The sequence below is a fragment of the Salvelinus sp. IW2-2015 genome, unplaced genomic scaffold, assembly GCF_002910315.2.
Source record: "Salvelinus sp. IW2-2015 unplaced genomic scaffold, ASM291031v2 Un_scaffold2350, whole genome shotgun sequence".
Classification (NCBI taxonomy): domain Eukaryota; kingdom Metazoa; phylum Chordata; class Actinopteri; order Salmoniformes; family Salmonidae; genus Salvelinus; species Salvelinus sp. IW2-2015.
This window is the reverse complement of record NW_019943675.1, coordinates 1-51636: the sequence shown is the minus strand read 5'-3', so window position 1 is coordinate 51636 and position 51636 is coordinate 1. Positions and strand designations below refer to the sequence as shown.

Here is a 51636-nt window from a genome sequence, read left to right as displayed (position 1 = left end):
CCTCATGTCTCAAGGATCTGTACACAATTCCTGGAAGCTGAAAATGTCCCAGTTCTTCCATAGCCTGCATACTCACCAGACATGTCACCCATTGAGAATGTTTGGGATGCTCTGCATCCATGTGTACGACAGCATGTTCCAGTTCCCGCCAATATTCAGAAACTTCACACAGCCATTGAAGAGGAGTGGGACATCATTCCACAGGCCACAATCAACAGCCTGATAAACTCTATGCGAAGGAGACGTGTCGCTGTATGAGGCAAATGTTGCTGACACCAGATACTGACTGGTTTTCTGATCCACGCCACTACTTTTTCTTTTAACTTCATCTGTGACCAACAGATGCATATCTGTATTCCCAGTCATGTGAAATCCATAGATTAGGGCCTAATGAATTTATTTCAGTTAAGTGATTTCCTTATATGAACTATAACTGTAAAATCTTTGATTTGTTGCATTTTGCTTTGATATTTTTGTTCAGTATATGTTTTGATTTCTAAGACATTCTAAGGTTTGTATCATTCACAACTGAAGTTGCCCAAAAACTCTAAATCTAGCGTATAGAACCCATTTCAAATTATCACTTTTACGCTCAACATAGCCACTTCATATGCGCACTCTCTCCGGAATGGGAAAATATTATTTATATTTTACTATTTTAGTTCAATTTTATTCTTCTTACTATAAAATCATATAATATAAAATAATGGCACAGGACTTAAAGTCATATCTTTTTGCTAAATGAACTAGTTACAGCCTAAGGCATGGAGCATAGCCAGATAACATACAGTAGGCCAATTCATATTCTGTTCTTCTGAAATACATTTTCTTCATATCAGAATGTTTCTTTAGACCTAAAATACATCATGGATTTATTGTGATGGTGTATATTTGATTGATTGATTAGACTTTTTATAATGTAGATGTTCCAAAGGCTGTGTGGAGTCCTGACGATGCTAAACATGTTTATGCTAATTAATGGTTAACTACTGTGAGACCGGCAGCCTTTTGCATGACAATAACTGTCTGACAAAATGTCATGACCGCCACAGCCCTAGTCATATCCTCTGGTGTATGGCTCAAATGGCAGCAGACCTGCCAACAAAGCAAAGCTTGCTGAAATCTGTAAAGCCACAGAGAGATCCGGTACTGGACAGCATATTCTTTTGACCTTATTAGTTAACCACAAGGTTCTCCAAAAAAGATTTGCAAAGCTTGCTGAAAAACGCACCAGCTGCCTATTTGATGCAAGTGTTTATCCTTGTAAATGTATGACATTAATATTACATTTAGCCCTCCATTGACTTCACACTGCTGAAAAGATCTCATAATCAATACTGTGGACCACAGAGAGATCTTATGCAGACCAGCACATTATTTTGACCTTATTAGTCAACCAGGATGTCCTGGCATTGCTGACATTGGCCCCTATAATAGATCTGCAGCCAGATATGTGATCTGGAAAATAAGCAGAGCTCGGATGTTTAGTGGATCCATGCCAGAGCATGTGACATTAATTAACATTTTCACATTTCGTTTTAGATTTTAACTGGCTGTTAGCTGTATTGGTATCGTGTAACAAATCCTGACGTGAGCCAAGGCATTGGGTGTCAGACAAACTCCTGTCTGTGGTGATAAAACTACTTTGCGAGCACAGACAGTAGTTTAAAGCACTCTTAAATGTATTGGATCAAGTGTTACTGTCCGATCCTCCTCCCAAGGCCCTGCCAAAATATGTTAAATATATGCAATTGCAGTTTTATAGTGACAGTTTACTCAACTGCTTAATGACATCTGGCAGTTATCAGTATATCAGTAGTTATACCAGCCCTCACTCTGAACATATGTCACGCCCTGGCCTTAGTTATCTTTGTTCTCTTTATTATTTTGGTTAGGTCAGGGTGTGACGAGGGTGGTTTGTGTGTTTTTGTCTCGTCTAGGGTGTTTGTACTGTCTAGTTTTTTTTTGTAGATTTATGGGGTTGTGTTCATTCTAGGTGTTTATGCAAGTCTATGGTTGCCTAGATTGGTTCACAATTAGAGGCAGGTGTTTATCGTTGTCTCTGATTGGGAACCATATTTAGGCAGCCATGTTCTTTGGGTATTTTGTGGGTGATTGTTTCCTGTGCCAGTGTTTGTGCCACACGGGACTGTTTCGGTTTGTTCACGTTTATTGTTTTTGTATTTGTGTTCATGTTCAGTTTTCCCTATTAAAACATGGACATCTACCACGTTGCGTATTGGTCCGATCCTTGCTACACCTCTTCAGAGGAAGAAGAGGACGACAGCCGTTACAGAATCACCCACCAAAAAAGGACCAAGCAGCGTGGTAAGGGACAGCAGCAGCAGCGGCCTAGTACACAGGATTCCTGGACATGGGAGGAAATTCTGGACGGTAAGGGACCCTGGGCTAAAGCTGGAGAATATCGCCGCTCTCGTGAAGAGCTGGAGGCAGCTAAAGCCGAGAGGCGGTGGTATGAGGAGGCAGCACGGAAGCGTGGCTGGAAGCCAGAGAGGCAGCCTCAAAAATTTCTTGGGGGGGGGGGGGGGGTAAAGGAGAGTGTGGCGAAGTCAGGTAGGAGACCTGCGCCAACTTCCCAGGCTTACCGTGGAGAGCGAGAGTACGGGCAGACACCGTGTTATGCGGAAGAGCGCACGGTGTCTCCTGTACATGTGCATAGCCCGGTGCGGTACATCCCAGCTCCTCGTATTGGCCGGGCTAGAGTGGGCATCGAGCCAGGTGCCATGAAGCCGGCTCAACGCATCTGGTCTCCAGTGCGTCTCCTCGGGCCGGTGTACATGGCACCAGCCTTACGCATGGTGTCCCCGGTTCGCCAGCACAGCCCAGTGCGGGCTATTCCACCTCGCCGCACTGGCCGGGCTAAGGGGAGTATTCAACCAGGTAAGGTTGGGCAGGCTCGGTGCTCAAGAGCTCCAGTACGCCTTCACGGTCCGGTCTATCCGGTGCCACCTCCTCACCCCAGCCCAGTACCACCAGTGCCAACACCACGCACCAGGCTTCCAGTGTGTCTCCAGAGCCCTGTTCCTCCTCCTCACACTTGCCCTGTGTTGCGTGTCTCCAGCCCGGTACCACCAGTGCCAACACCACGCACCAAGCCTCCTGTGCGCCTCAGCAGGCCAGAGTCTGCCGTCTGCCCAGCGCCGCCTGCGCTGCCCGTCTGCCCAGCGCCGCCTCCACTGCCCATTTGCCCAGCGCCGCCTGCACTGCCCGTCTGCCCAGCGCCGCCTGCACTGCCCGTCTGCCCAGCGCCGCCTGCACTGCCCTGATGGAACAAAGGCCCTGATTAACTCCTTAGTCATATCTTAGTTTACTCACTTACTTATGGCACTGCCTACTCCCGATGATTCGTTTTTCAAATCATATGAGCCAAAAATATTTCGCTTTATCTGGGACGCTAAACCAGACAAAATAGAACGTTCCTATCCATATAATGAATATGAATTGGGTGGGTTGAGATTATTAAATATAAAAGCACTAAACCTCTCTCTAAAAGCTTCACTCATTCAAAAGTTTTATTTGAACCCTAAATGGTTCTCCAGTAGATTACTAAGAAAAGCTCATCCATTGTTTAAAAATGGCCTTTTTGCCTTTGTGCAGATTGCCATGTTTCATTTTTGATTAATCGAAAATTATACTTTTTTCAAAGTATCTCTCTTTTTCAAACAAGCATTCAATCTGGCTACAATTTCAATTTCATCCCCCTGAAAATATAAAACTAATATTACAACAAATATTATGGCTGAACTCAAATGTGCTGGTTGATAAAATACCTGTATTTATGGGAAAGATGTTTGAAAGGGTATTTTGTTCTTAAATTATATTGTAAATTGGAATGGTAAAGTTATGTCCTTCATAGAGTTCAGAATTGTACGGAAAGGTCTGCTCAATCCAAGAACCAATTGATTACAGCATTTCCCCAAAAATGGAGGAGGCGGGTGGCAGCAGGAGGAGGTAGGGAACTGGTCTGTTGCCTAATATAAAGGATCAAAACAATAAAAATAGCATAAATAGGAAAGTATACCAGTTTCATTTGAGGACCAGGATGTTGACAACCGTGCCATACAGATTGCAAAATAGTTGGGAAGAGATTTTTTGTGTACCGATTCCATGGTACAGGGTGTATGAGTTGATATATAAAACAACGCAGATTCAAGACTTTGTGCTTTTCAGCTAAAATTATTATATAGAATTCTTGCCACCAACATAATGTTGAATATTTGGGGCATAAAATCATCGAAGCTCTGCAGATTTTGTTGTGAGGATACAGAATCAATAGACCATTTATTTGAGTATTGCCCTCAGGTAGCCTGTTTCTGGTCTCAGGTTCAGGAATGGCTGAAAATGCATAGCATTGATCTAAAATTGACCCTAGAAATAGTACTGTTAGGAGATCTGGAGAGGCCGGGTCAGTCAATTACTAATATACTAATACTCCTTGTAAAAGCATTTACCTTCAACTCGCAATCTGTGGATTCTACTCGATTAGATAGATGGAAATTGTACGTTAAACATCACAGCATAGTTGAAAGATATGTGTTGCGTAGAAACCCGAAGTGGGTGGCCAGCAGAGATAGATGGGATGGGCTGAGGGAAGCTGAGGGTTGGTATGTGGAATTGGAGACAAGTGGGAGTGGAGTTACTGGGCGGGAGATAGAATGATGGTCAAAGATAAAAGTATTTAAAAAATTTAAGTTAAAATAAAACATAATAAAAGTACATTTGAATGACACTAAGTGGCAGTGTTTTTACAACTAATGCCAGGTTGTCTGAGGCTGATGCCATGCAGGTGTTTGTACACATGCATATACACACACTCTCATTCAAATAAACACATACAAGAACACACACATACATGTAATAGTGCCAGACATGCACACAAACATATACAGTTGGCATTGCTGCTATGATTTTAGTTGTCCTTGATGTCCTTTGTTTTAAATTTGTTTAGTTAAAAAAAAAAAAATTTTTTTTTGCATTGTTGTTTAGTGTTTTCTTCTGTCTTTTCCTTTTTTCTTTTTTCTCGGGTTCACGTTTTCTGGCCTGGTGGTAGATCGGTCAACGTGCCCTTGAGCAGGACATTGACCCTGGATGCTTCTGTGTGTCGCTCTGAATGGGAATCTGTTGGATGACTGGTATGATGTAGTTATTGAGCGGATTCATTGCAGGTATATTGTATGTTTCGAATATTCAATAAATAAAATAAAATAAATATATACTAAATTACTCATTTAATATAGTATAACTGAGTATGATCATTTAATATAGTATAGCTGAGTATTATCATATAATATGTTATAACTGAATATTACTAATTTAATATAGTATTTTTTTTAGTATTGTTTTTTTTCTCACTTTTATTTATACAGCGTGGGTCACCATTGAGACCAGGGTCTCATTTACAAGGGAGCCCTGTGAATAAAATGTAACACAAAATAATGTAAAAGAACAATATCAGTACAATAAAATACGACATTAATCAAAACAAACACAACTCTCATCCTCAAAATGTATCTAAACCGTCCAATGGAGACCAGCGAGTCCAGCTTCAAGGTGGCCTGAAGGCTATTCCTTGAACTGGGGGAATACAAACTAAAAGCATTTTTCCCCAGGTTAGTGGAGACCCGTTGGACCTCCAGAACCAGCCAGCCCAGAGAGCGGCTCTGAAAATTGCTGGAGCTCCAATTAATATGTGAGCTGAGGTGAGTCTCTGAAGAACCGCTTTATATACAAAAAGTAGTCAGTGTTGGGCCCTTCTGGTAGTCAAAGACTCCCAGCCAACAGAACTATACAAAATGCAGTGATGTGTATGAAGATGCAGTAGTCAGTGATAAAATGCAGTGGTGTACGAAGATGCAGTAGTCAGTGATAAAATGCAGTGATGTATATGAAGATGGTCCAGTGATAAAATGCAGTGATGTGTACGAAGATGCAGTAGTCAGTGATAAAATGCAGTGATGTGTACGAAGATGCAGTAGTCAGTGATGGAATGAATCAAAAAATGTCAAAACAGAGGCAGGTGCAGGCATGTAGATTATATCACAATAATCAAGTGCTGGGAGAAATGTTGCTTGAAAAATCTTCCTCCTACTTTCAAAAGTGAGGCAGGATTTATTTCTATAAAAGAAACTAATCTTAATTATCATCTTTTTTGTCAGTTTTTCAATGTATGTTTCAGAAGGTAGATTATCGTCAACCCAAGTAGTTATAATGGAGACTTTGCTCAATTTGGGCTCCATTCAATGTGCAAATATGCAGGTCCTCAGGGTTAATATTAAGCGACCTAGAGAACAACACGATATTAATTTTATTAGCATTTAGCACTAGTTTAAGGTCAGTAAAGGATTTTGAATTGAGTCAAAACCATGCTAAAGGTCATGAATGGCCTGCTGTACGGAGGGGGAACAGGACTAAATGACTATTTTAACAGAAAGAACAATATTATTTATGTAAATAGTGAAGAGAACAGGGCCCAAAATGGACCACTGCGGCACACCTTTCATAATATTGTGGAAATTAGATATGATACCATCAGTAAGTACACATTGTCTCCTGTTCGTTCGATAGTTCTTGAACCAATAGCAAGACACATGAAGAAACGTATGGAATGCTTTCAACAGATCCATAAATAAGGCAGCACAATGATTTTTAATCATTAACAGTGCTATGTCCAGTTTTAAAATGTTATTGCTGCTGAAACAGGGCTATGTCCTGGTTTAAAACCAGACTGGTGCTCATCATCTAGACAGGTGTAGCTGCTGAAACAGTGCTATGTCCTGGTCTATAACCAGACTGGTTCTCATTAAGAATAGAATAAGACATATAAAAAGTTCTAAACTGAGAGTTGGTCAGGGACTCTAAAACTTTGGCAAGACAAGATAGCTTTAAATTGAACGGTAATTATCCACGTCAGAGGGATCTCCGTTTTTGTGTAAGGGGGGACTGTGCCGTTTTCCAGATCTTAGGGATAACCCTTGAAACTATTGTCAAGTAAAAAGTATAGGTTAATGATTCTGCAATAAGTGGGACAGAGAGCTGCAGCAGAAAGGGTTTAAGTGAGTCAGCCCCAGTGGATTGTTTAACATCTTCAATAAGGCACTTAGTACATAGACATCAAATGGTCGAAATGAACATGAGGAATGTGTATCTGGGAATTTATCTCTGCAACCAGAAGCTATTCTGTCCAATAAGGTGCCATCTGAGGCAAAGTGGTTATAAAAACAACAAAAATGACCATTTTATCTGAGGTTGTCCTAATCTGCTGGGGTATTGAGGGGGTGGAGTTTCGTTTCAGAGATTGCACTGCCTTCCAGAAGGCAGGTGGATTCCCAGCATTCTCAGACACACAGTTCAAGAAGTACACTATATATACAAAAGTATGTAGATACCCCTTCAAATTAGTGCTGACAGGTGTATAAAATTGAGCACACAGCCGTGCAATCTCCGTAGACTGACATTGGCAGTAGAATGGCCTGTACTGAAGAGCTCAGTGACTTTCAATTTGGCACCGTCATAGCATGCCACTTTTCCAACAATTCAGTTCGTCACATTTCTGCACTGCTAAAGCTGCCCGGTCAACTATAAGTGCTGTTATTGTGAAGTGTAAACAACAGCTCAGCCGCGAAGTGGTAGGCCACACAAGCTCACAGAATGGGAACGCTGAGGGCTGAGGCATAAAAAACGTCTGTCCTCAGTTGCAACACTCACTACCGAGTTCCAAACTGCCTCTGGAAGCAACATCAGATGTTTGCCAGGATCTTCATGAGTTTCCATGGCCGAGCAGCCGGATACAAGTCTAAGATCACCATGCTTAATGCCAAGCGTCGGCTGGAGTGGTGTAAAGCTCGTCGCCATTGGACTCTGGAGCAGTGCAAATGCGTTTTCTGGAGTGATAAATCATGCTTCACCATCTGGCAGTCCGATGGATGAATATGGGTTTGGCGGATGCCAGGAGAACGCTACCTGCCCCATTGCATAGTGCCAAATGTAAAGTTTAGTGGAGGATGGTCTGGGGCTTTTTCATGATTCGGGCTAGGCCTCTTAGTTCAAGTGAAGGGAAATCTTAATGCTACAGCATACAATGACATTCTAGATGATTCTGTGCTTCAAACTTTGTGGCATTAGTTTGGGGAAGGCCCTTTCCTGTGTCAGCGTGACAGTTCCCCAATACACAAAGCGAGGTCCATACAGAAATGGTTTGTCGAGATTGGTGTGGAAGAACTTCACTGGCCTGCACAGAGCCCTGACCTCAACCCCATGGAACACCTTTGGAATGAATTGGAATGCCCACTGCGAGCCAGGCCTAGTCGCCCAACATCAGTGCCCGACCTCACGAATGCTCTTGTGGCTGAATAAAAGCAAGTCCCTGCAGCAATGTTCCAACATCTATTGGAAAGACTTCCCAGAAGAGCGGAGGCTGTTATAGCAGCAAAGGGAGGACCAACTCCATATTAATGCCCATGATTTTGGAATGAGATGTTCAACAAGAGTCTCAAATAAAATGTATTGATATAGCCTTTTTTACATCAGCAGATGTCACAAAGTGTTTATACAGAAACCCAGCCTAAAACTGCAAACAGCGAGCAATGCAAATGTAGAAGCACGGTGGCTAGGAAAAACTTCCTATGAAGGCAGGAACCTAGGAATAAACCTAGAGAGGAATCATGCTCTGAGGGGTGGCCAGTCCTCTTCTGACGGTGGAGATTATGAGTACATGACCATTAAGGCCAGATTGTTCTTTAATATGTTCAAATGTTCATAAATGACCAGCAGGGTCAAATAATAATCACAGTGGTTGTAGAGGGTTCAACAGGTCAGCACCTCAAGAGTAAATGTCAGTTGACTTTTCATAGCCGATCATTCAGAGGTTGAGACAGCAGGTGCGGTAGAGAGAGTCAGAGAGCGAGAGAGGGAGAGTAGAAAACAGCAGGTCCGGGATCTGGAAGGGCATCTAGGAATCATTGGGTTGTCTGAGAATTTATAGTGCGGCTTTTGAAAATCCTTGGTTGAGGTCTGAGCAGATTATTTTCTGTGATTGCAAACGTAATAAAATGGTGGTCTGATAGAACAGGATTACTAGAAAAAACATTTATTTCCACAATATTAATTCCACGGGACAAAACTAGATCCAGGGTATGACTGTGGCAAATGCGTAGGTTCGGAGACGAGTTGGACAAAACCAATGGAGTCAATGATGGCTCCGAAAGCCTTTTGGAGAGGGTCTGTGGACTTTTCTATATGACTATTGAAGTATTTTAGTAAAATTAACCACAATAACCATAGTTAACCTAGTTAAATAACCACAACCACTCTATAATACATAACCATAGTTAACCTAGTTAAATAACCACAACCACTCTATAATACATAACCATAGTTAACCTAGTTAAATAACCACAACCACTCTATAATAATAACCATAGTTAACCTAGTTAAATAACCACACTTTACATCTCCACCTGAGTGTCTGTGAGTCAGCGTGTAGTGAGGGCTTCCCCTGACAGCTTGATGGCTAGCCAATTTATAGCCAACATGTGTTATTGTTTTAGGAAACGGGGGATCACTGCAGTACTCAGCAAGGGGGATCACTGCAGTACTCAGCAAGGGCTTCCCCGTGTTCTAAATCAATAAAGTCTGATGGTTCTTTCCGCCTCAAAAAGCACAAGAAAGAGGATGACACCCGTCGTCTCAGATTGTGCTGAAATCACTTATGTAGTTATGAACAGATACGATTAGGACTCCTGAAACATTATTTTGTTGAAATATAATTTGATCTCTGAGAAAATAAGCTCCCACCCCAATCCCACTCCAACAACCAGTATACAGTATCAGTTCTCTATGTCTGACAAGCATTCTTTATCATAAATTAGTGTGAAAGTACCAGATTTGCCCCACTAGATGCCGCTGGTCCTACTACTGCCACCACACCCTTTTATCTAATTTAGTGGTCTCTTGTGTTTATTAAATGGATCACAACATTTTCTTTACAATTTTGGGAAGAAACCCAATAGCTTTAGGTCATGATCAAAATAGGTGTGGTCATACTCACAAGTCAAGCCAGTCCTCCTTGAAAGCAATTCAGTTTGTCCTTCTCTTTGCAACCTAATGCTTCAACCCAACTCTAGTGAATAATCCAACTCTCCCGAGCGTAACTTCGTTAACAGTATATCAGTGTCACCCTCCACATCCCCCCAACCCCTCCTAAACTTTTTTAACATATAAACGATGTCCCCCCTGTCCCCCCCCCCCCCCCCCTCAGACCAAGTTTGGAGCTTAGAGAAACATGTCCCTCAAATACAAAAACAAAGGTCACATATCATGCAATATCTTTAAAATAAATTGTCATAAACTCTTAGTCTGCAGGGTAAAAAATGTTCTCTCCACCCACAAACAGGCCAAAAAATATCTTCTGTCTACTTAAATATCTAAACATTTGTTAAAGATTTTAAACATGTATTTAATAGAGTGGATTCACTCCATTACAGTATTTGAGTCCCAGTGGTTTTTGATGATATCATAATTTTTTGGTAATGGCCACTATCCTTTATATAAATTCAGTGAAAATAAATGGAGACTAATATTCAATTCCAAAGTCATGTAGTGTGGTGCTCCTGGAAGTTGGTGACGCTGGTAAGACAGAGAAATACAGAGGTCTCTCCTCCAATCCATTTCCTTAACCAGAGTGGTCCATAATTAACTTGTGCTTGGTTGGCACTTTCAACCAGATATAAGGAGACTGAGGCACCAGCATCCACAAGTCAGATACCTTCTTCCTCTGTGGTAAGGCTGTCTCCATCTCCTCACATTTTTACCTTTGTATCATATTTGTGCTCAGCATCTGCAACAGTAACTAACTGCACTGTTTAAATTGAGTTCTACATTTTTTTTTACGTGTCTATTGAAAGATGTTACAATATGCAATCAAGTGGCTTTGATTTAAAATGTTGCTTAAAAAATGTGTATTACTTTAAATGTGTTTTACTTAAAATCTGTACCTTTCATTTACTGTCAAATGTGATGCTCCTGCACTTGTTTGGAATTTGAGTGGTCTAGAATGTAACTGAGTTTTCAGGGCTGTATATTTGAATTCTTTACATAATGTAAAGTAAACATATAGTAAAGTGAGTTGTAGGAAAATGAAAGTTACCAGCTGCACCTGTAGCTGAATTGGAAATGGCTGTAATGATTGTGTTGAATGATGCCATTCAAAAAAAATTATTCGGGGGCTAAATGATAAGGCTTTGGACTTGTGAATATTCACAACACCCTACTGTTTAACAGCGTCCTCCAAGAAGTACAACGTAATCTGTAGGAGGAGGGAAAGAAGGTGAGACATGGTTTTAGTCTTCACATTAAAAGTGACAAAAATATTATATGAGATATGTCGCTCACCTAACTCTGATGACTAGTGAGGAAGAGCCACAGAGTCAATCCTGTTTCTTTTTCTTATTTAATCTCTTTCCTAGTGATCCGTCACCATGAGCACGGACGCGGAGATGGCCATCTACGGCAAGGCTGCCATATACCTCCGTAAGCCTGAGAGGGAGAGGATTGAGGCACAAACAGCACCCTTTGATTCAAAGAATTCCTGCTATGTGTCAGATGCCAAGGAGCTTTACCTTAAGGGTTTAATTACTGGCAGGGCCGACGGAAAGTGTACTGTGACAGTCACAAATCCCAACGGCACTAAGGAGGTAAGCCTGATTTGAAAAGTGTTGAAGTTTGTGGAATTACTCTATTTTTCTAAACCTTAACTAGGCTAGTCAGTTAAGAACAAATTCTTATTTACAATGATGGCCTACAAAAAGGCACAATACCTCCTGTGGGGACGGGGGCTGGGATATATATATATATTCTTTTATATGAAAAAATATATAGGACAAAACACACATCACGACAAGAGACAACGCTACATAAAGAGAGACCTGAGACAATGACATAGCAAGGCAGCAACACATGACAACACAGCATGGCAGCAGCACAACATGGTAGCAGCACAGAACATGGTACAAACATTATTGGGCCCAGACAACAGCACAAAGGGCAAGAAGGTAGAGACAACAATACATCACGCAAAGCAGCCACAACTGTCAGTAAGAGTGTCCATGATGGAGTCTTTGAATGAAGAAATTTAGATAAAACTGTCCAGTTTGAGTGTTTGTTGCGGCTCGTTCCAGTCGGCTAGCTGCAGCGAACTGAAAAGACGAGCGACCCAGGGATGTGTGTGCTTTGGGGACCTTTAACAGAATGTGACTGTCAGTACGGGTGTTGTATGGGGAGGATGAGGCCTGCCGTAGATATCTCAGGCCCAAGAAAGTTGAACAAATAAGCATCAACCAGTGGGTCTTGCGACGGGTATACAGAGATGACCAGTTTACAGAGGAGTATAGAGTGCAGTGATGTGTCCTATAAGGAGCATGGGTGGCAAATCTGATGGCCAAATGGTAAAGAACATCTAGCCAGTAGGATGGTCGGATGGTCATCAGAATCAGGGTTAGTTTGGCAGCTGGGGTGAAAGAGGAGTGATTACGACAGAGGAAACCAAGTCTAGATTTAACTTTAGCCTGCAGCTTTGATATGTGCTGAGAGAAGAACAGTCCAGCCATACTCCTAAGTACTTGTATGAGGTGACTACCTCAAGCTGTTAACGCTCAGAGGTAGTGATCACACCTGTGGGGAGAGGGGCATTCTTCTTACCAAACCACATGACCTTTGTTTTGGAGATGTTCAGAACAAGGTTAAGGGCAGAGAAAGCTTGTTGGACACTAAGAAAGCTTTGTTGTAGAGCGTTTAACACACAATCCGGGGAGGGGCCAGCTGAGTATAAGACTGTATCATCTGCATATAAATGGATGAGAGAGCTTCCTACTGCCTGAGCTATGTTGTTGAAGTAAATTGAGAAGAGTGTGGGGCCTAGGATTGAGCCTTGGGGTAGTCCCTTGGTGACTGGCAGTGGAGAGAGGTAGTTAGCAAACCAGGCCAAAGACCCCTCAGAGACACCAATACTCCTTAGCTGCCCCACAAGAATGGAATGGTCTACCGTATCAAAAGCTTTGGCCAAGTCAGTAAAAATAGCAGCACAACATTGCTTAGAATCAGGGGCAATGATGACATCATTGAGGACCTTTAAGGTTGCAGTGACACATCCGTAACCTGAGCGGAAACCAGATTACGTACCCGAGAGAATACTATAGACATCAAGAAAGCCAGTCAGTTGATTTTTGACAAGTTTTACCAACACTTTTGATAAACAGGGCAAATAGAACTAGGCCTGTAACAGTTAGGATCAGCTTGATCTCCCCCTTAAAGAAAAAAATTGTAACAAAAGACAGATTAAGAAGGATTTATTTGTTTTCTGTAAACAGAATATAACCTTTAAACACATGATTTTTATAGCTACTATTTAAAAATGGCATCATTTTTAAATTGACTAGTCAAAAATCTCCATGTATGTGTCAGTGGGTGATAATATATATGTAGTTTATATGTAGATAACTACAATGTAGTTGGATTGAACAGGGCTGCACATACAAATACACATGTGTATTTAATGAGCAACACGTTTTCAGTCATGTCCAGTTTGATCTGCATGTAATCTAGATTTCTGACTGTTTCAGGAAGGAAAAGAGTTCAAAGATGCAGACATCTTCCAGATGAACCCCCCTAAATACGATAAGATTGAGGACATGGCCATGATGACCTACCTGAATGAAGCCTCTGTGTTGTACAACCTCAAAGAGCGTTATGCAGCATGGATGATCTATGTAAGTAGCCTGCATCAACACAGACACACATACATGAACATAACAAACACACACATACACTACACATCCATGAATGGTAGAAACGAACACATACCAATACAGCAGATCTACATCAGTATCCCAGAGTGTACACCCACATCCTCACAGAAATCCAGGTAAATGTCAGTCAGATTTTGCTAATCCCCTAATTGAATTGAATCCCTTTCATCCAGACCTACTCTGGGCTGTTCTGTGCCACGGTGAACCCCTACAAGTGGCTCCCCGTGTACGACATGGAGGTTGTCAACGCCTACAGAGGGAAGAAGAGGATGGAGGCTCCACCCCATATCTTCTCCGTCTCTGACAACGCCTTTCAGTTCATGCAGATCGGTACGAGCTCTCGCGGATGTATGGATGGATGGATGAATGGATGGAAGGAAGTTAAAATATGCTTTAGAGAGGTATCTACTGCTTTCTAGTCTAGGTTTGAACAGTCTGCTGGGAATATCTGTTTTCACTAGCCTTGAATGGAAAATGCCAAGGCAGCAGCTACTCTTCCTGGGGTTTATTATGGATCCCCATTAGTTCCTGCCAAGGCAGCAGCTACTCTTCCTGGGGTTTATTATGGATCCCATTAGTTCCTGCCAAGGCAGCAGCTACTCTTCCTGGGGTTTATTATGGATCCCCGTAGTTCCTGCCAAGGCAGCAGCTACTCTTCCTGGGGTTTATTATGGATCCCCATTAGTTCCTGCCAAGGCAGCAGCTACTCTTCCTGGGGTTTATTATGGATCTCCATTAGTTCCTGTCAAGGCAGCAGCTACTCTTCCTGGGGTCCAGCAACATTAAGGCAGTTATATACAATTAAAAACATAGCACATTTCATAGCTACTACTTCATCAATATGTTTTTACCATAACAGTTTACAATCCAGGGTTACTCCAAGCAGTTTAGTAACCTCAAATTGCTCAATTTCCACATGATTTATTGCAAAATTGAGTTGAGGTTTAAGGTTTAGTAAATGACTTGTCCCAAATACAAGGCTTTTAGTTAAACAAATATTTAGGACTAATGTATTCCTTGCCACCCATTCTGAAACTGACTGCAGCTCTTTGTTAAGTGTTGCAGTGATTTCACTTGCTGTAGCAGCTGTCATGTAGTGTTGAGTCATCAGCATACATAGACACACAGGCAGTGTCAGAGACTCCAGTCACCCAAGTCATAGACTGTTCTCTCTGCTACTGCACGACAAGCGGTACCAGAGCGCCATGTCTATGACCAAAAGGCTCCTTAACAACTTCTACCCCCAAGCCATAAGACTGCTGAACAATTAATTAAATGGCCACCGGACTATTAGATTGACCCCCCCTCCATTTGTTTTATACACTGCTGCTACTCGCTGTTTATTATCTATGCATAGTCACTTCACCCCTACCTACATGTACAAATTACCTCAACTACCCTGTACCCCCGCACACTGACTCGGTACCGGTACCCCCTGTATATAACCTCATTATTGTTATTTTATTGTGTTACTTTTTATAAATTTTTACATTAGTTTATTTGGTAAATATTTTCTTAACTTTTCTTGAACTGCACTGTTGGGCTTGTAAGTATGCATTGCATGGATAAGGTCTACACTTGTTGTATTTGGCGCATGTGAGAAATAAAGTTTGATTTGATTTACTCAGTGCCAGTTACAGGTCATTAGTAAAGAATGAGACAAGTAAGTGACCCAAACAGCTGCCTGGATTATGGTGGATTCCATTAAAGAACACCCGCTGTGTTCTGTTAGACAGATAACTCTCAATCCACAATATAGCAGAGGATGTAAAGCCATGACTCAATCCACAATATAGCAGAGGACCTAAAGCCATGACTCAAACCACAATATAGCAGAGGACGTAAAGCCATAACACGTGTGTTTCCAGCGGCAGATAATGTCAAAAGCTGCACTGAAGTCTAACAAAACATCCCCCACAATCCTTTTATTATAAATTTATCTTAAGTTAATCATCAGTGATTTGTGTAAATGCCATACATGTTGCTTGAGTATGATTTTTATTTAACCTTTATTTTACTAGGCAAGTGAGTTAAGAACAAATTCTTATTTACAACAACAGCCTACCGGGGAAACGTGGTTTAACTGCTTTGTTCAGGGGCAGAACAACAGATTTTTAACTTGTCAGCTCTGGGATTTGATCCAGCAACCTTTCGGTTATTGGCCCAACGCTCTAACCACTACTGTAGACTACTTGTCGCCCCAAAATGATAAGCAATGTGTTTTTGGTTCCAGATAATGAGAACCAGTCCGTCCTGATTACGTAAGTTGTATACAAACATTTCAAAGTGTTTCTATTATAACTTGGGTGTGATGAAAATACACAACATTATGATTGGATTAGGCTACGCGTAATGATAAGTCGATTACTGTGAATATTTGTTGTATTCTCAATGCTATTTTAGTGAATCCCAATCTGATACTCAAACATGTGACTGAAACCCCTATTTCCCTCTCATATAAACCAGCGGAGAATCCGGTGCAGGAAARACTGTCAACACCAAGCGTGTCATCCAGTACTTCGCCACCATTGCAGTGTCTGGTGGTGAAAAGAAAAAGGACGAGCCCGGCAAAATGCAGGTAGGTTAGGGTTAGGGCTTGTGTTTGCCTTTTTAACACATTTCAGTCTGATGGGCTGTGTAAACTCTTTTTTCCAGCTGTGAATCCTGTTTCAAGAAAAGTGTTCAAGCTATTTAGCAAAAACAAACTTTACCTCTTTATCAGTTTCCGAGCTACTTGTGTTTGTCTCAATCAGGGGTCTCTTGAGGATCAGATCATTGCAGCTAACCCTCTGCTGGAGGCTTACGGTAATGCCAAGACAGTGAGGAACGACAACTCGTCTCGCTTTGTAAGTATGAAGGCCATACTGTGGAAGTTACCTTGCATTGGAAACATTTATTTTAGTAGTTCCCTATTGTTGTATCAATATATGTCCTACAAACTGTAACATTTAAAGGGGTCTATCAAAATAGTTGACCTATTTCTAACCCCCATGCTCTACTATAGGGTAAATTCATTAGGATTCATTTCCAAGGAGGCAAACTGGCTAAAGCAGACATTGAGACCTGTGAGTTGGTTTTGATTGTTTCTCAATGCTTTCCTAAATTCACACATACTTTTTTGAGATCTTTTTTTGATCTCTGTCGTCGTCTGCTCTGTCTGTCTGTCTGTCGTCTGTCTGTCTGTCTGTCTGTGCTGTCTGTCTGTCTGTCTGTCTGTCTGTCTGTCTGTCTGTCTGTCTGGCTCTGTCTGTCTGTCTGTCTGTCTGTTCTGTCTGTCTGTCTGTCTGTCTGTCTGTCTGTCTGTTCTGTGTCTCTCTCTCTCTCTCTCTCTCTCTCTCTCTCTCTCTCTCTCTCTCTCTCTCTCTCTCTCTCTCTCTCTCTCTCTCTCTCTCTCTCTCTCCTCTCTCTCTCTCTCTCCTCTCTCTCTCGCTCTCTCGCCCTCTGGCCTCCGCCCGCTCGCTCTCTCGCTCTCTCGCTCTCTCTCTCTCTCTCAGACCTGCTGGAGAAGTCCAGAGTGTCCTTCCAGCTGCCCGATGAGAGAGGCTACCACATCTTCTTCCAAATGATGACAGGCCACAAACCTGAGATAGTTGGTATGGAAATGTAGAGGTTCAGAGAACATTACACCCCTATCTGTGGAACTTATAAAAAATGGTTAATGGTCCACACTATTAATACTATTAAAATAGGTACATTCAAGGTACCAAGTAATGAACTGTGAAGCACTAGTCCAGGTGTCTCAGTCCCCTCTTTTCATGCTATTTATTGTTGTGACATTACTACCATTAATGCGATGACAGCTATTCATTGACTTCTTGGGGATAGGCGTCCCGCTAGCAGGACACCAGCCGACAACATCCGGTGAAAATGGAGGGCGTGCAATTCAAATAAATAATCGTAATATTAAACATTTATGAACATACAAGTATCTTATATCGGTTAAAAGCTTAAATTCTTGTTAATCTAACTGCGTTGTCCGATTTACAATAGGGTTTACGGCGAAAGCATGCCATGCGATTGTTTGAGGACGGCGCCCCACATCAACATATTTTTCAACCAGCACAGGCTTCATAAAATCACAAATAGCGATTAAATAAATCACTTACTTTTGAAGATCTTCCTCTGTTTGCAATCCCAAGGGTCCCAGCTACAACATAAGTAGTCGTTTTGTTAGATACATTTATTCTTTAATTCCCAAAAAGTCTGTTTAGTTGGCGCTATTGATTTCAGTAATCCGCTCGTTCAACATGCAGACAAAGGAGTCCCAAAAGTTGCCGCTAAACTTTGTTAAAACAAGTCAAACGAAATTTCTATTTAATCCTCAGGTACTCTAAAATCAAAATAAACTATAATATTTCATACGGAAAGTAGTATGATTGTTCTTTAAGTCCCTCACAACCACTTCCCTCATTATTTACGGTAGAAATATTGTTTCAATGTCCTGTTGATGTTAAAGTTTTGGGCGGAGTCTCTCTCTACACACAAAGGATTGCAGTGCAGAGAGAGTGGAAGTTTACGACCGGTCGTTAAAGTTCTAGGACCGGCCCCACTTCGCCCCCCTTCCTCTCTGGTGGGAGAGAGGGGGGGGGGGGGCTCCCTTTGATCCTCACCCAGGAGGGAAAGTCATGACATTATTGTATACTACATGTATCCTTGAGTTCACCTATGGAGTAAAGGAGGGAGAGATACTGTAAAGGTAGACAGCAGAATTCTAAGAGATTTAACTGACAAGCCGTCCTCTGCTGTTCACAGAAATGTCACTCATCACCACCAACCCCTACGACTTCCCCATGTGCAGCCAGGGTCAGATCACTGTGGCCAGCATCAACGACAAGGAAGAGCTGGATGCCACAGATGTGAGTCATACAAAGGGTTATTAATCAAACTCTAGATATGGAATGGGTAGAACCACCATACACACTGAATGCACTGAGCAATTTCAACTTGGTGGCAGCTGGGAATTGTCATATATGTTTTAGTTTGATTCTAAATGCCTTGTGTTAGTTAGGCCTTCACACTTCACCTTGGGGCACATACATGTAAAACATCCACAAGAGAGTGCCGCTAAATGCCCTGTGGAACTGTGTTAAAACTCCTTTTGTGCTGCCATCTACTAGCGTGTTAGGAAAGGTATGTGAAACAGAGAAGCCAGTCAATTCCATTCATACAATTTGTTCTGTAGTGAGCACTGTATCATGCTGTAGCTGAACAAATTATCGTCAGTTAATCACTGTTATACGTCCTCTCCAATGCCAGGATGCCATTGGAATCCTAGGCTTCACTAATGAGGAGAAGATGGGCATCTACAAGCTGACAGGAGCTGTACTGCACCATGGCAACTTGCACTTCAAGCAGAAGCAACGTGAGGAGCAGGCCGAGCCAGATGGCACAGAAGGTGAGTCCCACTCATTGATTTACAATATGTAAAGCATTAGTCCCATTCATTGATATACAATATGGAAAGCATTAGTCCCATTTCCAAACATAGAAATAAAACACTTAAGATAGACATGAGTCAGGCAGGAGACCAAATTCCTACCTCCAGAATTGATTTGAAATGGTGGATGTGGTTGAAAATCAAAACGTAACCCACAAAAGATGTAACCCACAAATGATTTTGTCATTATGACATCAGAAACAAGCCTGAGTCTGTTGTTGTTGGTTCTCTCTCCAGTGGCTGATAAAATCGGTTACCTACTGGGCCTGAACTCAGCTGAGATGTTGAAGGCTCTSTGCTACCCCAGAGTGAAGGTCGGCAATGAGTATGTGACCAAGGGACAGACTGTACCTCAGGTAAGGTGGTAAATAACAGCATCTTCTGAGCACAGGAATTATTTTGGGGATGAGTGCATTACCCCCTTTCCTCCCAAATTCAATTACTATCTTGTCTCATCGCTGCAACTCCCCAGAAGCGAATAGTAATGTGTTTTTCCCCAAGCTTTTATCACCTTATTACTAGACATGGTCAACATCTCATGTATTCATTTGAGCTGTTATTATTGCAGGTCAATAACTCCGTCTCGGCCCTGGCCAAGTCCATCTATGAGAGGATGTTCTTGTGGATGGTCATCCGTATAAACCAGATGTTGGACACCAAGAATCCAAGGAAGTACTATATTGGTGTGCTCGACATTGCCGGGTTTGAGATTTTTGATGTGAGCGTGAGACCAGAACAAGACAATTAATTGTGACTGAGAGGGATTACAGCCTTGTACGATGAAATGATGCCTTTTGAAATTCCTTCAACAGTACAACAGCATGGAGCAGCTGTGCATCAACTTCACCAATGAGAAACTGCAACAGTTTTTCAACCACACCATGTTCGTCCTGGAACAAGAGGAGTACAAGAAGGAGGGAATCGTCTGGGCCTTCATTGACTTCGGCATGGACTTGGCTGCCTGCATTGAGCTAATTGAGAAGGTAAGCTGTCTGTGAGAATTAAAATGGACCGTAACAGCATAGCTCATAGGGAGCACTGTGTGAGATTATCACAATGGTACGAGGAATCTGACTGTTGAGAACTCAGTATGTTTCCTATGACATGCCCCTAAATGAATATAATCCTATAATAGCATGTTTGGTAAAGGAATAAATGTGATCCTAATTGTACATTTCAATAATTTGATATACATCTCTTTTCGTGAAGCCAATGGGCATCTTCTCCATCCTTGAAGAGGAGTGCATGTTCCCCAAGTCTTCAGACACTACCTTCAAGAACAAGCTTTATGACCAGCATCTTGGCAAAAACCAGGCATTTGAGAAGCCCAAGCCTGCCAAAGGCAAGGCAGAGGCCCACTTCTCCCTGGTGCACTATGCCGGCACTGTGGACTACAACATTACTGGCTGGCTGGACAAAAACAAGGACCCCCTGAACGACTCTGTTCTTCAGCTGTACGGAAAGTCCTCAGTCAAACTGTTGGCTACCCTGTATGTTGCTGCCCCACCTGAGGGTAAGACTAGCATCACATCAACAGATTTAACTAAGCGATACCCACTGAGCACACCACGTCATTTCAACGTGGAATGTGGGTAATATTGGTTGACGCATTGATCAACCAAATTCCAACCTTTATTCACCAATTCAAAAAGACAGCCAGAAGTTTATTGATATCCTAATGTGTTATCAAAATGCTTTTAACCATATTAAAGCACAACCAAATTCCAATGGAAAAACAAATGTCCGATTTTTGGTTTAGTTCTCATCTAAATGTGTTATCACTGCTCTTTCAACTATTTAAAAGCAAAGTTCAAAAACAAAGCTTTCTATGATTACATAAGAAGACATTTATAGTTACAATAGGCTAACCAGAACATGTGGCCATGGAGGTGTAACTCATTTTAAGGTTGAATAAATACTGTTACATTAGTTTGTAAGATAGCCTTAACTTTAGGCAATTTACTGTATTGCAAAAGTCATATTGAATTATGTTTGTCTGACAACTCAAACAAATATCAACATTTAAAGGATATCTAATGCAGGATAGTTTCATCTGAGCCACTGGCTTAATCCTATTCTTTAACTTTTATTTTTGGTTAAGTTGGAGACGTGAATCCAACATATAATTTGTTTACCTTTTCGACAAGTTAATAGGCTATATTGAATTGTGTTTGGTTGTCAACGCAACCAAATATCAACATTTGAAGGAGATTTATCTTTTGTGCCACTGACTTAGTCTGGCTTTAATTCCAGTTTGTCTACAAACTGGAACGTTTGTTTACTCCATGTGTAACTCTGTGTTGTTGTTTTTGTTGCACTACTTTGCTTTATCTTGGCCAGGATGCAGTTCTAAATGAGAACTTGTTCTCAACTGACCTACCTGGTTAAATAAAGGTGAAAAAAAAAAATAATAATAATAATAATAATATGTTGGATTGACATCTCAATCGCAACCAAGAATCAAAGTTAAAGAATAGGACTAAATCAAATTAAACTTCATTTAAAGTGCATTTAAAATTTTTGGTTTGGATGGAGACGTAAATCCACCATTTCAATTATTAATTTGAAGACTAACTGAAGATGAAATCACAGATGGAACTATCTAAGCAGAAGAAACATCTCCTTCAAATGTTGATATTTGGTTGCGCTGACAACCAAGCACAATTCAATATGCAGTTTGTCTACAAATTAATAATTGATATGTTGGATTCACGTCTCCATCTCAAGCAAAAATCTATGTTAAAGAATAGGACTAAATCTAATCTAATCAAACTCTAAATGCACTTCAAATAACGTTTGATTTGGTTTAGTCACATTATTTAACTTCAATTTTTGGTTGAGATGGAGACGTGAATTCAACATCTTAATGATTAACTTGAAGATAACATTTCAAATCCAGTGTATTTTCCACGTATATTCCACGTCACAATACATTAACAAATGACTTTGAAACAACATTGATTTAACCTGTTTGTGCCCAGTGGGTAGTTAGACCTCCAACCTACATTTTCTTTAAAGTCTTTGAATGTATCACATTTCCCTGGGTTCATTTACTCAACAACATTTGCATTAAGATTAATGTGAAGTTAACCCGAGATTGTCTTGTTCATAATGACCTCTTACTTTTGCCCTTTTTAACAGATACAAGCAAGAAAGGAGGCAAGAAGAAGGGTGGTTCCATGCAGACTGTGTCCTCGCAGTTCAGGGTGATCTTTTGAAATGTGTATATTCAGTCCTTCAAAAGGTGCATCGATTATCATCGATGATTTATATTTTAAAAATGGTTTGTAATCCTCTTCCAGGAGAACTTGGGCAAGCTGATGACCAACTTGAGGAGCACTCATCCTCACTTTGTGCGCTGCCTGATCCCCAACGAGTCAAAGACTCCAGGTACAAGAAATATAGAGTGATATATTTTTATGTAATCAGTAAAGTATCAGTAACCTTAACGAGCCCAATCTTGAACCTGTTTATGAGTATTAAAAGAGACTTGGTTTGTGTTTCCAGGTCTGATGGAGAACTTCCTGGTTATCCACCAGCTCAGGTGTAATGGTGTTCTGGAGGGGATCAGGATCTGCAGGAAGGGCTTCCCCAGCAGAATCATCTATGCAGACTTCAAGCAGAGGTTCACACACACAAACAGAAATGCACACATACATACATACATACACATTACATTTACATTTGAGTCATTTAGCAGATGGTGTTATCCAGCAGCATACCACCCTGCATCCCACTGCTGGCTTCCCTCTGAAGCTAAGCAGGGTTGGTCCTGGTTGGTCCCTGGATTGGAGACCAGCTGGTGTTATCCAGCAGCATACCACCCTACATCCCACTGCTGGCTTGCCTCTGAAGCTGTTGTTCCCTGGTTGTCCCTGATTGGAGACCAGCTTGGTGTTTATCAGCAGCATACCACCCTACATCCCACTGCTGGCTTGCCTCTGAAGCTGTTGTTCCTGGTTGGTCCCTGGATTGGAGACCAGCTGGTGTTATCCAGCAGCATAACACCCTACATCCCACTGCTGGCTTGCCTCTGAAGCTGTTGTTCCTGGTTGGTCCTGGATGGGAGATCAGATGCTGCTGGAAGTGGTGTTGGAGGGCCAGCAGGCAGCACTCTTTCCTCTGGTCAAAGGCAATCCCAATGTGCCAGGGCAGTTAAACAGATGTCCTGACTCTCTGAGGTCATTAAAAATCCCATGGTGTATAATGTAAGGGTGTTATTAACCCTGGTCTCCTGGCTAAATGTCTGATATGGCACTCATACTGTCATGGCCACCTAATCATCCCCAGCTTGCAATTGGCTCCATCTGATCTCCTGTAACTGTTCACCAGGTTGTTGATGAGAATGTGTTCTCAGTCAACTTACCTGGTAAAAAATTTATACTTTTTCGTACTGGTCCCCCGCACGCACACACAAAACAACGGAAAATATCAACTCTAAGGGTCAGAAAAGGTCACCTTTACGTAATATAACCAACCTATTTCAACTTGACATATGTTAAGCATGTCTCCTCATTCAGGTATAAAGTACTGAATGCCAGTGTCATCCCCGAAGGCCAGTTCATGGACAACAAGAAGGCTTCTGAGAAGCTGCTTGGGTCCATTGATGTGAATCACGAGGACTACAAGTTTGGACACACCAAGGTCAGTCAAATACCCCCAGCAAAAGCTGACAAAACACAACTTTAATTATATTTTAAAACCCCTTACCATTCAACATCTCTCCAGTTAATCACCCATCATGTTATACTTTCTTCTTCATTAAGCTAATATAAAAAGGTAGAGAAACATTCTACTGTTATTTTCTTCAAAGTCATACACCACAGGTAAAGAAGAGAAACTACATTTATTAACCTGTGCATTGTGTTACAGTGGCTGCAGTTCTGTATCACTTTACATTATTCATCTACAACTGCACAAAACCTTTCAACTTATGAAAGGTTTCAAAACCTTTCAACCTATGAATACACTATCCCATGGTCTGTGGTGATTTTCCCCTCTGTTGATCCAACACTTTCTATCTGTTACCATCTGACTGTGGTTCCATTGACCATGTTTACCTGTGGCTCAGGTGTTCTTCAAAGCCGGTCTGCTGGGGGTCCTGGAGGAGATGAGAGATGAGAAGCTGGCCTCTCTGGTCGGCATGGTCCAGGCTCTCAGCCGTGGATTCCTCATGAGGAGAGAGTTCACCAAGATGATGGAGAGGAGGTGAGGAATAGTAGGCATCTTGGCACAACTTCCTATGAACCACCTGTACGTAAGGAATTATGATTCCATACTGTATATGCTGCGAGTTGTTCAGAATGAGGAAGTACGTCTTATAATGTTATTTTAAAGCTGCAGTTTAGGATTTGGAAAGCTGTTCAATTGTCATTTTAATGTGTTGAATTTACCTATTGATTCTGGTAGAGTATAAAATGCCTGTCAGTCGTTGCATATAGAGCGCTGTCAATGAATTTAAGAGGGGTTACCTTTCCCTTGCCCCCTTCCTCAGCTGTAAACATAAAGGGGCAGAGGGGTTCTGTTTTGTTGTTCTTCCTCTCTTAGAATGTAGCTTGTCAGTCACCATACCACTCTATCCTTTCTGTTGACCAGAGATGCCGTCTACTCCATCCAGTACAACATCCGTTCATTCATGAATGTGAAAACCTGGCCGTGGATGAAGGTGTACTTCAAGATCAAGCCCCTGCTGAAGAGCGCTGAGACTGAGAAGGAGATGGCCAACATGAAGGAGAACTATGAGAAGATGCAGACAGACCTGGCCAAGGCTCTGGCCAAGAAGAAGGAGTTGGAGGAGAAGATGGTGACCCTGCTGCAGGAGAAGAATGACCTGGCACTCCAAAACGCATCTGTGAGTGAGCAACTACCCTCATAAGGGAACATTTACACACATGAATACATCAATACACACATGATTACACATGAAAACACACATGAACACACACATGCATACACACATGAACACACATGAATACACACATGAACACACATGCAAGCAGGCAGACAGACAGACACACACAAACACACGTTCACACATATACACACATTTTCACACTCTCCACATACACTGCTGCAACTCTGTTTATTATTTTTCCTGTTTGCCTTGTCACTTTTACCCCAACCTACATGTATGTTACATGATGTATTACCTCAACTACCGGGTACCCCTGCACATTGACTCGTTACTGGTACTCCCTGTATATAGCCTCATTACTACCTGGTACCCCTGCACATTGACTCGTTACTGGTACTCCCTGTATATGGCCTCATTACTACCGGGTACCCCTGCACATTGACTCGGTAACTGGTACTCCCTGTATATAGCCTCATTACTACCTGGTACCCCTGCACATTGACTCGTTACTGGTACTCCCTGTATATGGCCTCATTACTACCTGGTACCCCTGCACATTGACTCGTTACTGGTACTCCCTGTATATGGCTCATTACTACCTGGTACCCCTGCACATTGACTCGTTACTGGTACTCCCTGTATATAGCCTCATTACTACCTGGTACCCCTGCACATTGACTCGTTACTGGTACTCCCTATATATGGCCTCATTACTACCTGGTACCCCTGCACATTGACTCGTTACTGGTACTCCCTATATATGGCCTCATTACTACCTGGTACCCCTGCACATTGACTCGTTACTGTACTCCCTATATATGGCCTCATTACTACCTGGTACCCCTGCACATTGACTCGTACGGTACTCCCTGTATATGGCCTCATTACTACCTGGTACCCCTGCACATTGACTCGTTACTGGTACTCCCTATATATGGCCTCATTACTACCTGGTACCCCTGCACATTGACTCGTACTGGTACTCCCTATATATGGCCTCATTACTACCTGGTACCCCTGCACATTGACTCGTTACTGGTACTCCCTATATATAGCCTTGTTATTGTTATTTATTGTGTTACTATTTCCTATTTTTCTTAGCAATTTTAAAAAAACTCTGCATTGTTGGTTAAGGGCTCGTAAGTTAGCATTTCACGGTAAAGTCTACACCTGTTGCATTCGGCGTATATGACAAATAACATTTGATTCGATGAACACACTGTGAAGTAGTGGTAACTACCAAAATCAAGGAAAAACAAACAAAGTTTCTTAAAGGCCCCCTCCAGAGGATGATTCCACCACGACTTCGATGTAATTCCTATCCGAGTGCGGAAATGCTCGTTTAGGTCCACACTCCGAACTCCGACATATGACTCCTTATGAATATTGATTAATCAGGCGTGCACATCTACACCAAGGCAAAGGGTGGCTACTTTGAAGAATCATAAATCTAAAATATATTTTGATTTGTTTAACACTTTTGTTACTACATGATTCCATATGTGTTATTTCATAGTGTTGATGTCTTCACTATTATTCTACAATGTAGAAAATAGTCAAAATAAAGAAAAACTCTGGAATGAGTAGGTGTGTCCAAAATTTCTACTGGTATTATATATATTGAAGTTATGTTGATTTGCTTTGACCTCTTTGACAAATGTTAGTCTATATTTTCATACAGAAAGTGAGGACGCAGATTTTTTATCCTGTTCTGAAAACAGGAATCAGAAAATCTGAACGATGCTGAGGAAAGGTGTGAGGGGCTCATCAAGAGCAAGATCCAGCTGGAGGCCAAACTCAAAGAGACGACCGAAAGGCTGGAGGACGAGGAGGAGATGAACGCTGAGTTGACTGCCAAGAAGAGGAAGCTGGAGGATGAGTGCTCTGAGCTGAAGAAGGACATTGATGACCTGGAGCTCACCCTGGCCAAAGTGGAGAAGGAGAAGCACGCCACTGAAAACAAGGTCTCGTGTCTTACCATAGACAGTCTAACCAAACAATAATCCAAACAATAATCAACTCAAAACATAGCTGAAATGGAATTCAAGTCGTATTCTGGGTGCAGGAAAAATAGTGGAATTTAAGTTGCAGGGTACTCCTCACATTCATTGAATGTTCAGCTCCCCCTTCGTTTATGACTTCCATTCTGTACACTGGCATGGTGTACAATGCCATCTAGTGTTAAATCAATAATACAGTTCTAATCTGAATTAAATGAATGTAATACATTTCAAACTAAATCTTTCTTTTATGGTGAAGTGACCAAAGACTCATTTTGTTGTGGCTGTTTTCAGGTTAAAAACCTGACAGAGGAGATGGCGTCTATGGATGAGAGTGTTGCCAAGCTGACCAAGGAGAAGAAAGCCCTCCAAGAGGCCCACCAGCAGACACTGGACGACCTGCAGGCAGAGGAGGACAAAGTCAACACTCTGACCAAGGCCAAGACCAAGCTGGAACAGCAAGTGGACGACGTGAGTGGAGTTTGACATTTTGGCCATTATAGTATGTTAGATGGCATTATCATCAGTTGTTTAGATTTCAACAATATGTCTGTTTTTATCTTATAGCTTGAGGGTTCTCTGGAGCAAGAGAAGAAGCTCCGTATGGACCTTGAGAGATCCAAGAGAAAGCTGGAGGGAGATCTGAAACTGGCCCAGGAGTCCATAATGGACCTGGAGAATGACAAGCAGCAGTCTGATGAGAAAATCAAGAAGTAAACACAATCAAATGGCTACAGTATTACCTACTATGTTGATCAACACAATGGTTGTTCTTGACTAATTCTTGTAATTATGAATTCATATTTGCATGTGATTATTAAAAACTATGTGAATGGTATAATTCTCTGTCTTTAAACTATCGAACCAAATCCAATTATGCAATCAATGTGTTTTGTATTTCTTAGGAAGGACTTTGAGACCACCCAGCTCCTCAGCAAGATTGAGGATGAGCAGTCTCTGGGAGCTCAGCTGCAGAAGAAGATCAAGGAACTCCAGGTACAGTACAGGATATAAGCTCCAGTACAGGAAAGCACCTGAATCATTTCCTGACAAAACTGTGACATATTTCTTCTGGTAGCACACATTTTTACTGGTGGCTTCTGATGGCTCAGTAGGTTGGAAGATGTTGTTTCATGCTGATGTTTCTTACCGTTGTTAAGATGGTGCTTCCATAGAGTTAGATAGAGGACAAATACTTTATCTGTGACATTATGGTCTATGTGATAGCATGGACAGCTCCATTTTAATACAGTCAATTGTCTTCTTCTTTTGTGCTTGAAAAAAGTGTAAACTACACCTGTAATGATATAGTGAAGTTTGGTTATGTTCTAGAATCTCTGGGGAATAAATACAAACGTAATTTGACTGGTTGAAACAACGTTTAGGGTTAGATCTTCACAGAATCCTTTCTTTGTAAATTGAACGAGTGGATATTCAAAATTGATCGTGCATGCTACATGGACCTTTTTAGGATATGAAAAAGGATTTTATCTAACTAAACGACTCTTCGTGTTATCTCTGGGACCCTTTGGATGATAAATCAGAGCAAGATTTCAGAATGTAAAACGCTAAATATACATCCTTTTCTTATTTTGTGAGGTTCCAAAGTTTCAAATTTATTGTTCATTCTCCGCTGCTCCTGCCCCCTACTTTAGGCCCGTATTGAGGAGCTGGAGGAGGAAATTGAGGCTGAGCGTGCTGCCAGGGCCAAAGTTGAGAAGCAGAGGGCTGATCTCTCCAGGGAACTTGAGGAGATCAGCGAGAGGCTGGAGGAGGCCGGAGGTGCCACTGCTGCTCAGATTGAGATGAACAAGAAGCGTGAGGCTGAGTTCCAGAAGCTGCGTCGTGATCTTGAAGAGTCCACCYTGCAGCATGARGCCACAGCCKCCGCTCTGCGCAAGAAGCAGGCCGACAGTGTGGCTGAGCTCGGGGAGCAGATCGACAACCTGCAGCGCGTCAAGCAGAAGCTGGAGAAGGAGAAGAGTGAGTACAAGATGGAGATTGATGACCTCTCCAGCAACATGGACTCCATTGCCAAGGCTAAGGTGATTAGTGATGTTTTGGTCAAGCAGTGTTGAGGAGGGTCAGCTAAATTACCATTCAATAAACTGAAGTTGACAGTCCCATATGTTTCACTAACAGGGCAATCTGGAGAAGATGTGCCGTACTCTTGAGGACCAGCTGAGTGAGCTCAAGACTAAGAATGATGAGAATCTTCGCCAGGTCACTGACATCAGTGGACAGAGGGCCAGACTTCTGACAGAAAATGGTACCATCAACAATGAACAGCAAAGCAATGCTTTCCTTAAGTGGTACACAATAAAATGTGTTGAGGGCTTGAAGTCCAGTCCACATTCAAATATTTGGAGAAAATACTATTCACCATCTAACATTGCCCTAAAAAAACATTTTTAATCATAGAGAACAGAGACCCCATTAACAACCTCTATCTCTGCAGGTGAGTCTGGCCGCCAGCTGGAAGAGAAGGAAGCACTGGTGTCTCAGCTGACCAGAGGCAAACAGGCCTTCACCCAGCAGGTGGAGGAGCTGAAGAGGCAGATTGAGGAGGAGGTCAAGGTAAGGAACCCAATATGGACTCCACCAATCACAGAGTTTAGAGAAATATCTACATGTAGACGGTGACTACGCCACCCTCAGAGACTTCAAATCAAAATCAAATTGTCACGTGCTTCGTAAACAACAAGTGTGGATTAACAGTGAAATGCTTACTTATGGGACCTTCCCAACAATGCAGAGAGAAAAATAGAGAAATAATAGAAAGATAATAACACGAGTAATAGATACACAGTGAGTAATGATAACTTGGCTATATACACGGGGTACCAGTACTGAGTCGATGTGCAGGGGAACGAGGTAATTGAGGTAGATATGTACATATAGGTAGGGGTAAAGTGACTAGGCAACAGGATAGATAATAAGAAGTAGCAGCAGCGTATGGGATGAGTCAAAAGAGTTAGTGCAAAAAGGGTGGTCAATGCAGATAGTCTGGGTAGCTATTTGGTTAACTATTTATTATTATTCTCGTGGCTTGAGGGTAGAAGCTGTTCAGGGTCCTGTTTATTCCTGTCTGGGAGCATCGGTACAGTTTGCAAAAGCAGAGTGAACAGTCTATGACTTGGGTGGCTGCAGTCTTTGACATTGCCTAGTACAGAAGTCCTGGATGGCAGAGAGCTCAGCCCCAGCGATGCACTGCTCCATACGCACTACCCTCTGTAGCACCTTGCGGTTAGATGCCAAGAAGTTGCCAAACCAAGCGATGATGCAGGATGCAGCCAGTCAAGATGCTCTCAATGGTGCAGCTGTAGAACTTTTTGAAGATCTGAGGGCCCATGCCAAATCTTTTCAGCTTCCTGAGGAGGGGGAGGCATTGTCATTGCTGATGTGGGGCGAACAAGGAGTACAGGTGGGGACTAAGCACGCACCCGAGGGGCCCCTGTATTGAGGGGATGTATTGAGGCGGATGTCTTGTTGCCTAGCCTCACCACCTGGGGGCGGCCGGTCAGAAAGTCACAGGGTCCTGAGCTTAGTGATGAGTTTGGAGGGCGCTATGGTGTTGAATGGACCCCAGGAAGAGTAGCTGCTGCTTTTGCAACAGCTAATGGGGATCATAATAAAATACCAAATACCAAACGCTTAGCTGTAGTCAATGAACAGCATTCTCACATAGGTGTTCCTCTTGTCCAGGTGGGAAAGAGCAGTGTGGAGTGCAATAGAGATTGCGTCATCTGTGGATCTGTTGGGGCGGTATGCGAGTTGGAGTGGGTCCAGGGTGTCCATGTCCTTGTTCAGACTCAGAGAAACAGAATATTACAGTTCTTCAGGTCCCGTTGATAGGAGTTCATCCAGTTTGTTCACCAGTGACAGAGGGCAATGGTGGTCTATTTGTTTGCTGACGTAATCTCGTTAGGAGGCTGCCTCACCTGCCTCTTTTTGGCCGCCACTTCCTCTTTCGAGTACCAGGGATTAGGGCCTGGTCCGGAGTACGCAGAACGCCCAGAGCTGCCGATTCGTTGAGGTAGAAATCTTCATCCAAATTGAGGCAAGTGATCGCTGTTCTGATGTCCAGAATACGTTTTCGGTCATAGGAAATGATGGTGGAGACATTGCGTACCAAAAAGTTAAGATCAGCATACATTATTTACATTTTTTAATAGCAGAATAAAATGTCCACTATCCACTGTAGCGCCATCTACTGTAATTTGTTTTTACTATCTCTCTAATCTCTCTGTCTTTCCCTTTCTCTCTCACAGGCAAAAAATGCACTGGCCCATGGTGTCCAGTCTGCCCGCCATGACTGTGACCTMCTGAGGGAGCAGTTTGAGGAGGAGCAGGAGGCCAAGGCAGAGCTGCAACGCGGCATGTCCAAGGCCAACAGTGAGGTGGCTCAGTGGAGGACTAAGTATGAAACTGATGCCATTCAGCGCACAGAGGAGCTGGAGGAGGCCAAGTGAGTCGCACGCAACAGCAGAAACTCACATATAGGGTGTGGATGGTGATGTGGTGGTACGGTAGTCTCAAAAACCCACACCATAGGCAACAGCAGTGTGGTCTGGATTCAATTTTGACACTTTCTTGGCAACTTTAATAAGAAAAAGAATGTGGGGTGGATCCTCTTAAAAATAACCTGTGATCCCCATCTTGCTAGCTGTTATCTTGCTAGCTGTTATCTTGCTAGCTGCTATCTTGCTAGCTGCTATCTTGCTAGCTGTTATCTTGCTAGCTGCTATCTTTGCTAGCTGTTATCTTGCAGCTGCTATCTTGCTAGCTTGCTATCTTGCTATAGCTGCTTGATCTTGCTAGCTGTTATCTTCTGCTATCTGGCTAGCTGCTATCTTGCTAGCTGCTATCTTGCTAGCTGCTCTGCTCTATCTTGCTAGCTGCTATCTTATATTTTATTCAAACAGATACGGTACCCACTGGCACACCACGTCATTTCAACGTGGACAATTTGGGTCATATTTGGTAGATACATTGATCAATAAGATTTCAGCACATTTTCACCCATATTTAAAAAATAAAATAAAATCAATCAGATCATGTAACCGGCGATAGCCGACACCCACATAGCTGATGTTTTTGGCGGTGTCGAAGGTGTAACTTCATTGGAACTGTCAAATCGGTTAGAAGCCGCTCTTGATCATTGTCATCAAGCCACACCTGTCCCACTTGCGTAACAAATTCAGACCAAGAAAGTGTAGCTGTATAGAAATGATGACGCTCAAATTGAAAATCATTAAACTAAAACAATGAGGAGTTCTATCATCCTAATGAACTGTAGGTGTAGATTACATCTGTCATCCTAATGGAGGAGTAGATTCATCATCATCCAAATGGAGGTGTAGATTACATCTATCATCCTAATGGAGGAGTAGATTACATCTATCATCCTAATGGAGGTCTAGATTACATCTATCATCCTAATGGAGGAGTAGATTACATCTATAATCTACCAATGGAGGAGTAGATTCTCTATCATTTCCTAATGGAGGTGTAGATTACATCTATCATCCTAATGGAGGTGTAGATTACATCTATCATCCTAATGGAGGAGTAGATTACATCTATCATCCTAATGGAGGAGTAGATTACATCTATCATCTAATGGAGGTGTAGATTAATCTATCATCCTAATGGAGGTGTAGATTAACATCTATCATCCTATATGGAGGAGTAGATTACATCTATCATCCTAATGGAGGAGTAGATTATCATCTCTAATCATTACTACATCCTAATGGAGGAGTAGATTACATCTATCATCCTAATGAGGGGAGTAGATTACATCTATCATCCTAATGGAGGAGTAGATTACATCTATCATCTAATGGAGGTGTAGATTACATCTATCATCCTAATGGAGGTGTAGATTACATCTATCATCCTAATGGAGGAGTAGACTATATCTATCATCTATCATCCTAATGGAGGTCTAGATTACATCTATCATCCTAATGGAGGAGTAGATTACATCTATCAGCCTAATGGAGGAGTAGATTACATCTATCATCCTAATGGAGGAGTAGATTACATCTATCATCTATCATCTAATGGAGGAGTAGATTACATCTATCATCCTAATGGAGGAGTAGATTACATCTATCATCCTAATGGAGGAGTAGATTACATCTATCATCTATCATCCTAATGGAGGAGTAGATTACATCTATCATCCTAATGGAGGAGTAGATACATCTATCATCCTAATGGAAGTGTAGATTACACTCTATCATCCTATGGAGGAGTAGATTACATCTATCATCTCCTAATGGAGGAGTAGATTACATCTATCATCTATATCTAATGGAGGTCTAGATTACATCTATCATCCTAATGGAGGAGTAGATTACATCTATCATCCTAATGGAGGAGTAGATTACATCTATCAGCCTAAATGGAGGTGTAGATTACATCTATCATCTATCAGCTTAATGAAGGTGTAGATTACATCTATCAGCCTAATGGAGGTGTAGATACATCTATCATCCTAATGAAGAGTAGATTACATCTATCAGCCTAATGAAGATGTAGATTACATCTATCAGCCTAATGGAGGTGTAGATTACATCTATCATCCTAATGGAGGTGTAGATTACATCTATCATCCTAATGGAGGTGTAGATTAACATCTATCATCCTAATGGAGGTGTTATTACATCTATCATCCTAATGGAGGAGTAGATTACATCTATCATCCTAATGGAGGTGTAGATTACATCTATCATCTATCATCCTAATGGAGGTGTAGATTACATCTATCATCCTAATGGAGGTGTAGATTACATCTATCATCCTAATGGAGGTTATGATTACATCTATCATCCTAATGGAGGTGTAGATTACATCTTCATCCTAATGGAGGAGTAGATTACATCTATCAGCCTAATGGAGGAGTAGATTACATCTATCATTCTAATGGAGGAGTAGATTACATCTATCATCCTAATGGAGGTGTAGATTACATCTATCATCCTAATGGAGGTTAGATTACATCTATCACCTAATGGAGGAGTAGATTACTTATCATCTATCATCCTAATGGAGGTGTAGATTACATCTATCATCACTAATGGAGGTGTAGATTACATCTATCATCCTAATGGAGGTGTAGACTACATCTATCACCTAATGGAGGAGTAGATTACATCTATCATCCTAATGGAGTGTAGATTACATCTATCATCCTAATGGAGGTCTAGATTACATCTATCAGCCTAATGGAGGAGTAGATTACATCTATCATCCTAATGGAGGTGTAGATTACATATGTCATCCTAATGGAGGTAGTAGATTACTATATCACCTAATGGAGGAGTAGATTACATCTATCATCCTAATGGAGGAGTAGATTACATCTATCAGCCTAATGGAGGAGTAGATTACATCTATCATCCTAATGGAGGTCTAGATTACAATCTATCATCCTAATGGAGGTGTAGATTACATCTATCATCCTAATGGAGGAGTAAGATTACATCTATCATCCTAATGGAGGAGTAGATTACATCTATCATTCCTAATGGAGGAGTAGATTACATCTATCATCCTAATGGAGGAGTAGACTTACATCTATCATCCTAATGGAGGAGTAGATTACATCTATCATTCTATGGAGGAGTAGATTAACATCTATCATCTAATGAGGAGTAGATTACATCTATCATCCTAATAGGAGGAGTAGATTACATCTATCATCTATCATCTAATGGAGGTGTTGATTACACTCTATCATCCTAATGGAGGAGTAGATTACAAATCTGTCATTCTATCATCCTAATGGAGGTAGATTACATTATCATCTATCATCCTAATGGAGGTGTAGATTACATCTAATCATCCATAATGGAGGAGTAGATTACACATCTATCAATTCCTAATGGAGGAGTAGATTACATTTATCATTCCTACATGGAGGAGTAGATTACATCTATCATCCTAATGGAGGAGTAAGATTTACATCTCATCATCCTTCAATGGAGGTAGTAGATTACATCTATCATCCTAATGGAGGAGTAGATACATTATCCATCCTAATGGAGGAGTACAGATTACATCTATCATCCTAAAATGAGAGGTCTAGATTACATCTATCAGCCTAATGGAGGAGTAGATTACATCTATCATCTAATGGAGGTTAGATTACATCTATTCATCCTAATGGAGGAGTTGATTACATTGATCACCTATCATCCTAATGAAGATAGATTACATCTATCATCCTAATGGACGCGTCTAGATTACATCTATCAGCCTAATGGAGGAGTAGATTACATCTATCATCCTAATGGAGTGTAGTATTACATTTATCATCCTAATGGAGGAGTTGATTACATCTATCATCTATCATCCTAATGAAGATGTAGATTACCATCTAATGCACATCCTTATAATGGAGGAGTAGATTACTCTATCAATGGCTTACCTAATGGAGGAGTAGATTACATCTATCATCCTAATTGGAGGGAGTAGATTACATTACATCTATCATCCTAATGGGGAGGAGCTAGAATTTAACATCTATCACATCTAATGGAGGAGTAGATTACATCTATCCATCCTAATGGAGGAGTAGATTACATCTGTCATCCTAATGGAGGTGTAGATTACATCTATCATCCTAATGGAGGTGTACAGTCGTGGCCAAAAGTTTTGAGAATGACACAAAAAAGTCTGCTGCTTCAGTGTCTTTAGATATTTTTATCAGATGTTACTATGGAATACTAAATTATAATTACAAGCATTTCATAAGTGTCAAAGGCTTTTATTGACAATTACATGAAGTTGATGCAAAGAGTAGATATTTGCAGTGTTGACTTTTATTTTTCAAGAATTGCAATTCATCTGATCACTCTTCATAACATTCTTGAGTATATGCAAATTGCCATCATACAAACTGAGGCAGCAAACTTTGTGAAAATTTATATTTGTGTCATTCTCAAAACTTTTGGCCACGACTGTAGATTACATTTATCACCCTATTGGAGGAGTAGATTACATCTCACATTCCAGTGTTCAAATTTGTAAACAAGGCTGCATGGGATTTCTCTTAATGCGACTCCGTGCAGCCAATGACAGTGCCAGTTTTTATGTGTATGCCAGGTGCCACTTGTGGATTTAACAGCCCTAATGCAGTTCCACCTTTGACACAACTAAATGACCTGGATTTCACCTCGTTGACATTAAAGTATATAGTGCAAGTGATCAATGCCGTTCGAGATTCTGTGCAGATTAATACAGACCGACAACCCTGAACACTTTCTATGATTACATAAGAAGACATTTATTGTTACAGTAACCTCAAAATGTGGCCATGGACGTGTTACTTATTACTCTGTGGAAATCTAATGTACAAGAATAAATACTTGTACATTAGTTTGTAAGATAGTTAATAGCTTAATGTTAGGTGGTCTTACAAAAGTAATATTAAATTGTGAGTCTTGATTAAATTCCACTTTGTCTACAAATGAATAATTAATGTTGCATTCACATCTCCATCTCAACCAAACATCTCAGTTCAGGTAAAGGATGATTTGATTTAGTCATTTTTTAACTTTGATTTTTGGTTGTGAGACTTGAGATGGAGACATGAATCCAACATTTAAATTTACTAACTTGTGGATTCCATTTGAAAGATACCAAACCTTAAAACACTAGGCCTATATGTATTGTCTATTTTTAGTTTAATCCTGGGTTAAATTTAAACAATAGCTGTTGATGACTTCCCATCAACAGCATCATTGATAATCGAATTGATAAAGTATGGTTCCATTTCATTTGCTCTGTTAAACCTTTTGGAATGACTTTGATAGCAACGCAACAGTGAATCTATTAAGTGGAGATTTCTCAACAACCATTTGGTGACAGCCTGTGGCAAATATGGAAGCCCAGTCGGGCTTGGTTAAAACCCTGGATGGGGGACCAAAGGGTAGCTGTAGGTAGATCAACTCTCCAGTAGGAGGTGCTGCCCGGCCTATTGTTTTTTTCTGATAGAGGATATTACGTTCAAGATCTGATGTTGTTTCAAAGGCACAAATTCAACATATTATACGCAAGGTTTGTCAGTGTTGAAAATGTTACCATGTTTATGTAATCCTGTAGTTGAATTTTCACCTTAAAAAACGTTTGTTAATAACTTTTTTCAAATCCAATGTATTTTCCATGTAACAATACATTGACAAATGATGTTGAAACAATGTTGATTTAATAACCAGTTTGTGCCCAGTGGGTAGTTATATAGGCCGTGACATAGTACCAAACTGCCATTCTATTATGTAAGGAGGGAACATTGTGGGAAGCAACCCAGATGTCTAGAGAGACATCTTAATGGTAGGGGGCTCTGAGAAAATGTCAATAAGTATTGTAACATTTGTTTTGGAACAAATTGTTCACAATAAAACCACCCTCTGTCGTCCAACAGGAAGAAGCTGGCCCAGCGTCTGCAGGAGGCTGAAGAGACCATCGAGGCAGTTAACGCCAAGTGCGCCTCCCTGGAGAAGACCAAGCAGAGRCTGCAGGGAGAGGTGGAGGACATGATGATTGACGTTGAGAGAGCTAACGCAATGGCCTCCAACCTTGACAAGAAGCAGAGAAACTTTGACAAGGTGAACATGAATAAACCTCACCCTAGGGTAATATTTTCTGTCTGCTATTGGATCAGTTGTAGTATAATTGTACCATATTCCTGATTCAAAACTCCATCAATGAGTTCTAATGAAAATCCTATGGATTTCCCTAGGTTCTGTCAGAGTGGAAGCAGAAGTATGAGGAGGGTCAGGCTGAGCTCGAAGGAGCTCAGAAGGAGGCTCGCGCTATGAGCACTGAACTCTTCAAGATGAAGAACTCCTACGAGGAGGCTCTGGATCATCTGGAGACTCTGAAGAGAGAGAACAAGAACCTGCAACGTGAGCATCTGACAGCAGTTATATTTTGCTCATGTTTGACTAGTGTTGTAAAAATGGAGGGAGCTTTAACCATCAAAATTACACTAAATTACTATTACACCATCTCTGAGTATGAAATTATATTTTTTATACTCGTGACCATGTTCCTTTGAACAACCCAAGGAAGTGGAGGGCAATTATATTTGCAAGACCATATGAAGTGCTGTTAATTATTTATCTGTTATTATGATTCAATGTCAACTTCAGTGCATTGGTAATATCCACACAAAAAATAATCTCTCAAGTCTAAACTGCTCCTGTGTTTGTGTGTGCAGAGGAGATCTCTGACCTGACTGAGCAGATCGGAGAGACTGGCAAGAGCATCCATGAGCTGGAGAAGGCCAAGAAAACCGTGGAGACAGAGAAGTCTGAGATCCAGACGGCTCTGGAGGAGGCTGAGGTACAAACTACAGCTGTTTGATGGGAAAAGCAGTGTTACACGAGCCAATGCTAGCTACAGTCCAATGATCCCTGTATTGGTGTTTATTGTAGTCATATATATTTAATTGCTGGTGTTATTCACATCCAAATGTATTGAAATCAAATCGCCTGACTGCTTCTCCTTGTCCAGGGCACACTGGAGCACGAGGAATCCAAGATTCTGCGTGTGCAGCTGGAGCTGAACCAGATCAAGGGTGAGGTGGACAGGAAGCTGGCTGAGAAGGATGAGGAGATGGAGCAGATCAAGAGGAACAGCCAGAGGTTGACTGACTCCATGCAGAGCACCCTGGACTCTGAGGTCAGGAGCAGGAATGACGCCCTGAGGGTGAAGAAGAAGATGGAGGGAGACCTGAATGAGATGGAGATCCAGCTGAGCCACGCCAACCGCCAAGCTGCCGAGGCCCAGAAACATCTGAGGAACGTCCAGGGACAGCTAAAGGTAAGGGGAATGGGACATCAGGCTCAAACATCTGAGGAACGTCCAGGGACACCTAAAGGGAATGGGACATCAGGCTCAAACATCTGAAGAACGTCCAGGGACACCTAAAGGTAAAGGGACATCAAGCTCAAACATCTGATGAACGTCCAGGGACACCTAAAGGTAAAGGGAATGGGACATCAGGCTCAAACATCTGAGGAACGTCCAGGGACACCTAAAGGTAAAGGGAATGGGACATCAAGCTCAAACAGCTGAGAATGGGGAGGGATTTGTTTGTGAACCTTTAAAAAAGGCTTGAACCAAGGAATTTAAAATATTGAATAGATTGGACTAATATACTGTAGAAATTTAGGGATATTGAGGAAATTCTTACCAATAAACATTTTTATCACCGATCCTATCACCTCTACTTCCACAAGTCCTAATAAACCTGTCATTATGAACCCCAGGATGCCCAACTGCACCTTGATGACGCCGTCCGTGCCTCAGAGGACATGAAGGAGCAGGCAGCCATGGTGGAGCGCAGAAACGGTCTGATGGTGGCTGAAATCGAGGAGCTGAGAGTTGCCCTGGAGGTGACAGAGAGAGGCCGTAAAGTGGCTGAGACTGAGCTGGTAGACGCCAGCGAGCGTGTTGGGCTGCTGCACTCCCAGGTACAGGTCAAAATCAATTTCTTATGAAACTCAACCAAACATACCATTTACACAGTGCTTGCTTTTATATGTCGTAACTTCTGCCTTATGACATATAAGTTATCTTGAGAGTCAAACAATTTGTCTTGTTTCTTCCAGAACACCAGCCTTCTGAACACCAAGAAGAAGCTGGAGACTGACCTGGTGCAGGTGCAGGGAGAGGTGGATGATATCGTCCAGGAAAGCAGGAATGCAGAGGAGAAGGCCAAGAAGGCCATCACTGATGTGAGTTCTTATGATCTATTGAATTACATCAACTTCATTTGGCCCCAATGGTAACGGTAGTATTGGCTGAGCCTCAAGGCATCCCAGTTTGAGGCAACGTCGATTCTAACAGCCTCATAAATACATTTAATCTACAGTGCCTTCAGAAAGTATTCATACCCCTTGACTAATTCCACATTTTGTTGTGTTACTGCTTGAATTCAAAATGGATTAAATAGATTTTTATCTCACCAATCTACACACCCCATAATGACAAAGTGAAAACATGTTTTTAGGACATTTTTGAAATATGTTAAATGAAATACAGATGTCATTTCCATAAGTATCACACCCCTGAGTCAATACTTTGTAGAAGCACCTTTGACAGTGATTACAGCTTTGATTCGTCTTGGGTATGTCTGTATCAGCTTTGCACATCTGGATTTGAGGATTTTCTCCCATTCATCCTTGCAGATTTTCTCAAGCTCTGTTATTAAGTTCTATGGGGACTGGATGTGAACAGAAGTTTTCCACAGATTTTCAATGGGATTCAAGTCTGGGCTTTTACTGCACTTTCACATTCTTGCTCTGAAGCCATTCCAGTGTTGCTTTGGCTGTATGCTTGGGGTCATTGCCACATTTTTGCCGTAGTCTATGGTCACTGGCACTCTTAGTCAGGTTTACATGTATTTGGCTCCATTCATGGTTCCCTCTATCTTTACCAGTCTCCCTGCCGCTGAAAAGCAGCCCCATAGCATGATGCTGCCACCACCATGCTTCACAGTAGGGATGCTGCCACCACCATGCTTCACAGTAGGGATGCTGCCACCACCATGCTTCACAGTAGGGATGGTGATAGAAGGGTGTAATAGCACTTTGCATTCAGGCCAAAGAGTTATATTTTTGTGTCAGAATCTTTTACCTTATGCTCACAGCCGTTCATGTGCCTTTTTTGCAAACTCCAGGCGTGCTGTCATGTGCCTTTCTCTCAGGAGTGGCTTCCATCTAGACTGACGTAGGGGATAACCCTGGACAGGGCCAACCAGGCAGGACATAACCCCACCCACTTTGCCAAAGCACAGTCCCCTCACCACTAAAGGGATATCAACAGATCACCAACTTACTACCCTGAGACAAGGCTGAGTATAGCCCACTAAGATCTCCTCCAACGAACAAGCCCGAGGGGGGCGCAAAACACTCAAGTGACGCACCCCTCCTAGGAACGGCATGGAAGAGCACTAGTAAGCCAGTGACTCAGCTGTCACGTTCCTGACCTGTTTTCCCTTGTTTTGTATTTATTTAGTATGGTCAGGGCGTGAGTTGGGTGGGTTGTCTATGTGTGATTTTCTATGTTGGGATTTTGTGTTCGGCCTGGTATGATTCTCAATCAGAGGCAGCTGTCAATCGTTGTCCCTGATTGAGAATCATACTTAGGCAGCCTGGGTTTCACGTGTGTTTTGTGGGTGTTTGTCTACCGTGTTTTCACCACACGGTACTGTTTCGGTTTTCTGCACTTCGTTTATTGTTTTGTATTTCAGTGTTCAGTTTCGGTTTTAATAAATCATCATGAGCACGAACCACTCTGCATATTGGTCCGATCCTTCTCGCCTCTCCTCGTCCGATGAGGAGGACGAAATAGACTATCGTTACATCAGCCCCTATAATAGGGTCAGAGAATCCCAGTGGAGAGAGCTGAGCAGGCCAGGCTGACACAGCAAAGGATAGCACTGCAGTGATATGATCAAGATTTTAGCAGCCATATTTCAAATCAAATCACATTGTATTAGTCACATGCGCCGAATACAACAAATGTAGACCTTACAGTGAAATGCTTACTTACGAGCCCCTAACCAACAATGCAGTTAAAAAAAATATGGATAAGAATAAGGAATAAAAGAAACAAGTAATTAAAGAGCAGCGGTAAAATATCAACATCAAGACTATATACAAATGATAACAACAGAGAGTAGCAGCGATGAAAAAGAGGGCAGTGGTTACCTGTAATCCATTGCTTCTGGTTTGGGTATGTACGTACGGTCACTGTGGGGACGACATCATCGATGCACTTATTGATGAAGCCAATGACTGATGTGGTGTACTTATCAATGTCATCGGAGGAATCCCGGAACATATTCCAGTCTGTGCTAGCAAACAGTCCTGTAGCTTAGCATCTGCTTCATCTGACCACTTTTTTATTGATCTAGTCACTGGTCCTTCCCGATACATTTTTTGCTTGTAAGCAGGAATCAGGAGGATAGAATTATGGTCAGATTTGCCAAATGGAGGGCGAGGGCGACCTTTGTATGCGTCTCTGTGTGTGGAGTAAAGGTGGTCCAGAGTTTTTTTTCCTCTGGTTGCACATATAACATGCTGATAGTAATTTGGTAAAACTGATTTAAGTTTCCCTGCATTAAAGTCCCTGGCTACTAGAAGCGCCACCTCTAGGTGAGCGTTTTCTTGTTTTTCATACAGATGAAAACTCTCTAGATAGTGTTGTCGTTCAGCCACGTCTATGCACGTCTATCCACGTCTCCGTGAAGTATAAGATATTACAGTTTTGAATGTCCCGTTGGTAGTTTAATCTTCCACGTAGGTCATCTATTTTATTGGCCAAAGATTGCACGTTTGCTTGCAGAATGGATGGAAGTGTTTTTTTTCCCGATTGCTTACGAATTCTCAGAAGGCAGCCCGCCCTCCGGCCCCTTTTTCTCCGCCTCCTCTTCACGTATATCACGGGGATCTGGGCCTATTCCTGAGAAAGAAGTGTATCGTTCGCGTCGGCCTCGTCAGACTCGTTAAAGGAAAAAAAGATAGTAGAGCATTGCAGTAGTCTAATCTAGAAGTGACAAAAATATGGATTAGCTTTTCAGCATAATTTTTGGACAACATGTTTTACATTTTTGCAATGTTATGATGGTGGGAAAAAAGCTGCCCTTGAAATATTCTTGATATGTTCATCAAGAGAGAGATCAGGGTCCAGAGTAACGCCGAGGCCCTTCAGTTTTATTTGAGGTGACTGTACAACCATCATTATTGTTAGTCAGATCAAAAAGCAGATCTCTTTGTTTCTTGGGGCCTAGAACAAGCATCTCTGTTTTGTCTGAGTTTAAAAGTAAAACGTTTGCCGCAGTCCACTTCCTTATGTCTGAAACACAGGCTTCCAGGGTAGGCAATTTTGGAGCTTCACCATGTTTTGTCAAAATGCACAGCTGTGTGTCGTCCCCATAGCAGTGAGAGTTGAAATTGTGTTTTCAAATGACATCACCAAGAGTTAGAATATATAGTGAAAACGATAGTGGTACTAAAATGTTGAAAATTCTAATAATTAGCTGGTTGATAATCTGCATCCAGTTAAATATAACTGAGGTTGGAGCAAAAACCTACAGAACGGTTGGAGAACCCTGGTCTAGAGAGACATACATTAAACAAACTACCATTCCAGGCGGCCATGATGGCTGAGGAGCTGAAGAAGGAGCAGGACACCAGYTCTCACCTGGAGAGGATGAAGAAGAACCTGGAGGTCACAGTCAAGGACCTGCAGCACCGCCTGGATGAGGCTGAGAATCTGGCCATGAAGGGAGGCAAGAAGCAGCTCCAGAAACTGGAGTCCAGGGTGAGTTAACAACAGGGTGGATTGGAGTGGATTGAAAAACAGATTTCTGGATATTTATTTGGGCATGGTGTAATGACTTTTTCTCTCAATAACCCACCTAGATAATGAAAAGCTGCTGTTAACATTACAGATCCCTTCAATTAAAATTGTAAAAGTATATATAGTAGAAGACTTGTCATGTTTTGTCTTTGATCATGTCTTGTCCCTGTGCTTCCCTCTGCTGGTCTTATTAGGTTCTTTCCCTCTTTCTCTCTCTCTCTCTCCTCCTCCCTCTCTCCCTCTCCCGCTCTCTCTCTCTATCGTTCCGTTCCTGCTCCCAGCTGTTTCTCATTCTCCTAACGACCTCATTTACTCTTTCACACCTGTCCCCTATTTTGCCCTCTGATTAGAGTCCCTATTTCTCCCTCTGTTTCCCGCTCTCGTGCCCTGTGTTCTGACTTCTCGACTTTGATTGTTGTGCTTGCTTCCTGTGTCCCTCTGTTCCGCCTGGTCGTGTTCTTTGCCCTCTTCAGATGCGCGTGTGAGCAGGTGTCTATGTCAGCTACGGCCAGTGCTTCCTGAAGCGACCTGCAGTCGTGGTCGTGTCTCCAGTCGTTCTCTCTATTGACGAGAGGATTTCAGTTTCCTGTTTTGGATTTACCATTGATAAACCAGGAGATCATTATTTGTTTAATACTGGAATAATAAAAGACTCTGTTACTATTACGCGCTGGCTTTGGGTCTCATTCACCAGCATAACAGAAAGAATCCGACCAAGATGGACCAGCGACTATGGATTCTCTCAACACTGGCCGTCGAGTTCCCCGGGAGCAAGTGGCTCGGCAGACACAGAGCAGGAATTGTTTGCTGCTCGTCATGCAGTTGGAGCACCCTGGCCGGTCAGGTGCCTCGATCTCTCTGGAACAGTTTTCAGAGTCTTCGTCTCTGTGCAACCCCAGCTACTTCCTGGTCTTCTCGAGTCTCCGAACCTAGGGTTCTGAGATTAACTCCCTCCGATGTTGACTGCTGGGCGGCCCACGGGAGTGCGCGCTCTCTTCTCTCACCCCAGTTGGATATATGTGTGTCTCTCTCCCAGCGCACACAGACACGTACTCTATGAGTAGAGCTTCGGAACTCGCTCTACTCACTCCTGATGTCCCGCCCTCATCCGGCCGCCGGCACCCCCCCTCACGGGAGTGGGGCACACGCTATCTGGGAGGCAGGGTGAGTGTCTACTGACGATTATCTGAACTTTAAAGAGAGAGATGATACGGGTTTTTGATCGTTCAGTTTTTGGAAGGAGGCTTCCAGGGCCTGGCTTCCCTATGTCAAGGTGATCGATCATAACGATTACTCTAGTAGTTTCGCACTCTGCTGCATCCAGTGACTGGAACGAGCCGGCGTTGCTCGCTCGTTTTCTGGAGGGACTCCACGCTGAGGTTAAGGATGAGATTCTTCCGCGGAGGTTCCTTCCAGCGTGGACTCTTTGATGCACCTGCCATCCGCATAGAACGACGGGTAGATCTTCGTCACCGAGGGCTCGTGGAAGCAGAGCTCCGCGTTATAACGGTGTTTCCCCTCTCCGCTATCTCACCATGCTCCTCTCCACCGGCTCAGAGACTGAGCACCATGCAGCTGGAGGGTATTCGCATCCCGACTAAGGAGAGGAACGAGAATCACCCAAACCGCCTTTGCCTCTATTGCGGTTCGCTGACGATTATTTGTCATGTCATGTCCAGATAAACAGCACGCAGTGCTCATCAGTAAGCGGAGGCTATCTGTGTGAAGCAAGCTACTAAAACCCCCCGCCCCCGGCCGCCTCCCCCCGACCCCCCTCCCCGCCCGCCCACGCCCCACCCGTCCTCGCCGCCCCTTCACCCGCCCCCTCCCCTCTCCCCCACCGCCGCTACCCCCCCCCGCCCATCCCCGCCCGCCGCCCCCCCCCCCCCCCCCCCCCACCACCCCCTCACCCCGCCCCCCCACCCCCCCCCCCCCTCCCCCCAGCGCCCCACCCCGCCATCCCCTGCGCCTCTCGCTCCCCCCACGCCCCGCTCCACACGACCCCCACCCCCCTCGGCAACCCCCCACCCTGCACAAACCCCCCCCCCCCTCACAGCTCTCCCTCCAACCGCACACGCCCCTCCCCCCCCCCCCCCCCCACCCACGCTCCAACCCTCCCGCCCCCACCACCCCACCAGATCAGAATCAAAGCCCCAGCAAGTACAGATCAGAAAAGGGAAAAGGGCTACTGGTACGCATACTCGCAGTCCTTCCATCAAGATCCTGTACTACTTGTCGGTCCATCTACGCTGGACCGGTTCGGCTGCTTCCTGCAGTGCCTTGATAGACTCTGGGGCTGAGGGTTGTTTTATGGACGAAGCATGGGCTCGGAAACATGACATTCCTCTCAGACAGTTAGGGAAGCCCACGCCCATGTTCGCCTTAGATGGTAGTCTTCTCCCCAGTATCAGATGTGAGACACTACCTTTAACCCTCACAGTATCTGGTAACACAGTGAGACCATTTCCTTTTTGATTTTTCGTTCACCTTTTACACCTGTTGTTTTGGGTCATCCCTGGCTAGTATGTCAAATCCTTCTATTAATTGGTCTAGTAATTCTATCCTATCCTGGAACGTTTCTTGTCATGTGAAGTGTTTAATGTCTGCTATCCCTCCTGTGTCTTCTGTCCCTCTACTCAGGAGGAACCTGGTGATTGACAGGAGTGCCGGAGGAATATCATGATCTGCGCACGGTCTTCAGTCGGTCCAGAGCCAGCTCCCTTCCTCCTCACCGGTCGTATGATTGTTGTATTGATCTCCTTCCGGGGACCACTCCCCTCGGGGTAGACTATACTCTCTGTCGGCTCCCGAACGTAAGGCTCTCGAGGATTATCTGTCTGTTTCTCTCGACGCCGGTACCGTGTGCTTCTTCCTCTCCGCCGGAGCGGGTTTTTTCTTTGTTAAGAAGAAGGACGTACTCTGCGCCCCTGCGGTGGATTATCGAGGGCTGAATGACATAACGGTTAAGAATCGTTATCCGCTTCCCCTTATGTCGTCAGCCTTCGAGATTTGCAGGGAGCCAGGTGCTTTACTAAGTTGGACCTTCGTAACGCTTACCATCTCGTACGCATCAGAGAGGGGGACGAGTGGAAAACGGCGTTTAACACTCCGTTAGGGCATTTTGAATACCGGGTTCTGCCGTTCGGTCTCGCTAATGCTCCAGCTGTCTTTCAGGCATTAGTTAATGATGTACTGAGAGACATGCTGAACATTTTTGTTTTCGTTTACCTTGACGATATCTGATTTTTTCACCGTCACTCGAGATTCATGTTCAGCACGTTCGACGTGTACTCCAGCGCTTTAGAGAATTGTCTCTACGTGAAGGCTGAGAAGTACGCCTTTCATGTCTCCTCTGTCACATTTCTCGGTTTGTTATTTCCGCTGAAGGCATTCAGATGGATCCCGCTAAGGTCCAGGCTGTCAGCGATTGGCCCGTTCCTAAGTCACGTGTCGAGTTGCAGCGCTTTCTCGGTTTCGCTAATTCTTATCGGCGTTTCATTCGTAATTCGGTCAAGTGGCTGCCCTCTCACAGCTCTGACTTCTGTCAAGACTTGCTTTAAGTGGTCCGGTTCCGCCCAGGGAGCTTTTGATCTCCTCAAGAAGCGTTTACATCCGCCCCTATCCTTGTTATTCCTGACGTCACTAAACAATTCATTGTCGAGGTTAGACGCGCGTTTCAGACAGAGGTCCGCAATCACGTCACAGTTTGGAGGGAGTTCTGTCGTTTGATTGGTGCTTCCGTCAGTCTCTCTTCCGGGTTTCATCCCCAGTCTAACGGTCAAGCGAAAGGGCCAATCAGTCGATTGGTCGCATATTACGCAGCCTTTCGTTTCGAAACCTGCGTCTTGGGCAGAACAGCTCCCCTGGGCTGAGTACGCTCACAACTCGCTTCCTTCGTCTGCTACCGGTCTATCTCCGTTTCAGAGTAGTCTTGGGTACCAGCCTCCTCTGTTCTCGTCCCAGCTCGCCGAGTCCAGCGTTCCCCCGCTCAGGCTTTGTCCAACGTTGTGAGCGCACCTGGAGGAGGGTCAGGTCTGCACTTTGCCGTTACAGGGCGCAGACTGTGAGAGCGCGCCAATAAACGTAGGATTAAGAGTCCTAGGTATTGTCGCGGTCAGAGAGTGTGGCTTTCCCACTCGTAACTTCCCTTACGACAGCTTCTCGCAAGTTGACTCCGCGGTTCATTGGTCCGTTCCGTGTCTCTCAGGTCGTCAATCCTGTCGCTGTGCGACTGCTTCTTCCGCAACATCTTCGTCGCGTCCACCCTGTCTTCCATGTCTCTTGTGTCAAGCCTTTTCTTCGCGCCCCGCTGTTCGTCTTCCCTCCCCCCCCCGTCCTTGTCGAGGGCGCTCCTATTTACAAGGTACGGAAGATCATGGACATGCGTTCTCGGGGACGTGGTCACCAGTACTTAGTGGATTGGGAGGGTTACGGTCTCGAGGAGAGGAGTTGGGTTCCATCTCGGGACGTGCTGGACCGTTCGTTGATTGATGATTTCCTTCGTTGCCGCCAGGGTTCCTCCTCGAGTGCGCCAGGGAGGCGCTCGGTGAGTGGGGGGTACTGTCATTTTGTCTTTGATCATGTCTTGTCCTCTGTGCTTCCCTCTGCTGGTCTTATTAGTTTTTCCTCTTTTCTCTCTCTCTCTCTCTCCTCCTCCTCTCTCCTCTCTCCCCCGCTCTCTCTCTCTATCGTTCCGTCCTGCTCCCAGCTGTTTCTCATTCTCCTAACGACCTCATTTACTCTTTCACACCTGTCCCCTATTTTGCCCTCTGATTAGAGTCCCTATTTCTCCTCTGTTGTTCCCGCTCTGTCCTTGTCGGATTCTTGTTTGATGTTTGCTGTCCTGTGTCCTTGTTCCGCCCTGTCGTGTTCTTTGCCCTCTTCAGATGCTGCGTGTGAGCAGGTGTCTATGTCAGCTACGGCCAGTGCCTTCCTGAAGCGACCTGCAGTCTGTGGTCGCGTCTCCAGTCGTTCCTCTCTATTGACGAGAGGATTTCAGTTTCCTGTTTTGGATTTACCATTGATAATATCCAGGAGAATCATTATTTGTTTAATACTGGAATAAAGACTCTGTTACTATTACGTCGCTTTTGGGTCCTCATTCACCAGCATAACAAGACTATACCTCTGTGTTGCAAAGATTTGTTATGTATGATTTAACCACCTCAAACAAATGCCTATGTTAATTTCTTCTACAAAGGTGCGTGAGCTTGAGACTGAGTTGGAGTCCGAGCAGAAAAGAGGTGTAGATGCGGTCAAGGGAGTCCGCAAGTATGAGCGCCGAGTCAAGGAGCTCACTTACCAGGTAAGAGAAAGTGCCTTCTTCACACAATTTACACTAACACAAACAGGTTTGTGTATAAAACTGAGGCAGTGAATCTTTGATTTTGTCCCACAGACTGACGAGGATAAGAAGAACGTTGGCAGGCTTCAGGACCTGGTAGATAAGCTGCAGATGAAAGTGAAGGCCTACAAGAGGCAGGCTGAGGAAGCAGTAAGTCACATGCTGTACTTAGTCAAATACTCTGAAAGCATGCTTTCGAAAAACATATTTTTCCCTCGTTAACTTCATGTAAATATAGTTTAGTTACAGCTGAGATCCACAAAAGGTGAAACACTGGTCGCCCCAGGCGCATTTGTTATTGTTTTTGTTTTGTTTATCAAACAAAGGAGATGAGTATGAAGTGTTGTGGTAAAATAAAATCTATTGTGTGTGCAAGTTAGTGAAACTTGCAACCCCTACCTCTACCCAACAGTGCAGTAGTCAATAATAGTATAACCCTAACACGAGAAATAAACAAGAGGAAAATTATAGATAATTTAAGTCAATGATGTGAAAACAAAAAAAGTTTGTTGTTTTAACAAACATCTTCATTGTCATAAATAACATCTTTGTTGTTGTAATAACATCTTTGTTGTTGTAATAACATCTTTGTTGTTGTAATACCATCTTTGTTGTTGTAATAACATTGTTGGTTGTAAATAACCAATTCTTGTTGTTAATAACATTGTTGTTGTAATAACATCTTTGTTGTTGTAATAACATCTTTGTTGTTGTAATAACATCTTTGTTGTTGTAATAACATCTTTGTTGTAGTAATAACATCTTTGGTGTTGTAATAACATTGTTGTTATTGTAATAACGGACTCCAACTTTGAAGTGCTTCTGCACATCAGTCAATATTGACTCAATTGATATTGCAAGTAATTGCTGAAGACATTATGCACATTTCTCAGTGCTACCTACTTAAAGTATAGGGTTAGTATTAATATTAATTTGCTGTCCTGGGGACTGGTCTACTGGTAGTGCCGCCACCCTTGGATCACATATGCCCCTGCAGGCAGTGGTTTGGTCCCCGTTCACCATGCAGGCAGCGGTTTGATCCCCGTTCACACTTTCTCTGCTGTATCATCTAGCTCCCTATTTACAGCACATTGCTATCTGAAGATAAAAAACAAACTTAAAATACTTATTTTTAAAGAATATGAATTTGCTTCCTGAATCTTCAAACAATATAGTGATGTTCTGCTCTCCCTCTCAGGAGGAAGCAGCCAACCAGCACATGTCTAAGTTCAGGAAGGTGCAGCATGAGCTGGAGGAGGCTGAGGAGCGTGCTGACATTGCTGAGACTCAAGTCAACAAGCTCAGAGCCAAGACCCGTGACAGTGGAAAGGTAAAGAGCTGCTGCCTAACCTACACCCGATTCATGTTCAAATATGACCACATCAACTCCACCTATTCTTCAGTATAATTCAAACTGAAATGGAACTTTGAAATTCAAAATAGAAAATCCAAGCTTATCACTGAGCCTTAAATGCTTGATCGATTATATTATTTTGATGTTCATTAATTTTGCATGTTCATTATTAATACCGATCCATTCATTTATTTCTTCCTTCTTACAGGGCAAAGAAGCTTCTGAATAAACAAGATCAAAGTCTCTTAACATTTCACTGTGTTGCAAAAATATGATTTTCATGGTGAAATTGTGAGCATTGATTAAAAACATGTTGGCCAACATATACTTTTTTTTGTCGTGTCTTACTATTATTTAATTATAGGACATGCTATTTTATCAAATTGATTACCTAATGTTTAATTGATTACGTGATTGAATTAAACCATGCCTCAATTAAAGTATTAATAACCTGGGGCACCATGGAAGCATTAATTTATATAGAGCGGTTATCTCCCGAATCCACTCTCTTAAAGATCTGAAGATCTTTTATATYAATAGCAGTCAATTATTAATCGTCACCTCGATCGGTCTCATTCTGATTGTCGTAAGTACTTGGTTATCTTCACGAACTCTAGCTAATAAGTTGAATCAGCCATACACAAATTGGCTTAATTATTTATTCACTAAATACCTAAATAATCACACAGAATGACATATATATATACACAGGATAGATCCCACATCGATTACTAATCATGTCATGAAAAGCCCCTAGTGGGCTAACCCGATATGACGGCTGGTTACACAAGGGAAGGGGGTTGGGTTTGAATGAAAGAGCGGGAAGACTGAGGGACAAAGGGTCTCTATCGGACCTTGAGAAGCTACCGTAAATACAGAATCTTCTGCATTCTAATAACCTCCCATTCGGAAAAGGAAAACGCAAGATATATATTTACTCTGAGCTGCGCTTCGATAGATGGGTCGAAGATGGAAGACTAGTTTACCCAGCAGAGATCACCATTGTCCTTTGAAGAATCTTTCTGGTCGCAGTGTTGTAGAGCAGATACGTTGTAGTACCCTGTTGTTCTTAGGAGATTGTCTGTCCTTTCCTAGGCCACGTACGTTTACAGCTGATAACTCGACATCTAGGATGTATCACTTCTTTAGTGAATAATTGTTCAAAGTTCATACTACTAAGTTGCCATAATCAACTCATGCTGTATTCTGGCTGGTCTAATCGAAATTCCCCATTCCAGCGTGGTGATCGTCACCTCCACGTTGAAATTTGCCCTTTTAAACGTTAGGACAGTAGTCCTAACATTTCTGGAACTAAATGTTAGGGTTAGGGGTTAGGGTTAGGGTTAGGAGGGTTAGGGTCAGGAGGGTTAGGGTTAGGGTTGGGGTTAGGGTTAGGGTTAGGGTTAGGGTTGGGGTTAGGGTTGGGGTTAGGGTTAGGGTT

At 42.7% G+C, this 51636-nt stretch overlaps 1 protein-coding gene across 1 annotated transcript; it reads left to right on the top strand.

Moving 5' to 3' along the window:
* Positions 1 to 11483: 11483 nt before the first annotated feature.
* Positions 11484 to 50520, top strand: LOC112073748 (myosin heavy chain, fast skeletal muscle-like). Its single transcript, XM_024140983.2, has 39 exons — positions 11484 to 11711; positions 13635 to 13781; positions 13994 to 14150; positions 16054 to 16081; positions 16287 to 16398; positions 16574 to 16666; positions 16825 to 16885; positions 17315 to 17413; positions 18573 to 18676; positions 19077 to 19215; positions 19495 to 19613; positions 19826 to 19975; positions 20070 to 20240; positions 20467 to 20770; positions 22399 to 22463; positions 22560 to 22647; positions 22765 to 22882; positions 23778 to 23901; positions 24329 to 24465; positions 24853 to 25108; positions 26833 to 27075; positions 27406 to 27582; positions 27679 to 27824; positions 28017 to 28107; positions 28767 to 29156; positions 29254 to 29380; positions 29570 to 29688; positions 31383 to 31579; positions 37547 to 37730; positions 37865 to 38030; positions 38345 to 38469; positions 38641 to 38949; positions 39399 to 39602; positions 39741 to 39866; positions 43288 to 43458; positions 48698 to 48802; positions 48896 to 48991; positions 50040 to 50171; positions 50404 to 50520. The coding sequence occupies exons 1-39, from the start codon at positions 11496 to 11498 to the stop codon at positions 50422 to 50424; spliced, it is 5817 nt and encodes a 1938-aa protein (XP_023996751.1). The 5' UTR covers positions 11484 to 11495; the 3' UTR covers positions 50425 to 50520.
* Positions 50521 to 51636: the final 1116 nt, after the last annotated feature.